General features: G+C 48.0%; 3 protein-coding genes across 5 annotated transcripts in view; 2 read left to right on the top strand and 1 right to left on the bottom strand.

Annotated features, from left to right (window-relative positions):
- Nucleotides 1–20,970, top strand: part of LOC8027352 (calumenin) — a 27,703-nt gene extending 6,733 nt beyond the window's left edge. For all 3 annotated transcript variants that reach the window (XM_029969447.4, XM_029969446.4, XM_042286420.1), the window contains exons 4-7: nt 2,693–2,855; nt 6,294–6,536; nt 6,916–7,118; nt 19,657–20,970. In XM_029969447.4, coding sequence (XP_029825307.3) covers nt 2,693–2,855; nt 6,294–6,536; nt 6,916–7,118; nt 19,657–19,761 — 714 coding nt within the window. In that variant the 3' untranslated portion in view covers nt 19,762–20,970. The remainder of the gene's footprint in view (nt 1–2,692; nt 2,856–6,293; nt 6,537–6,915; nt 7,119–19,656) is intronic.
- An 8,564-nt stretch (nt 20,971–29,534) lies between these two features.
- On the top strand, nt 29,535–43,032 carry LOC8027355 (DNA polymerase delta subunit 3). Its single transcript, XM_029969432.4, is given in 14 exon segments — nt 29,535–29,620; nt 32,154–32,209; nt 32,273–32,357; nt 35,623–35,730; nt 35,788–35,837; nt 35,959–36,070; nt 36,655–36,699; nt 37,494–37,535; nt 37,736–37,799; nt 38,681–38,918; nt 40,069–40,094; nt 40,097–40,136; nt 42,038–42,163; nt 42,864–43,032. Coding segments are annotated over 14 exon segments (1,080 nt in total). The 5' UTR covers nt 29,535–29,563; the 3' UTR covers nt 42,895–43,032.
- A 13,464-nt stretch (nt 43,033–56,496) lies between these two features.
- On the bottom strand, nt 56,497–70,039 carry LOC8027356. The gene is made up of 7 exons (XM_029969440.4): nt 69,896–70,039; nt 69,705–69,831; nt 65,229–66,067; nt 62,940–64,277; nt 61,008–61,481; nt 59,933–60,032; nt 56,497–56,836 (listed from the first exon to the last, which is right to left on the bottom strand). Exons 1-7 carry the CDS (start codon nt 70,013–70,015, stop codon nt 56,823–56,825), a joined length of 3,012 nt encoding a protein of 1,003 aa, XP_029825300.3. The 5' UTR covers nt 70,016–70,039; the 3' UTR covers nt 56,497–56,822.
- Nucleotides 70,040–70,912: the final 873 nt, after the last annotated feature.

Genomic DNA, 70,912 nt, shown 5'->3' with positions numbered 1-70,912 from the left:
GTGCCTTCTCGTGTGCCTCGTATACTTCCTAGTGAACGGCCAAACACTATATACGGCTCTGGCCCGCCACGATCGACACTTCCAAATGTATGAACGTCGCAGTTCATCTCGAAGCAAATATCAAAAAGCGAATTAGTGCGAACTACTATTCGAAAATGCGGATGTTTGCACAACCCTAACCTGCTACCTATTATAGATGAATGTGTTATTCTAATGGAGGAGTTGAGTTCTCGTTTGCAAAAACGCCTGGCTGCCAGTTGGTCGTGACTCCAAGCAGCTGCGTGGGTCTTCTGAGAGCGTCTTCGTTGGAAGGGCACTCCTTTCAGTTTCCATATGTTGAGAATGTGTGTGCCCGGTGGGGCTGCAACAAAGCAGATCTGGTAACAATGGAGGCCTCGGATATAGCTGCCCTTCACTTTGAAACAATAGCCCCCTTCTGCATTCCAAGAATATGTCTCTTTGTTGAACTAATGCCTCAGAAATCTGTACATGGGCCCAAAAGCAAATTTTTTATTTATTTGTTAAAGGACCTTAAAGGCACGACATAAGGGAAAGCTGGTCAAAAAAGACACGCAGGAAGCAGCGTTGGCTAGAAAGAGGAGTTTCTCGAAATATTACGGGGAAACATTGGTGAATAACAAAAAATACCTCACTCACGAATTGCAAAGTAAACCAAAAAAACAACTAGAGAATGGCCGCATCACTCTAAGTTATCAGGATCACCTAAGGAAGATGCCAAAGAGAAAACATTGGACGACGTTCTCGGGATGGCAATTCCGTGCCTCAATGGCTTCAGGTTTTGCTGAACGAACAGGAGGCTGGGAACCCAGGTCCTTGCACGAGAGGATGCCCCTTGGGGCGGACACAAAGATGGGGAAACCGCCTGACTGTAAAATATTTCTTTATTTTCGATTAACAAAATAATGAATCGATCAATTTCGTTTACCCCCAGCAGGGGCTGTGCTAGGTGTGGGGTTTCAAGTATAAACCGCATGTACGCGATTTGGCGAGCAACGAGACGAGCAATGGCGAGCCACTTTGCTGTCGTTCGGTCAGTCGCACGACGAGGCCAACCGCATGAAAGCGACGAGAGCAAGCAACATTTTCTAGAAATCCAAAAAATGAGCGACAGAAACCTCCGTTGCTGGTCTTGTCACTCGCTACATCGGTTACATGCGGTTCAGCCTTAAGTTCCTGAAGTGAGAAAGTCGACTAAGAAACTCTCTGGTCCCTTTCCGTACGGTCCATGAGATATTTGTGCATAGACTGCAAAGCAACGAAGCGCCCACCGTAATTGTCCTGATACGAGTAGACCAGTAAATGTTGGAATTGGGAAAGGTTGTGAAGGTTCCACGCTATAGCCTTAAAATGTTGCGGGTCTACCTAAAGAGGGAACAAATGTCGGTTGACCGATGGATGTAACCCCTTGCCCTCTAATAATGTGCGCGACTCGTGCCACCCTTGACGGCCCATAGGGCCTGGCCACGAACGTGGCTCGTGTTTCGATCTCGGCACTTGCTTAGCACCCTCCCCGGCATTGTTGCTCTCCTTGGGTTGTTGGCTCCTTGGTTTTGCTCTTGGAAAATGCTTCATTCGGCCAAGGAGAAGAAAAAAGTGAGCGCTCGTAAGCGTTTGCGCCAAAATGACGTGGCTTAGGCGCAGAGGTCCGCTTTAGCCAACAAAGAGCTACGAAAACTTCTTTTTGAAAGTGACAAATGCTCGGGCATCAGGGAGAAGAAGAAGAACCCGACACAGGCATGCAAAGTATGCACAGCCAACAAGGAGTGAAACAATGTGGGAATGTGCAAGGAAGCTCTCCGCCTTGCTGCATGTTTACAGTGCCGTCACACTGTGAAGAACTACTCAAGGGGACCAGAAATTCTGACTTTGAGCAGGAGACCACGTATGGAAGTAGAGGAAATTTTTTTTATCTTATCTCGATGCAAATTGCCCGTTTATAATGGAAGTTTTGCCATCCATTCCTCGAAGCAAACGGTGAGTAGGCAGGGGGTTGTGTCCCCTTCTCAACTTTGTTCGGCTTGCATCCAGGTGCAGTCGACGCTACGAGGTGATGGGGCCAATCAAGCAGACTCAAAAGTGAAAGTTGTTAGGAACTGTTTATTAATGTCGCATTCTTGCAACCAAGAAGACTGAGTACTCAGTTTGAGTCTCACGAGCTTGCCTCGACGTGCGAGGTCGCGTTGCTTCCCCTGTGTACGCTGTTCATTGGCCGACTGCCCCTGGCTGCTTGCGCGTGATACTCGTGCTCCCCTTCGGTGAAGTGGCGCCCTCCTGGGTTCGAGATGGGAACTTGTCTACAAAAGTCACTAGGCCTTTTCTGTTCATCACTCGTTCACTGTGGGTAGAACAGGAACTACACCACTATGGTGCACTTCTGGCGCTCTCTGATTGGTTCCATTAGCTCGTAGTGTCGGCTGGACTTGACGTGAATTTTTTGCTAAATGCTACTCAGAATCACTTCCTAACGTCAGTAACCGAATAAACTTGCCTCGATCTTCCTTTCTAGGCAATGCACTCGCCGAAACAATGCGAGAAATATTGCCCCTCGAGTCGAAGCCAGAAAAAAGGCCACGCGGCCTGGTGACTGTTCTGTGCCGCCAAAGTTAACCGTAACCACGCGCTGGGGTCGGCAGGCGACGAATGCACGGCTAATGGACGGCTCCCCGTGCAGGATGGCTACGTGACCCAGGAAGAGCTGGAGAATTGGATCCGCTTCACCCAGAAGCGCTACATCCGCGACGACGTCGACAAGCAGTGGAAGGTGTACAACCCGCAGGAGAGCAACCGCATCTCCTGGGCGGAGTACCGAAACTCCACCTACGGCTTCGAAGAAGGTTTCTTTGGCCTCGTCCTCTTCTGTGCATGCGTCGGCTTTCGGCTGTGCCGACAGACCACTGAATTTTTTGGCCACCGTTTAACCTCCTTGCGCCGTGTCGGGTTACAACGTTCGGATGGGGTAACAGAATCATTCAATGTATTTAATTGGTTCCACCGAAAACACTTCAATTTTTATAGTTTTTTTTTTTTTTTTTTTTTTTCTAAAATTGTGCAACATATGTCCCAACCCAACTTTTTTTTTTTTTTTTTTTTTAGCTCTTATTTGAGCTTGGGAGCCTAAATATGTGGCCTCGGGCGCTCCGAGTACTTGATCAAAAGGAAGGAATGAACAGTGGTGCCATTCTAGATGGACGGGGCTTGTGCCGTCCAGCCAGCATGTTTTGAGAGCCGCTAAAGTTAAAGAGTCCTTCCAAGTTAGTTACTTTAGCTAAAAGTTGCATTATAATTGTACGAGGGTTACAGTTGCTCGCAGAAACGAAGTTCGTCGCAATATCTTGTCAAATGTCTCGGGATGATCAGATGCATAGTTAACTTGTCATTGCTCAAAAATGGCTCATTTCCTAGCGCATAACAAATCTTGGCACGGTTCTTTTTTTTACTCCGCACTACGATCGGAGAAGCGTTTACGACGGTGATGACATTTAATGTTCACGTTGAAATCCAATCGCTGGGAATTTGAGTCCACAAAAGCTTAGCTGCGTTACACTCGAATTTGGGTGTAACTTGGAGTATTTAGTGGCTAGAATTGTAACTCTAGCGTTTAGTGAGAAGGGCAGAGAGGAGCTCCGCTTGATGCGGCCAAAGCAAGAGGCAACCTTGCTGGAGGTCGAGCCTTCGGAAGGCACGCCCCGCCGTTCTCCCTCCGTCGAAGACCCTTCACTCTCCGCCGCACAGGCGCCGCCATCTTTGGAATCGCTTGACACGGCCGCCATCAGCTGGCTTCAACTTGTCGCTCCGTTCTCCCCTCCGCGCCTTGGCAAATGCATCGTATTCGTGTCGCGTTTCCTTTCAGTTTTTTACCTTGCTCGGCGAAGCATCGCACGATGCTTGTCGTTATTAGCCAATTTGCACGTCGCCGTTATGTGCACAACTTCTGCGCTCGATTGTATAACACGTCTTGACTGTTTTTGTCGTTGGCGTACCGGATACGTGTGCGGAGGCTGGAGGAGGCGCAGAAATGGGCGTTAGCATCGATGCACCTTGAGGATGTAGGCGACTCTAACGGGGAATTTCCCGGGTGGATTTGGAGCAGTTTTAGAGCACTTTTTTGTCGGTATCTTCTCGGACGTACGAGCGTATCTACCCCACGAAAGGCACCAGCTGCTTTGGGATCCCTGCAGATCCCCCCAGGGAATTCCACACAGCACGAGGGTTGACGGGTCAACTATTTGCGACGATGCAGGTTTTTCCAGTTCACTGTCATTATCCTCGAAGACATCCGTCGGACGTATTACGTGAGGCTAAAAAATATAGCGATAAACTTAAGGCAAACAAGAACAAAAAGACACGGGATCCTACATATCCAAAAACCTTGCACTTGGGGCAGAACGAAACACGGTTACTATGAGCTGAGTCGGGGAATTCCAGTTGTTGGTGCATAGCGAAGGTGGGGAAAATGGGTGCCTGATTGGAATGGCTCAATTTGGAGACGACGCCCAAGGGAGAGGAGCGCGTAAGGAAGGTTAGGAAAGAAGCACGGCCGAGACAGTTTCCTATGGGCAGGCTCTGGATTAACATTTCAGTTGGGACACGCTCATGAGGGGAAGTAGAAATGAGGGTTCCAGATTATGTTTCCGTATTCCAACTCTGATTAAATGAGTGTTTCATAGGCTGTAAGTTTAGTAAGAGTTCAGGGATGGTGGCAAACACTCGCAGTAAGGGCAAGGTGTACCTATGGATCTCAATACCCGACAAATATAGAGAAAAGCATCGGGCTCTGCCTTTATAACGAGTCGAAAGCAGTTGCTTTTGAATATAGTCGCTGTTGCTATAGAAGCATTTGATTGATCGGTTTCTTCATAACTATACATTGTGTTTTGTCCCATGTCCAGAGTCACTCGAGAGCTGTAATTATCTTCTTTAAATGTCTAATGAAATTAATTTATTTAAACGCCGAAGGTGGGACACCTCAGGTGCAAAACGTGTCTCGCGCGGCTTGTGTGCCCATCAGGTACGGAATATGCTGCGCCGAAAAAAAGCCTTCTGCAAAGAAATCACCCGAGTGTAGCGTCATATACATTAGATTTACTTTATGCAGCTGGCTACGCCCCTGAAAGTAAAAAGGGCATCTGTCGAAATAAATAAATGTCTAAATTAACTTAAAACTAAAGAAACACACGTCGTTTGTGTGTTTCTTTCGTTTTAAATCAATTTGGATCACCAACACGCTCGAGTCTAAAAAATATCTGTTTACACAGATCCACGAGCCTGGCATTCGACTTGAACTAAACTTGCCGGAGGTCGCTTCTTTCGCACCCTTTCCTTTCGTATCGCAAATTTTACGAAAGACTCGCGTCAGACTTTACTCGATGGGTCTGTCACTTATCTCATATTCTGAATATGTCGTAAGAGAATGTCTGTATAACAAATAGATTATTTCCCAAGTCCAACCTTTTCAAATTCTGCGAGTACTTTAGCGGAGCCAACGGTCGAAATGCTTTCCTACTCGTCCCAGGATGTACCATCAAAACGTCTCTCGAGTCCTTCATTTATTAAAAAAATAAAGAACAAGCGGAGACAATATTGCTTCCTTTCTCTGATGTATGCGTAGTTAAGAAGGGTTTTCCAGTTGGCGATGTTGGAAAAAGTTGGTGTCTACGAAAAATGAAACGGTAATCACCAAACTTGCGAGTTGATCCTGCTCTCCGCGACGTGTTGTTCTTGAGGCGACTTTCTTTCTCACCGTGCGTCAGTATTAGTTTATTTTTATGGAAACTAGCGCGAGCAGGTCTGGCTGTAGACAATGGTAACCCCGCATCAGTTCGGTCGTTCCGCCGCCAAACCTGGCCAAATGACGAACACAGCCGTGTTGGCAAAAACGTTTGCAATGTAGACTCCAAATGGTAGTTGTTAAAGTGCACCAGTGCATCGATAGAGACAGGTTGGTATCGCAAAAGGAAGTGAAAACTATGTAACGCAGCCACGAGCGTGCCAAAACCCACCAAATCGAAGCCACCTTAGGACAGCGAGTGTGTCCGCGCCCTCTATCCGCCGGTCGGGTAACTACCGAGACGAAAAGCTCCAAACTACGAGTTGCGAGTTACATAATTACGCAACCCGGTAAATATTGGCCGCCTGGCGGCTCTGCATGTTCTTCCGATTTTGTGCGTAAAACAATCGAGCGACGAGAGCATCGGTGGAGGGGCAGGAAAGCGCAGTTGCCCGTGGCAAGCGTGGCCGTGTCCTTTTGAGGACGACCCCCGTGCCGAACGCAGGGAGCGACGGCGACGACTCGGACAAGGACGAAGACGGGGCGACGTTCCGGGACATGGCCCGCCGGGACAAGCGGCGCTGGGACAGGGCGGACAAGGACGGGGACGGCCACCTGGACAAAGAGGAGTTTGGGAACTTCCTGCACCCGGAGGAGAGCGAGGACATGAAGAGCGTCGTGGTCGAGGAGACCATGGAGGACATCGACAAGGACCGGGACGGCAAGATCTCTCTGGACGAGTACATCGGTGAGCGTCTAACTTCCCTTCGCGGCCACTCTTTCGCGCGGCTTTTGTTGACTCCCTTACAGCGAGGTTTACATTGGGTCCTAACACACGGCCAGTGTATCTCTCTAATACAGTTAGGTCTTCTCGAATCTTTTTTCTAGATTGGTTCGAACCGCGGGTTCTTTTAGTTCCAAAATGTGCCGTGCACAGCTCGAAGGAATGCTGCTGCCGAGATTTTTAGGTTTCACCGCATAGCTTATGGCCTGCGCCCAGGTGAGACACATTTGGAGTTCCAATTGGGACATTTCTCTCAGACCGAGTTTCTCCTGATCCCATGAGCAATGTTGAGCCCTCTGTGGAAGAGATCCAAAAGAGGAGGGTGCGTCTGCGGCCGGTGCAGGGGACATGTACGGCGGAGCGGGGGACGAGGAGGTGGTCCCGGAGTGGGTGCAGAACGAGAAGGAGCAGTTCCAGAACTTCCGGGACAAGGACAAAGACGGCTTCATGAGCGCCGACGAGGTGCGCGACTGGATCATGCCCGTCGACTACGACCACAGCAAGTCCGAGGCGCGCCACCTCGTCTACGAGGCCGACAAGAACAAGGTGCGTTCTACGCGCACCCTCCTGCAGCTCCGGGGCCGCCGAGGATTCCGTACATATCGGACGAGTTCGGCCCTGTCTATCGATAATGCCGACTAAAGCGTAAGGTATAATAGACCCTTTTAGGAATACCGCGCCATCTAGCGGCGCCCATTCCAAACTATGCGCACTCGCCGGGAGTGGCCACGTGCGCCGCTCGGGCGGGGTTGCTGCCGCCATTTATGCGATATACGGTCGCAGAGGCCGGCACTCTGTAATGCCCTCATCGCGCCTTTCCAGGTGCGTTTGTATTGCTGCGCGACACTGTGCAACCAGAAAGGAGTGAAGGGTAACCTCCCTGAAGAGAGGGCGAGATTTACTCTTCTGCTGCAAAAATACGGCTGTCAACAAAAATTGCCTTCCTCTAAGCCACAGTTTGTTAAGTGTGGGCTCCCTAAGCTTAAAACTAATTGAATGAGGATATGCTCCTGTGCACGAAGATTCCTTGTGACAGCTCGCGCAGTAAGAACTGTCGTAGCTACGAGGACACGCGCATAGCTCCCTCGAGGATACTTTATTTCGGGCGTGGCGTACGAGCGATTCTGAAATTTGGGTACTGTCTCTTTCCAGGTGTCCCATTGTATTCCTTCCCGAGTGATTGATTGTTCGAAGCAACCGAGAAATCGTTATAAAACTTGGGGGCAAAACGTAATAGTGGGAAATATACGGGGCTATAGGCTGAAGCAGTTCGGGCTGGCTACGTCTGGGACGTTGCTGGTAGCCGCCGCTTCTTGATGCAACAAGCTGTTCCAAGTACACTGGAAACGACTTAATTTTTCGCAAGAATTTATTTTTTGCGAATTTCAAGTTAAAGGACAGATGCAAAGAAAAAAATGTTTTTTTGTTTTAGCATCCTGGTTGGGAAAAGGAAGTCATAAAACAAATTTACGACGAAAAAGAAAAATTTTTAGAGCTAGATTTACGGCGGGATACGAATTTGTAGTTGGCGTTTGCGGGTGCCGCTGAAAAGTGGTCTCTATTTGTCACGTGACTGGTCCTTATTTGTCACGTGGTGCTTGCGCTCTTTCGGAAGCTTCGTATGGCCTCCAGAAGTAATTTATTCATCTTTGTTCGAAGTATAACAAAAAACTAATATTAATAGGTAACTTTTAGAGCCCAAAGGAAATTCCCGAAAAAGCGCGAGCAGATGCGATAGACCTGTGCGCCAGTCAGACGACGGCAGGGGCACCTCGAAGCAGACGAACTTGTGCGGCGGCGGTGAAGGCGGCGTGGAGAAACGGGTTGAAGCAGCGTCGCACAACGCTCAGCGTGCGGCGACGGCGTGACTTTGCGGCGGCGGCGCGCAGGCCCACCACATGGCCAGCGGCGGCTCCCACAGGCGCCAACTACAAATTCGTTTTGCGATGTAAATATAGCTCTATAGTCGGCGACAACTTTTCTTGGCAATGCAGTGGAAGGTAGAGGCCCGCGTCCCCTCTCCCATTTTGAGTGTACGCAGGCTCTCCTCCTCTCCCCGGAAATGGGGGAGGAGGAGAGCCTGCGTACACTCAAAATGGGAGAGGGGACGCGGGCCTCTACCTTCCACTGCATTGCCAAGAAAAGTTGTCGCCGAGTATGGTTTTTTTTTTTTCTTCATTTTAAATTTGTTTCGTAATATTCTTTTTCCATCTAGCCTGTTTAAAAAGAAATAGTTTTTTTCCTTTACACGTGTCCTTTGAGAAATATCGCAAAAATAAATTGCGCGAATAAATCACTCTACAGTAAGGAATACTAAGCACACCCACAATTGCAAAATATTGTGCGCGGCAAATATTTTCGAAAATCGCACTTTGAAAAATTTGCGAAATATCGAGGCCAGAAGATGGTGCTCTTTGCTTTCAACTTTGCCGAAAGTGCCTAAGAAGTGTCTAGGACTGCCCTTTATACACGTTGGCAAATCCGGCTTCAGATTGCTGCCATCTTGCTCGGCGGGGGTGCATTTGGACGCATTGTAATGCGATTGCAAAGCCTCGCTAAGACGTCTTCGTCGGATTATGGCCGCACCCAAATGCACACCAACTGAACAAGATGCGGCGACCTAAGATCGGACTTGCAAACGTGGATGCTGCTGCTCCCGAAAACGCGACGAGGGACGCAACCGTGCAATGTCGGCAGCAATGTCCGGACGAGCAATCGTCAGTGTGAGCCTCATTGCCAATGCGGGCACAAAGGAGACTCAATCGCCGACGTGGACGGCATCGCCAACAGAAATACGACACCTACTCAGTTGCCGATGTAGAAGCGAAGCCGCAAAAACAAGGTCGCCATTTTGTGCGAGGGTGCCTCCATGTAACTTTCAGTGACAAACTTGAACTGCGCCTTCGGTCGCTCGTCTTGTGGGCGACGTACTTGTCACCCACTTTATCCGTAGTGTGCCAATTTGGGATGTCAACCCAGCTCCTGGTCCACAATAGCGAATAGGGACCAGCGTCGGTGGTGCTCGCGATCGGATACCACATGATGGCAGCGCCTCCCGCGATCCTGGTGACCAGCCGCACTTTTGAGCGCCGTCGAGGCAGTGGCTTATTGTTGCCAAGAACAATCTGGGAAACGTTTTGTGGCTCGCAAAGAGCTAGGCCCGACCCAGAGGCCTCATACCCGTAGCATCGGCCCTCGAAACGCCGTACCTGCGCGGCCTTGCCCAAGTCCCACGTCCGGGGAGAGAGAATGCGCCATCTTTTATGACCGATCAGCGAGGAGGTTTCTCCCAGCCACCGCTGGAGGACGCCGAAGTGCCACCTGTCGGCCGGAAGGGCAAGCGCAGGTTGGGACGCAACTTTGCTCTCCCGAATCGCCCCGCGAGCACCAGGCCGGGGAGACGGGCGTCCTCGTCGAGCCGTATCGTAGTGTCTAACAAAATTACTCGCGGTCTGTTTTTAATGCTTCGGCACGAGTGCCCCGGTTCATGCACCGACCTTGAAGTGATTTTCTGGAGCGCACGTATATAAAGTTTGCAGCGTCGCCACGGGATGGCGCCGCAGCCTCACTGGTTGTAGAGTAACTGTATAGGCTCTGCTTGCAGAGCCAGAGTATCGCGTTCCTTTTCCTTTCGCCGCCATCTCCGCATTGGCGGAGGAGTGGTCACGTGGGCAGAACTGGATGCGACCTTCGTGCGGGAAAGCGGCCTTCCAGAGCGCCGCGTTTCGGGGGCAACATATTTTCCGCTTTGCGTTCGCAAAATATAGATCCTAGTCCAAAATCGAACGAACCGAAAGCTTCCTAAGTCATTGAACATTATGTGTATCAACTGGGTACAGTACAACCCCGTTCTTTATAACGTGAGCGATGTTTTGGGACATCCGTTTTCAAGGTATGTGAAGCAGACGACACGGTCGACGATCGCGTTGCTCGCGTCTGCGGCTCTCGCGGAGTGATACGCGATACCGATACGCGACCGGCACATCCGGCTATCTTGGCTAGTCGGCGAGCTCCCGTTTGAAAGCAGGGGGTGCGCTTTTTGCAATCGAGAGGGAAACAGGAAGCGGAGGGACAACGATCACGGCGCATACGCGGCTCGTCGCCGCACTATTTTCCTTCCGCAGCACGCCGCAGCCAACGAGCTTGCTCGTTGGCCGCAGCCTGCCACAGCACGCCGCCTCGCGTCTGCGCCTTCGTGCCCCTGCGAAAACCAACCGTGGCTTCCCGCAGTGCTTGGCTCCAGAATGGCACCATTGCGGTACTCTGCTCCGCAAGCGGAGCATATAAGTTACTCTAACTGGTTGTGGAAACTGGCTAGGAAACACCTTCTGGTGCGCATATTTTGACAGGCGATAGGACGCGTAGCGACGGAGGCCGCACTGGACTGGCTGGTTGTACGGAGTGATGCCGCGACGTGACACCTAGCGACCGAAGATTGCCGGCAACGTCCCCCTTGGCCAATTAGGGTGCTGCACGGTGGGGGAGGGTGGGTGCATCACTGGGGCGCGTGTTAACCTACCCTGTTTACACGAGAAGGTCCGCGGATGGCTTATTACAAAATATTAACCCACTCGAGGCACACGCTGCCTCGCGGCAGTCCGCCGGCGGCCCAAGTACGCCCCTCCCCACTGCACCTCGGTTGCGTTACGTCACGCCGTCGCTCTCTAGAACCAGCCAATCGTGCCCAACCGTCGTCCTTCATGCACGCACTAACTGATCTGCTCGCAGCAGGGAGAAGAGGGCTTTCGCAAATGGTTGCCCTGCACAAAAGGGCCCAGAGGCTGCGTTCACCGTGCTTCGTTAACTGCCCCACGAAATGCTTACGCATTTCTTCGAGAATCAGTGGGGCAACGGCGGTGATTTCGGCCCATTTTCTATTTGCAGAGAATATGCAAACCGGTCGTCTTCTAAGCTGGGTAGAACTGAAAGGCACCAAGAAACACGGATGTTTTCGACGGTTCAAAGATAGCTGAAGCGTGTAATGCCCTGCCACCACCAAATTTACGTCATTTCTGTAGAAGGACGTTATCCAATCGGCCAATCGGCACGTGTCACTCCCGGCGCAGCAGGGCCCACGTGCGACGCTCCTAGTCGGGATTCTGAGCCGATTGGCCGATCGCTCGGTGTCATTAGGGGCAAATGGCATTAAATTTTGCCGCGTGGCGGGGGTATAACTATCCAACATGTCGTATTGTTGCTGCAAATAGTATCGCTCGAATTTGTTTTTTTTAATTCAAAACCCTTTGTTGTAGTTTGATATGCAGGGACGTAAAATATCTGCGTGACTCGCCATATTAGTCCGGAGGCGGTACCGCATTGACTATTTGGAATTTCAGTCGTAACTGCCAACAACACAATTGGGGCTCTCGCTTTTCTTTTCTCGGATGGTCGAAAGAGTGGCATCTAACTGGCGGGGCATGCTTGTGTGTGGTCCCAATTTACGGAGCTAATTTGTTCGCTTTTGGGGCATTCAGTGTCTAGCTGGTGTAAGCAAATTGCAGCAAAGCTCCGACGTAACGTCCGGGGCTCTGGTGTGCATTGTTAGAATGTTTATATATTCTCTGCTCACATGAGTACCGAGGTCATTGCGCAGTTTTATGGCTCCACTGCAGAGAATGATGAAAAAGCACGGTGTCGATTCAGCGAATCGTCTAACCTCGTTTTTATTCTAGACTGTCGCGCATTTTCAACTTCAATTCAACAATATTGAAAACATGAACAACTACAGCGGGGATAGATAATATTAGTGCCAAGTTTTTGAAAAAACGAAAGTGTATTCCAGCATCTCAAATATCTCGAATATTCCCCCAATCCCTCAAACAGCACCAAGAGACTGGAAGTCGGGGAAGGTGATAACTCTGCACAAAGCAGGCGACAAACCTCGTAATCTTCGCCCCCTCTCTTTAACGAGCATTCCACGCAGAATTCTTGAGTGCATAATCTATTCTAATCTCGTTAACTTTCTTAATTCGGCCTAGCATGTCTTCTAAAAGTTCTATTCTTGCGAAACTCGGCTTGTAACATTTCCTCGTGACCTTGGCATCGTTCTCAACCAGGGTTCCAGGACAGACTGCGTATTCCTCGACTTCTGAAAGTCAAGGAATGCGCTTACTCCTGACGACTGCATGTCACTGTGCAGAGATGACCAACTCGAAAGTAGGCACGCCCCATTGGAGCAGCTGCACTTCTCTTCCCCAGGCATCTTTTCATGGGAATCACCTTCCCGCATCAATAGTCTCAATAACTGACGGCACTCATTTGAAAGCTGCAGTCGCAATTTCTTTTTAATAAGGTTTTTTAACAATGTTTATACTGTTTTTTTGGCTAATTTTTTTTTTTCTTGCTTGACACATTTTTTGCTTTGTTCCTTCATATTACTGTATGTTTGCCTGGCTATTGTTGTATTCTTGTATTTTTAAGTAACTAATCTACGATACTCCTGGGTGTTTCCACGTCAGACTATAACGACTGTCCGGGACGTAGTTTTCAACAATAAATTTTGGGAGGAAAATTCGGCAGTTTTTCCAAAGGTATAAAATTGAGAAGCTCGAGGCTTGGACATTGCCGAGGTTGCACTGGGGTAATTTGCACAGCCCCTAATGTTACACCAAAGCAGGCACATAGTTAAATTTTTTTTTTCATTTATTTTATAGACAACTGACAACATGCGTACCAAATAATTGAAATTACTATATTATATTTCTATGCAAAAAAAGTTACGAAGCAAGCAATAAAACGTAAAACTTTTTATCACCAACCAAACTTAATGCAAATTGTCGCAAAATATATCAAAATGTGCGTCTTGAAATGTAGCTTCCGAATATATAGGGTGACCCAAGTCACCAGGGTCGATCTAAAATGGACCGTAAAAATCGGCACCTGCACGTAACCATCTAAACTTTTTCTCAAAGGTGTATTTCGCAGGTCGGTTTTTTCTCGTAAAATTACAAAGCATAGCTCTCTGTCTATAAAAAATAGGGCCAAGAAACTTGCCAGGGTCTACGACGGCACTCACGACGGCCAGTCGTCTGCGTCTGCGGCAGCGACGCAGACGACTGGGCTCCGGTAGCGGGGTGTGTTTGGCGTTCGTATTGATAGATGGCGTCGGGAGCAGCGTCTGAAGGTGCAGCCGACCAGCAAAAGAAAGCAGACGACACGCAGACGAAATCCGTTGACAGAAAATGCGCCGCCTTTATGCAGACGTGTTTTTGTACTTTAAGTTTTGCTTTTGTTGTCCACATTTATTTTTTAACCAAAGGTACATTTCAAGAAGATTATATTCATTTTTATAAACCACGGTGGTCGCGAGCCGTCGCCATAAGGAGGTAGCGCCATCTATCAATATGAACGCCAAAGACACCCCGCTACTGGACCCCTGTCGTCCGCGTTGCTGCCTGTCGTAAACCCTGGCAAGTTTCTTGGCCTTATTTTTTACGGAAAGAGAGCTACGGTTTGTAATTTTACGAGAAAAAACCGACCTGTAAAATACACCTTTGAGAAAAAGTTTAGATTGCTACTTGCAGGCGTCGATTTTTACGGTCCATTTTAGATCGAGCCTGGTGACTTGAATCACCCTATATAAAAGAGACTTACTTAGCTTTCATTGTACAGGGTGATTCAAGGAGACGCCAGGCTCTTTAAATCGACCGCAAAATTCGGTTTCTTAACCTATCGCGCTACGACTTTGTGCAACGTTGCCCACAGATGGTGCATTTTTTTTTGTGAAATTCGCAGAGAGCAAACTTACCCGAGGAAAAAGTAAAGAAAGAAAAAGGCTTAGCTCCTATGGAAACGCAGCGACGCCACCGGTCTTCAAACAACACGGCACCGTTTCGCACGGGAGACAAGAGATGGCGCAAGCGGTCGCGACGCCAACTGCCGCCAACGAACGAGCTACGACGCCGAAAGCCGGCGTCTTTAGCAGACAAGGAACTGCAGTTGCTTGTTGTTACCACGCCTGTTTTTGTTTCTGCGACTGTCGCCGCCTGCGGAACGCGCGCCGCTTTTGAGTCGACAAAGATTGTCTGCTATAGACACCGGCTCTCGGCGCAGTCTGCTCGTTCGTTGCGCCGTCTCTTGTCTCCCGTGCGAAACGGTGCCGTGTTGTTTGAAGACCGGTGGCGTCGCTGCGTTTCCATAGGAGCTAAGCCTTTTTCTTTCTTTACTTTTTCCTCGGGTAAGTTCGCTCTTTGCAAATTTCACAAAAAAAATGCACCATCTGTGGGCAACGCTGCACAAAGTCGTAGCGCGATAGGTTAAGAAGGCGAATTTTGCGGTCGGTTTAAAGAGCCTGGCGTCTCCTTGAATCACCCAGTAGTTTTGTTAATAATGCAGAAATGTAAGTAATTTCTCTAAAAGTAGCAAAATTGCGCGCCAATAGGCACGCAACCGTCCCCGGAAAAGACCAGCTTCCTCTTGGTGGGTGGCTGCGACCTCGAACGAGCCCAGGTCTACCTCACAATGACCGGTCAGCCCATTTCTTACCCGGCAGAGCGATGGGGGAGGATCCTCGGCGTTCCACTAAGCGAGACCGGCAGACCGAAGGAATGGATTCGGCAACTTAAGCCAGCGTGGCATCAACAAATCCACCTCATTCGCCGTATAGGCAACCGCTTTGGCGGTGCCGGCGCTCGGACCATCAAGGCGTTGTGTCTGGCCATCCTCACCTCCAGAGCGAAATACGGAGCGGCGTGTTTCACGCTGAACGGGACTCATTTTAAACAGTTGGAAGTTCTCCACCTCAAATGTTTGCGAGCTACAACCGGTTTGCCAAGGCACACCAGGGTTCAGGAGCTGTACCGGTACTCTGGCCTCCCGCCCCTCCGAGCCCTCATCGAAGCGCGTAACGAGAGCCACGAGCTACGTCGGTTGAATACGGAAGCTGGAAGATGATTGCTCGCCCTCACCCCCTTCCCACCGCCTTCAGATGCACCTCAACTGCCATGACTTCTCAAACCGTGGCGTGACGGCCTCCTGAAACTGCCCAAGCCTCTTTCGAGGAAATACGCAACTGCAGACCACGAGGCAGAACGCAAAGCGACGGCCTCCCGTACCGACTGGACCAAAAACATAGTGTTTACTGACGCAGAATGGGATGCCACTACTCAAAGGGGCAAGCTGGCAGTGATCTCGCCACTAGCGAGAGCAGATGTTTACATCAATACTACGACCACCAATCCAGCTCAGGCCAACTTGAACTGTCTGCGATACTGTGTGTGGCCCACAAGGTGCACGAAGAGGCACGTCAAGGACTGCGCCAGGCGGGAGAACGTGTGGTTGTTTACACGGACAGCAGAGGGGCGATTAGGCGCCTTGGCAACAGCCCCAGGATGGGCACACTTGCCTGTGACATCAAGAGCACGAGCTCAATGATCCTCAGACGCTATGGCGTGGAGGTAAGGGTGGACTGGGTACCAGGACACGCGGGCAGCGTCGGCAACGAAGCTGCACACGCGTTGGCGAGCGAGGAGGAGGACAACCGCTCCATCCCGGCGCTCCGGGCCCTTCCTACACCCGACGACCCCTATCCGACCGCCCGCATTGGTGCAGCCAGGCAGAAATGTAGACGTACCCTTAGGGAGCAAGTTCCGGCAAACGATAACCCGCTGCCGCCAGGCTTGCCACATGGAGCTCAGCATCTAATCCACAAGGCCCGCACAGGGGCCGCGCTAACCGAGGACATACTGGCCAAATGGCGGACTCACCAAAAAGACCGACATCGAACCGTCGCTGCCTGTGCAGACTCGGACAAAGAGGTTGCGCCTGCTGTATCGTGTTGGTCGTGTACAATGGGAGCCAGGCCAACCGTCGTGATGCGGGACTGTCCTGGCTACCAGAGCCTCCGGCAGCAGCACCTCCCGCAACACGTCCGGACTTTCCTCGACTGGACCACTCCGGGCAACGACGGCCGGGCCCCCGACACACTGCTTTCTCTGTGGAGGTTTGCGTCTGCTGCGGGCATCGACCGTCGTATGGGATCTCCCCCTCCCTCCCCCCTTTAGGCCTAAGAGACAGCCCTTTCTAAATAGAGTATTTTCGTTCATTCCTTTAAAAAAAGTTCATCTTTACTTTCTTTTCAACTCTTCTTAACTCCTTGCAGTAATTGGAACAAAGTTGTGTTGGCAAAATGTTAAATGACCTCCAATTGAGAAAAGCGACCGTTGTACAGACCTAGAGAATCTCTCGGGTGTTGACGTCAAGTGACGAAGCCCCCATGATGAAGACAAGCTCAATTGGAGTGAAGGTTTGTTGTCGCTATTCTCCATTGGAAGTCATGTGCTACTCAACATTTGGCCATCGCAAGTTTGTTCAAGTTACTGCATGGAGTTAAGGAGAGTTTATAAGAAAGAAAAGGTCGAGCTTTCTAAATATTGACGTGCAATTTTGCTACTTTTAGAGAAAGGACTTACATTTCCGCATTAAAGGGGGGACACTACCCAGAAGAAAAAAAAATTGTGCAAAAAACAATGATTTTGAAAAATGACATATTTACATCCACCAACATCTAGAGAGTATTCGCAGAAATTTTCATTTGTTTACACTGCACGGTTAATTTTTTATATATTCTGTCCACCGAAGCTAATGAAGAGGTAGGGTTTGGAGCACTTTGAGCACATTTTTCTCCGTTCCACTTTTGGGTATAAATTCCATTTTAGTCAATCTATCGTTTGATAATGGCAATACAGAGAAGGCTCGTTCTTCACTTTTCCTTACTGAAATTTAATGAGGAGTGCGGCTAGGGGATTTTTTGTCACTTTACGGATGTCTTTTATAAAAAATGTTGACATTTTGTCAGACACAAAAGGCCAAAAAGTTGACCAATTTTGCGGAAGGAAAAATTGATAGAAATAAATTACTATTTACAAAAAACTTTCAGTAGCCGCACGTCCTAGGCATTCTGCTACATATCTAGCGAATAAAGATTTTGAATATTGCGATAGTTTTCCGAGGATAGATTAACTGAACAATGTATGCGTGTTGCTGATACGAGCTTCCCTACTTTCCTTGCCACTTAACCGACAGACCTGAAATTTTGTTATGCGCCCTCTTGCATGACCACCAGGGTACTCTTAAAATTTCATTAATTTTAAGCAAAGAGTTCGAAAGTTCACCCTCCCAGGAGGTAATAACAAAACTAGAATAACTGCTAAGCAATTTTTTTTTTTTTTTAATGCGAAAGCATTAACTATTTTTGAAACGGAGTTGGTGGCATCGGTAACCGCAAAAAAACGCGAAAGAAATGTCTATTCCCCCATTGGTTGAGAAAAACGGCTCCTAGATAGCCATTGGCGGTCGCTTCACTAAAGCGCGTGCTTGGCCGCTGGCTGGATCCTGGACAGTAGCAAAACGTGACCGTCCACTCCACCGCACACAAACTAAGGGAGAACAACCTTCGTGCTTTCGCATTTGCAGCTCAGAAAAAGGGCTTAGGTGTCCTCGGAAGTTGTTTTTTTATATATTCGTAAGCTGCGTTTCATGACGCGCATTTTGGTATATTTTACAACGTTTTGCATAAAGTTTGTTGGTAAATAATCTTTGAATCTGTCTCAAAAACGTTTTTTCACGTGTTTCGTGTTTTTGTTTTTAGAGCGCAGCTCTTAGGCGGCCGTTTCCAGCTTGAGCGGCGTCGCCGTCGGCGTTGGCGTAACCGCGCGGTGCATTATGGGTAGATTTCCCCGCTAAATCTAGTGGAAAAATTTCCCCCGCTAAATTTAGCGGAAAAATTTCCCCGCTAAATCTAGCGGAAAAATTTCCCCGCTAAATCTAGCAGAAAAATTTCCCCACTAAATTTGGCGGGAAAATTTTCCCGCTAAATCTAGCGGAAAATTTTTCCCGCTAATTTTAGCGGAAAAATTTCCCCGCTAAATTTAGCGGAAAAATTTCCCCGCTAAATAGCGGAAAAATTCCCCCGCTAAATAGCGGAAAAATTCCCCCGCTAAATCTAGCGGAAAAATTTCCCCGCTAAATTTAGCGGAAAAAATTTTTCCCGCTAATTTTAGCAAAAAAATTTCTCCGCTAAATTTAGCGGAAAAATTCTCCCGCTAAATTTAGCGGAAAAATTTCCCCGCTAAATTTAGCGGAAAAATTTCCCCGCTAAATCTAGCGGAAAAATTTCCCCACTAAATTTGGCGGGAAAATTTTCCCGCTAAATCTAGCGGAAAATTTTTCCCGCTAGCGGAAAAATTTCCCCGCTAAATAGCGGAAAAATTCCCCCGCTAAATCTAGCGGAAAAATTTCCCCGCTAAATTTAGCGGAAAAATTTTTCCCGCTAATTTTAGCAAAAAAATTTCCCCGCTAAATTTAGCGGAAAAATTCTCCCGCTAAATTTAGCGGAAAAATTTCCCCGCTAAATAGCGGAAAAATTCCCCCGCTAAATCTAGCGGAAAAAATTTCCCCGCTATGTCTAGCGGAAAAATTTCTCTTGGGGTCACGTGACCCCCCCGTGACCTTGGGGACGGGGTCATGTGAACCCACCAAGGTCACGTGACCTTGGGGAGGGGGTCATATGAACCCACCAAGGTCACGTGACCATCCCCCCCCCCTCCCCCCAGGTCACTTGACCCCCCCCCCCCCCCCCCCCCCCCCCGAGACCACGTGAACCTCGGTACCCTTCCCTCCTCCTCCTCAAGAGCTGCGCTCTAATTCGGTGTTACAGAGTTGTAAACGGCTTTCATTTTTTTTTTTTTTTGCATAGGAATAGGTTATTGTAATTTTTAATACTTGGTGCGCATGCTGTATATTGTCTATAAAATAACTGAAAAAAAAAAATTAACTACGTGCCTGCTTTGGTGCGACATTGGGGGCTGTGCAAATTACCATAGTGAAATATCGGCATTGTTCATACATTGGGCTTCTCAATTTTATATCTCCGGGAAACATGTAGATCCCATATTGCTGAATGTTCCTCCCAAGAATGTGGCTTTCATGCATAGTTCTTACAGAAATATACAAAATATGACTCGGACAGTGATTTTGCTTTCCAACTTGATACAAACTAAGTTGGTCGAATGTTGCAGACCCTTTCCTACTTTGAAGACGAGCATTCGTTGGATTTTTTATCTTTTCTTTTTTTTTAATATTGCAGGACAAGAAACTGAGCCGCGAGGAAATCCTGGACAAATACGACCTGTTTGTAGGAAGCCAGGCTACGGACTACGGAGAAGCTCTTACGAGGCACGACGAATTCTGAGGTGGCAGCACCTGGCGATGTGCGAGCCTCACCCTCTGCCTTCGAGGAATCATCTACTTCTCCAGGCACACCAAGAACCTTTTCTTCTCGTTTGGAAGGAAGCTCTTCTATCACTTCTGTTTTTGGAGCTTGAGAAGCTTGAGCTTTGCGATAGAGGCTAGAGAAATATATAGCTCATCTGGAGGTTCTTTTTTTTCTATTATTGTTGTTTGAACGACCATACCAATCAACACCGTTTGGGGTCCCGTTTTCGAGTTCTGGGGTGTGGCATAGTTGCACCTTGCAGGGGTCACATTGCTCGTTTTTGATCAACCGTTAAATGAATAAGCATTTTCTTGTTGTCGGGCAAGTAATGGAATGTAATTGATTGGACTTCTCGTCATGATCTTTGAGGACACATGCACAACTGTTAAAACCAGAAATTGCAGGGTTCCTTTGGTTTTACTGGGAACCTTGTTCCCTTTTCAAGTTGAAATAAGACACTTTTCGAGTAGGTGAAATTACCGGAAGGTGTAAACATTAGGACTTATTGCCCTTGCAACATCCAACAATTTTCTCGAAATAAGAGTCACAATGACCTTCAACGGGGGGGGGGGGGGCTGCCTTGTGGCTTTGAGCCCCAGACAGGAATTTTTCAACTTCTGGCTCGGCTGATCGCGCACATTGAAAGTTTGCATGTAAACAGAATCTTATTACGGCTAAAAAGAAAAACTAATCTGCGCCTTAAAATGGCCGCTCTGTACCAGTCTGCTCGTGTATGGACTTTCAAAGCATATGTGGTGGGCCCTTGCATCCTTTCTAGATTTTGGAGCTGCTAGTCACAAAGTGTTGTTTTTGCGCTTCCAAGCTCTTTGTCCTCTCAGCAGAACTGTCCCTTACGCACTGCCTGTTGTGTCTTTGTGTACCGCCTTTCTGTTCCCTGGCTCACAAATGTCCTTGTGGTGGATAGACTGCGAGAGTTCCAGCAGCTGGGAGCTTTTGCCTGTGTTGTGAGAAGCTGTGGGCCTCGGCTGAAGAGACGACTGCATCCTGACTTTTCCTCTTCACAACTCTCCAAAGACATCTCTTGTGCCAAAGTTGGAACTCGTTTGTTCCGCATTTTTCACAATCGGCATGAAATCGGGAAGTAGAGATCTGTTGCAGCTTTTTCTATGAAGCGACCTGTGCGAGGAACTGTTGAGTTCCAATAAAGATTTTTTAAAAAGGCAATGCGAGGATTTTTATATTGTATTTTCACGTACTGCAATTAATAACCCGAGATACCCTTTTTTATGTCAAGTACCGCTGCCTAAAATGAATGCAAAGCGTACTCTAGTTAAAGCTTTTATTTATTTATTTTGCTACATTTCATAATTTTTTGGGTTGTATTTGTTTTCCAACTGTAATCGGGCATGTTTTCAGCGTGGGGGCCAGACATTGAAAAATGAGAAAAAATTCCGAGGACACCTAAGCACTTAAAAGTTGTGAATGATCCTGAGACGGAGAGGTTGAGAGGAGAGGAAAAAAATGTGCATGACGGGTGGGAGAGGGAGAAAAAACACCCTTTGTGGGATTTATCGATGATTTTGAAGGTGAGAATGCGACTAAAGCAACTGCTCTTTATCCTCCTTTTGTTCTTCCGTTGGGTTCCCCAGAAGAGATTAGTGCACCCCCCAAGCACACCACCCCAACCCCACTTCGCTCAAGGTTTGCGAAGGGGGTGGACCGCCTTCCCTTAAGGTCAATTCCTCCTCTCCCCGCGTTTTCCTCCTTTCCATCGAGGGCAATGCTCCTTGCACGTCGAGCCCCCTGCCGCCATGTTTGTGCGAGGCCCACATGTTTGTGCGAAGCCTGCGTGCCGGGCCGTGTTTGCTATGGCATACAGCAAACTAGAGATTTTTACAGCGGAGCTGTTAAGGGCTAGGTTACCCAGGATCATGTCTGTGTATATCAACACAGACCTACCTGAACAGCTACTGCCATCTATAAGCACTGCGGCAAGCACACAACCAGTATGGTTTCCGCCGTCGCTCATAGATGGCGGCAACCTTTCCAGCTATAATAGAAGAAGGGATAGTTGGGCGCATTGGTGGGAATTCATTGTAGGAAACAGCGCAAAAAACGGACGAAGAAGCACACAGTGTATCGAATACAGCTCCGCTGGTCTTCCTTCCTTTTCTTTCTAGGTTCCCCAGGATCGTGTTTGGTACCAAACAAATGTCGACACAACACTCTGGTTGCCGCCGTCGCTCATAGATGGCGGTAGCTGTCCAGAGTGCTGTGTTTGCCGGTTGTCTGGTTGCGCCATCGCTCATAGATCACGGCAACCTTTCCAGCCTTTCCGCTCTGGCTTGCAGACTTGCGGCCGGTCATTACTTCATTCCCACCATAGTACAGCTCCGCTGGTCTTCCTCCTTCACCTAAATGAAAAAGGAAACTAGCGTTTGTGCACCTTTTTTGGAGTTGTAAAGCACGAGAAGATGTCTTGATCGGCAAATGCAGGAACGTGAGCAGAGTTGGAATCACTCGGGTGTAAGGACAAGCTTCCCCCAATTCTACTAAGTGCGGACAGTTAAAAAAAAAATGGGAATGTAGTTTTGAATATTTTGGGACATTGACATGCACCGCAAAAATATACTACATTTACCGTTTACAGTCGAACCCGGTTATATCACACCCGGGTATTTCGAATTATTGCTTATATCGAACAGTCCAAACATCCCCTTGAAAATCACATGTAATTGTATAGGAGCGTTGTCTTTTTGTATCGAACTCCCATGGCGGTGACACTCGATATAGCGAACGAAGCTCGGCGGCCCTTCGCTTCTCCCGCGGTCGGATTGCTCCCGCGGAGCAACATAGCTCGCGTTGCCGTGCTGGCAGACCGCCAACACGGGGATACTCAACAAAAAGGCAGTTAAAAAAAAGTGGAGGATGGCAAAAGCAAATGGAAGGGCAACAGCGCGCGTAGAGAGGGCAGAGTATGCTCCTTAGCCCCAAAATAAAATAAGCAAAAAAAGTCTTCGTCAAGTCGACAACGATTGAGCAATCGCACTTTGAACCCTTATCTTTGTTTACCTTTTTCTTTCGCCGTTCTTGCTTTGCGCTTTTATTCTATGGATCGAGCGTTTTTTGTTTGTTTTTATGCGGCTTGCTTTTTCCGTTCTTTCATTTTTTTTAATTTGTGTTTTGTGCCGGTGCTGTGCGGAGGTCGCGCGCGCGATTGCAAACACCGTCGCGTAAACGCGGCGGTGTTTGTTATCTTCACCAACTAAGCTCTACTGTATTTAGCGGCTCTATTTGATAAGCTTAAGTTAACACATTTTTGTATATCAAATTATCGATATATCGAACTATTTTACGATCCCCTTTGAATTCGATATATCCGGGTTCGACTAGTGCTTAGACGGGCGCATGATAAAAGCACCTCTTGCTGCGTGTAAATACCGTATTTACTCGCACAATGAACGCACTCGCGTAATAGACGCACCCCCCAAATCGGCTCTCAAATTTTCGACTTTTTTTTTTCACTCGCGTAATAAACGCACCCCCAACTCGGACGTCAAATTTTAACTACCTCCCCCCACGCGCGCGAAATGAACGCACTTTTCTATCCTGGTGCAGCGAGGTCGTGAATGCCTGGGCAACACCGGAGAAAAACGCCTTGCAAAAGGCGTTAAAAAATTCGCAAAGATCCAACGGAAGCAAGAAAAAAAAACAAAGAGTAGCTTTTCTTTTTTTGCACAACGCAGTCTGGATTTTGAGTTCGCACGCCGCCGCGCGCAAGGCGTTTGCTAGGCAACAATTTTTTATAGGAGGGGCCACGTTGCAATATTGGTGAAGCCTAGTCATAAAAAGCTTAAACGATTTTGTGCCCAGCGTGACCGCAGATCTCTCTGGCGATTGGTGCGCGTGACATGTCACGTGTGAGATGGATGGTTGATTGTAGGACTCCTTGCAGGCTTGCGCGCCAAGGAGGATAGAAGGGTAGAAGAGGGCATGGACGTAGGCCGCGTAGCCTACACAAGCCATGCTTCCCTGACGCCTCGCCTCTTTCTCATTTTCCTCCTTACTCTCCTCACTTACCATGCCAACGTGACTACATCACGTGACCGTAGCTAGCCTTCGTGTTGCTATGGGGTACTAGAATACATCAGTCTAACCTTCGATCTGATAAAACCTACCGGACGGAGCGCGTGCAAGCCTGCAAGGAGCGCTCCTACAATCAACCATCCATCTCACACTACATGTCACGCGCACCAATCGCCAGAGAGATCTGTGGTCACGCTGGGCACAAAATCGTTTAAACTTTTTATGACTAGGCTTCACCAATATTGCAACGTGCCCCCTCCTAGTGCTTCTAACCTCCTTGTTGCGCGCGCTCCGTCCGGTAGGTTTTATCAGATCGAAGGCTAGACTGTGGTGTCTTCTAGTACCCAATCATAGCTAGACGAAGGCTAGCTACGGTCACGTGATGTGGTCACGTTGCGTGGTAAGTGAGGAGAGTAAGGAGGAAAATGAGAAAGAGGCGAGGCGTCAAGGGAGCACGGCTTGTGGAGGCTACGCGGCCGACATCATGCCCTCTCCTACCCTTCTATCCCCCTTGGCAACAATGCATGCAACACCTCCTACATGACTCGGAAAAGAGGCGGAAGTGCTTCCTCCGACGGTCGTCGGAGGAGTGGTACCTGTGTGCAAATCACTCCTCCGACGCCGGAAGTGACGTCACCCTGTTAATTATTAATAGCTGATATAAATCACTATTGCATACATAATATTGTGAGGGTACGGATGACAGAGGCAGAGTTAAACGTTACTTAAAGGGTTTAATAACGATGGCAAATTCATACGGCGGTTATGGCGGGAACATCGCATGGCGGGAGCGTTGTCTAGAGTCTCCTCGTTGGGCCAGGCTTGGCTTTGTGAACAACAAGATGTCGGCAGGTGGCGCTAGTAATGAGCCTGCTCACATCCGACTCCCTCTTAATAGGACCAAGGCCCTTTGGTCCCGAAGCTTTCATTCAGAAAGGTCGTAATCTGTCAAATAGTTGGGCAGGCGCCGCACTCGTTGGGTCCTCGAGCTTGGACCGGGGGTTGCAAGTTCTGTGTTGACACTAGGCGTTGGTCCGGTTGTTACGGGTTCTGCTTCGGCACTGGCTGTTGGTCCGGTTGTCACAGGGTCTGGTTCAGCACAGGCTGTCGGTGTGGGTCGCAGATGGGCAAGGAGGGTAGGGTCAACGTATGGAGGACGGAATACTTTGAGCTGGCTGGAGTGCGCAACTCTCTCGTCTCTTGATGAATTGTCGGCTGAATTAGTTATACGGCGAATCTCATAGGTGACTGGAGTCTTCTGTGCGATGATTTGATAAGGTCCCTTGTAGGTTGGAGCAAGTTTTGTAGTGCCATCTGTGATTGGTTCTTGACGTCGAAGCCATACATGCTGGCCTGGTGTAAAGGTGACATGGCGATGGCTCTCGTCATAGCGACGTTTCCGTCGTTGCTGAGCTTGCTCAGAATTCTGTTGCGCTTCACTGCGGCGTTCTGAAAGGTCTAGAAGTCTTGCTTCTAGGGTGGTGGTTCCAAGGCGTCGGAACTTCTCCATGGGCAGTTTGGGCACATATCCGTGCAGCAACTCAAAAGGGGAAAACTGTAAAGTTGCATTGACGGCTGTGTTCACAGCGAAGGCTGCGGCGCTTAGTTTCTCTTCCCAACGTGATGGCTCTGCGTTGCACATCTTTCTCAGCACCGAGGCGAGCGTTCCGTTACTTCTCTCGACAAGCCCATTGCTTGCCACACGGGATCGAAGCTGCTCGAAGAGTGCTTGCATGGCTTTTTGAAATTTAGCGGGGGCACTTTTGAGTCTAAGAGGCATTCTTGTCCACTGGAACATGCCGCGATGCGTAATGAAAGACGTCTTGAGCTGGTCTTCCGGGCGCACTCTTATTTGCCAGTAGGCAAACCTCAGGTCAAGGCGGGCGAACAGCGAGCAACCTGCTATGTCGTCCATAATGTCCTCGGCACGGGGAAGCGGCTGAGCGACACTGACTGTCTGCTTGTTAAGTGGGATGTAGTTTACACACAGTCGTTTCTTGCTTCCACAAGAAACAATGACAATGGGGAAGGCCCAAGGGCTAGAAGACGGCACTATGATGCCCTTCCTCAGGAGCTCATCAGTTTGCTGCTCAATAAACTGTCGGTCATCAGCTGCATACCGATACTGTTGCCGACTGTAAGGTACAGCGTCTGGAACGAGGTCAATGGCGTGCTGTGCTCCTTCATAGAGTCCCAAGTCGTTGTCGTCTGTAGCAAAGAGAGCAATGTGTCGCTGCAGGACATTTTGAATCGCAGTAGACTCTTCTGGCTGTAGCTCTGTGCCAATTTGGGCTTCGCTTAGAATGGAACTTGTCTTGTTTCTCTCGAAACTGTTCGGGCTACATGTTTTTGGAGAATCACGCTCTGGCTGGGGCGACTTTTCATGGCATGCCAGAGCCAGCCACAAGGGCTGGTTGTCATCTGGGAGAGGCTCGAGTTGGAGACCACCTGTCGAAGGGATTGTCGGTGCAAACGGGGAAGAAGTCAGGGTGTGGAGAAGGACAGCGTTCGACATCCTCGGCAACACCTTCTCCTGGCACAACAAGACGGCACCTGAGCTGGGGTGGCGAATTTCAGTTGGATTAGGCGGCCTCACAACAAGTTCTGCATGTGCTGCTTCGAACCAGTCCTCTCCGAGGATCAGAGGCAGGGGGTTGCGCGCAAGTACCATCACCTCCACGACGGCAGAGATGGGACCAACGGAGATGCGAGTGCACAGAGTACCAGTTGGTACAACTGTGCTGCCACCAACGACAGCAATGGGTGGCTTTGTCCATGGTAGCAAGCTCAAGGTTCCGATAAGCTCTTGCGACAGTATGGTCAACTTAGACCCACTGTCAGGGAAAGCGTCAACCTTGCCGATTGTTGGGACATCGGCTTGGACTACAGCACACTGGACCATTGAGCCCTCAAGTGGCTCAGAGTTTTGGAGGCAGGACATGGCAGGGGCATTGGTCTTGAAGCTGGCTGGCTGCTGATTACGAGGGGTCCTTGCAGCGGTGCACTTGGCGGAGAGGTGACCCAGCTGCCGGCAATTGTAGCACACAGCCTTGCTCAAATCTTGGCCGGGGCGATGGGCGGGAGCTCCGTGTTTTGATGTGATGGCAAGGTATCGTGCCTCCTGCTGTTCTTGTGAAAGAGACGAAATGCGCTGTGGTATGGCAGACACACGTTCAGCTCGATTTGAAGATTGCGTAGAGGAAGGCGTTGCGTGTGGTTTGGCAACTGGTGGCCTTGCACTTTCAGCCTCCGTGCGGTTTGACCTTAGACGAGAATGGCTTAAAGTCTGGTCGAGTCGTGTTACAATGTCCATGTATGCAGGGACCGTCGCAGGACACTGCGCTGTGATGGATGTCGCTAGATGTTCGTCATTGATGCCTTGAACAGCATACTCTATGCGCTGAGCATCAGTCAGCACAACGGGGCATTTCGAGATGAGTTTTAGTTTTGCCAGGGAATAGTTGACGAGGCTCTCTGCAGGCGACTGCACCAGAGCGGTGACCTTGTGCTGCCACTGCAGAAGCGTAAGGCGATCACCGAACTGCGCCTGGAAGGCGGCCTTAAAGCTGTCCCAAGTTAGGCACTGGCGTCCAGAAACAGCTTTCCAGTTAGCGGCTGGGCCTCGAAGCTTGCCGAGAGCGACTGCGAGAAGTGTCGAGGGCTCCCAGGAAGCCAGTCCTTGTGTTCGCTCCAGCTCCTCGATCCAATGGCGGGCCGAAATACCTCCATCGCCGCTAAAAGTTGGAAGCGACGCGGACAAGTCCGGCAGGGTAGTCACCTGCACAGGGGCTGGTGCACGTTGAGACACGGTCAGGAACTGCTGCAGCAAGCTTGTCAGTAGCTGCGTGGACTGCGCCGGGTCGAGAGTCGGGAGAGGCGATGACTCTTGCGGGCCTTCTGCGGAGGCCGCCGAGTCGGGAAGAGGCAGGGTCGATGGCGGTGGCGGGGGGCTTCGGGCGATGTCGTCCAGGAGGCGGTGGATGATTTCCTCCTTGGATCCGGCGACGTCAAGTTTGCGACGAGACAACTCGTCGCGAAGGTATTCCGCCGTAAAACCGGCGAGGTCGCTTGGCGTGGCTTCGGCCCAATTGACAAGAGGCATGGCGGGCGGGCGGGCGAGCGGGCGAAACAAAAGATGCGACTCGTTCTTCAGGCGAGTTAGGCAGGCGGTGCGGGCGGGCGAGTGGCATCCAGGCTCCTTGACATGTCGACTGCGCCAAATGTGAGGGTACGGATGACAGAGGCAGAGTTAAACGTTACTTAAAGGGTTTAATAACGATGGCAAATTCATACGGCGGTTATGGCGGGAACATCGCATGGCGGGAGCGTTGTCTAGAGTCTCCTCGTTGGGCCAGGCTTGGCTTTGTGAACAACAAGATGTCGGCAGGTGGCGCTAGTAATGAGCCTGCTCACAATATAATGTGCCTTTTAAAATAAATAAAAATAAAAATAAACTCTGATCAGTGGGCATACCACATAACAAACACCTCCTGGCATCTGTCGCCGGAGGCGATCCGCCCGAACCAACGCTGGCCCGAACCTAGAGCACTATATAGCTCCTTCGGAGCAGAGGATGGATGGATGGATGGATGAATACGGCTGAGCCCTTTGGATCGGGCGGTAGCTTACGCCACCTAGCCATTTTGTTTTACCATTTAAGCTTAGAATATTTAAATGTGAAATCTATATTCACTCCGCAGTGCAAAGAGTAGCGCAATCTAGAGTAGCGCAATCTAGAACGCCGCCTCTCGGCGACTAGCGGCGAACGCCCGGAGGTTCCAACTGTGGTCAGAAATGCATGGAGAACGTGAGAAAAACGTTGTTTCTTCAGTATTGTGGGTTTGTACGGAATGGCAATTGTTTTTGACATAATAATGGAACATTTTAGAATAATTTGCGCTAAGTTTTGTGCCCCGCAAGGACGTGACTTTTTTTTAAAAATTGCCTGAGCGGCATCATGCAGCAGACGACACGGCGACGTCACACCATTCACGTGACCCGCTCCGGCCAACCCGAAAGGCCCATCTCCGCTGCGAGCAAAAATCGTCTGCTTCAAACGCCATTGCCTTGGAAATTGCCTTGTCAAAATTTGCACATGCATCCGATATTATTAAAACTTTGACAAAGTGTTTAGTGCTTTACTAACTTCACGACAGACTAGTTTTGAAAAGTGTGAACTCGCCGTTCATTTTTTAATCAGCCGTGTTGTGTCGATCTCCATGTATTCTCCCATAGGGCAGGCCGCCTTCTGGAACCCTGAGTACCACGTGACTCGCGCCGAGCCGCTCTGTCGGCCATGTTGTCGGCAAAACACGGGGTTCAAAGGATTGCGCTACTCTGCTCCGTAGGAGCTATATAGTGCTCTAGCCCGAACCTAGCCATAAACAACTTCCTAAAAAAGAAAAAAAAAAAAAAAAAAACAGCAGTTTGTTGAGCGCATGACGTTTGTTGGTTTGTTTCGGAAAATACGTCAAGAATACCTGTCAAACCGCGATGCTGCCTGCAAGTAAGATAAATTATATTTTTTTTTCTTTACCGCCACTTTCGATCGCTCAAAATATTTTCAAGAAGTGGGGTCACCGTTGTCAAAATTATAATAAAATTATTTTGAAAGTGGACGTTGAAATCGTTTAAATCACTATGTATGACATACCGAAACTTAAAGCACCGATCGAGATGCCTCCAGTGTCCATCAGTGTCCAACTCTTTGCGCGTAAATTTGCTCGTGAAAATGGACGGCGATATTCGCGATGTCTTGGAAAAGTCGGTAATTTACGACAGGGGAGTGGTAAGTAGAGACCATTCGATATCCGTACGATGTCGGCGCTTAACAACGCAGCAACAAAATGCTCTTGAACGCATTTCAAGAGATGCGCGGGGACAAGCTCCCGCTCGAATGGCGGGTTACGGACAACGGGTTTTTCTTGTCCCCGTGATAGAGAATTTGCAGTGCCTACCTAGCGTTACGCCCGACGGAACCCAAAAAGATACGTCCTACGTAACTTTACCCTAAGGTTTCGAGTTACGTCCTACGCCTGTGTAACGTTACGCTTTGTGGCCGAAACACGACGTAAACAACAAAAATCAATTACTTCTGCATTCCGTCCGATGCAGCGTTGGTAAATTCGTCAAAATCGCGGCTCTAATCGTACCTCCGTGTTCCTAGTGTCTAAGCTAATATATGTACTTCAGGTGGTGCATTGTGCGCGTAAAAACAATAAAAGATTACATCGAATTTTTGCGACATTTATTTGGCGTTCGTCGTGGGAGCTTCTCAAAAGAGACAACCTCTTCCTTCCCCTTGAGGCAGTTGGACTGAATCTGTGTCGTCTATTTGTCCGGCAATTAGTAGCCCGTTTTCTTTTCTTTCTTTCTTTAATAATGCCGATTACCCCTTTCTCGACCCCGTTCTTCAGTTATGGCTGGCCACAAGTTTAAATTATTTAATTGTATCCAGCGATGATTCCTTTCAAGGAAGACCTTGGGGCCTCCTAAAACAGGTTGTGGACACGTTTGAATTCCTGAAGACACGTTTCTCATTAGCATATTTATTTAGTGTAACACGCAAGGAACTATCAGCAGCGATAATTGAAAGCGTCTCTCCTATCCCGCTTTATGCAAGTTACTTTTCCGTTGATCCCCATCTTCTTTACAGAGTAAAGAAGATGCGTTCTATCATCAACCGAGTCTTTTTTTTCTTTTTCAAAATGCACACTTTGACCTTGCCCGTTAAAATTTGGCTTCATAGTAAGGGGATATTTGTGCCATGGTCCGTTAACTGTAGGCTATGCAACAAGCTTGAAACCATAGAACACCGTTTCATTTACTGTAATGACGCCTTCTTTTTTTTTCTGGGATGTGCTTCAACAAACACTAAAGAAAGACCTCGACATCACTGATCAAAATATTCGGTTCCTTCCATTCTCAAAAGAGGAAAGTAGAATTCCTTACGACATGTTCGTAATTTAAGCCTCCACGGTTTATGAAGATGTAGAAGGATCGATAGAAATGCGGAACCGCCACGCACGACAAAATCCATTTTTGTGGAGAATATGGCTCAGCTGCGCAGTGCTTATGCGGCACAGCCATCCCAGCCTGTCTGGTATATCCACTGTTAGACGCCTGCATAGGTCTACCAGATTTTTGAACATTTTGCTCGTTTGCCCCGTGTCAACTCCTCCGTTATTTATGTATATAGCACTGTGATACTAAAAACTTTAGATGCATTCTGAGAATCGTTAGATTTGAAAGATTTGATTATCATCTGTATAGCTTTTGTATATTAATCTAATCAAAACACCAGCGTGAAAAACGCCAACTGTTGACTGCAGATTGGATGTTCTCTGTAATTAGCATTTCATCTTTGTATGTATATTACCATACTAGTTTGCCTGTCTGAATGCTTTTTGGCTGATGTGCACTCTCTTGTTCCATAACTTCCATCTGAAAAAAACAACAAAAATACTGGGTTTTTTGGGAGGTTGGAGTGGTGTTCCTCGTATGTAGAGACTGCGTAAACAAGGCGGGTTCAATACCCGTTGCATGCGCTTTTTTTCCCCCTCTCTTTTAGTGGCTTTTTTCTCCTTTAAGAGGATTTATTTTCCGATCTGTTTTTCGATATGAAACCACTTTTTCCTAGACGTGACGCACAAAAGAAAAGAAGAAACAAAACCTTAACAAAATGGAAACCGCAGCACGCGTGCTGCGAGCATCAGACTGCTCAGACCCTCAGATACCAGTGTTGGGGTGTTGGTTCGTGCGACAGATTGAGGGCCATCGTCTCGTCTAAAGCATCTAAAGCCGTGATCTAGAAAAGTGGTGTTGCTCGTATGTTAAGGCAGTCTTGATGCTAGTACGCCTAAACAGGTGACTTGTCTCTTAGCTGTAGATGGGAAAGTTAGCCGTACAACCGCTAACCTGGGGTCTTTAACGTGCACAGTGCAGTAGTAATTACACGAATGCGTGCCGGTGCCACACCTTGCGCCGGTATGAAACTCATCCAGGTCGCAACGGGCAGAGGGTGGGAGTAGCTTTATTTTTTATTTCGAGTTTCGTCGGACGTAACTTTAATTTTCACATTGGGTTCCGTCGGACGTAACTCGAAACCTTGGGGTAAAGTTAAGTCGGACGCAACTTTAATTTTTATTTAGAGTTCCGTCGGACGTAAGTTTATTTTTCAGATTGGGTTGCGTCAGACGTAACTCGAATCCTTACGTAAAGTTACGTCGGACGTAACTTCAATTTTTATTTCGGGTTCCGTCGGACGTAACGCTAGACACTGCGTAAATAATTTCCCCGCCTAACTCGGAATTTCGCTTCAGGTTACCTTCAAATGGCTGACATGGAAACTCGGCGTCCATCCCAACGTAGCCAAGGAGTGAGTGCTGAGGTTTTGTTCTTATGTCCTTTCAAATCCTCATGACGAGTTTTGTTTCTCAAGACATCTCCAGCGGTTCATCAATGAACAAGAGGTGGACGGATCGAATGTTGCTGGGCATTCAATCGTTACCGGTGTCAAGAATAAGGTACGTTGTTCGGGTCCTTCTCTCGTAGGCTCAAGCTCTCTACACCCCTTCCGAAAGTTACGTGCCATTGCACGATGGCGTAACAAGCATCACCGCGGAACGTGCAGAAAGCGCGAGCTTCGACTTGTGCTGTCACTGCACGCGGTCTCGTGTAGCTGAGGCGCAGTCCAGCGCAAGGAGCTCGTGCTTGTGTTCCAGGACACCCAACAGAGGGCAGATTTTCCAAAGGTGTATTTTGTGTGAGTCCTTTGTTTTCATGAGTTGCAAGCAAAAGCTAGTTTCTCCCGGTGCTGTAGTTTCTATTACATGCCTCTCAGTGGTTTCCACCACGTGCTAATACCACAAACGACGTCTTAATGACTGAAAAAAAAATGATAAACTGGGTTCTGTCGGCGAGCTACGTGCTGACCTAAGAGCATCGCCCAAATATGCGCAATGCTGTGGCGCACTAATAGTGCTAGGAAGAATAATGATGAGTTGCTTAACTTTCCAGGGACTTGCTCCGCATTCAGCAATAACTAAATCATCCGTTATGCATAGTATTGCTAGTATTCCTAGAGTGGGACATTCCTCCACACGTACAATCGATTGATTTTTTTGAGTCGGCATTAAGCAGATTATAGGACGCAATGTGACGTTGGAGAGCATGCTTTTAAGCGCCTTACCGGGAAAAAGCATTTAGTTTTGTGCAGTCTCGTGTTCTCTACGTCCTTCCATCAAAAAGCAAGAACCAGTGATGCGCAGCTTTTATATAAAATTACGTAGGATATATCGGTGACTTCTCCAACCTTCTGAGACCCGGTTTTACGTTGATAGCTGTTATGGGCTCTTCCCACCCCTAGAAACAGCGTTCGTCGTGGGTGCAGTGGGGAGTACGACGTCCTGCGTCAGTATTTCCAACTGCTCGATAAAGATGGCTGCTCTCGGGATTCAATCCCGGGTGCGCCGCATGCGAAGAGGGTGCACTCCCGCGGAGCTACGGCAGAGCTTTGATCATCCGCTTTATAATACGCTATTTGTAGAACAAACAGGCGCGCATGAGTTACGTAGTGCCCCCTAAACGACCGCAGTTGCTGCGACATCGCGATAGAAAATTTTTCGTCATTTTTAATTAATTTCAAATTTAATCGGAGTTATTATTAAAAGCGGCTAGGGGGGCACCAGCCATTGCCCGATAAAAAGGCTTCAGCCGCATCCGTCCTCTAACAGCACCTAGAGGACAATTGCGTCGTCATTCATCGACCCCCCGGGCAACAAAAGCGTTGAAGCTTGACGAGGGCAGGGCTCAAAGCGGCAGGCGCAGGTGGCTCGAGATCACGCTCGTTGTGAGACGCTGAAAGAAGCACTGGCGGCGATGCGCAAGTGCCTTAAGTACTGGGGGAGCGCCCACTCCACCTTCGCTGGAATCTGGGCTAATCCAGATGGGGGCTGTAGTGTTTGAGGGGCTATACTGCATTAGGATATATGCGGAGGAAGGCTTACGGTACGACGACGATGGCGTGGAGGGCAGCGGCGGCCCGCGGCCAAGCGGACACGCCGAAGGAAAAAGGACACGTCCAGCCCCGACGAACGCTGCTACACTTCTTCTTTTTATTCACGCGCACAAGGACGATTAAAGGAAAAGGGGCACCCTGGTGGCGATTCATAAACTCAATTACAACAGGGGCGCTCATCCGGTCAAACTTGAACGTAGAGCTTGCACAATTCCTATGTTTGGGAAATGTCCATAGTGGGCGTCTGCATGAAGCGGGTACTTCCGCGGTATTTTACGCGGTATATTAAATCTAACGCCACATTTATTAAAGAAAAGATGAAGCGTCATAAACTGTAAAAATGTTATTTTGATATCGTAAATAATGAGCAAAGAAGTTTCCCCCGGCACATCTCCCCAGTGATAGCAGATGCATCGAGAAGACCGTGGAGATTCACGGTGCTTGATTGGCCCAAGTGGATTGTAGAGACGGGGGCGGTCGGGCTTAGCCTGGACCAGGCTATAGTCTCGTAGCGAGCGTCCGGGTGTGGTCGCAAAGTGGAGATCTCTGATGCGCATCTTCCGTGCATCTGAACAGTGCTGAGCATATGTGGTTAGGAATTTCTGGTGCGTGTTTAATTATTGCGTCGCAATGGGCTGCGTGGGAGCGTGCATTTCACACTGTGGTCCATCCGTGCGTATCAGTACCGTTACGGTGCTGTATGGCTGCTCCTTTTGTCGTCGTTCACCTTATTCCCAGTATTCTGGTGCATACTTGCTCGGTACTGCTTCATGTTTTCCCGTCTCACTTTCTTCCTTCGTAACTTTCAGTGTCTTCCGACATCGCTTTAGAAAAAGGTTGCTCTAAAGCTAGAATGATCTAAGTTTTGTTTCGAAACAAAAAAAAAGTTAAATTATAAGCGTATGCCATAATTGTAATTTATAAAAATACCTAAAAGTTTTGTTTCTGACTTTCGGTCAGTGTGTTACCAGAGATGGTATTTCGTATTGTCGTCTTTGTTATGTCGAAAGACGTTGCGACTAGATTTTATTGATATTGATTGGCCCTTTTCTTTATTACTCGAGATAACCTGTTCCGATAAGTGTTCGCGTCGCAAACTTTCGTCGCAAACAGAAAGTTTGCGGACGATTCTTCAAAATATTGGAGCATTTCCCTACTGGCAGATACTTCTTCGGTCGAATACATATTGAATCGTTTTTGACATTCCTCGCGGTATCGATACCGTAATTGATATTTTTTGTTGTTTCATTTTGCTTTACTCGATTCTTTGTTTAAAAAAATTATGCATTCTTCATTACCTGTCTAATCTGTCACATTGAATGCAGAGTCCCAGAAACTCTGTCGGGCACCACGCATGCATCTTTGCTCCCTCGTGCAAAAAAGCAAAAAGTAAATACTGAAGAAAAAAAAAATGGCCTCCTTGTGCCTGTACCCCCCAGACCCCTAGAAATGGGGACACTCCCCCCTCTAAGTTGAATTCCTGGGGAAACCCCTGGCAGACAGAACTGTGAGCTGCATGCTTGTGAAAACGATGCCAATTGAGACTTTGCCGTCGAGACCCCACGGAGCATGAATGCTGCACCGATACCCAAAAACTTTGCTGTGGTTGTACTGAGGATTAATGTAGGACTGTTTAATTTTTTTAACTCGGCGAGTGTGAGGGAAATATATGGAGCCTTTTTTGTCACGATTGACTCGAAAATCTGTTTGAATTTGTAGCGAGCCTTTCTCTACGTACATGTTGCGCTCACCTTAAGTCGATCTCCCGTCAGGTCTACCGGGTCGTCTTGACACCGAGGAAGCAGGTTGAAGAGGCGAAGAAGAGCCTTACGTCCGTGACTGGTGTCCACGTGTATAGCGCCCAACCAGCAAACTTGGAGGTAAGGGACGCACCTTCTTCGGACATGTGGCAACACCCCCGACAATCTCACCCGCAGGATGTGGAGGCCAAGCTGCTCGATGCAGCCACCAAATGTCAGCACTCCGAGTAAGAAAGTACCGCTCAACTGCGGCGTAACTGTCTTTCTCGAAAGTTTTGCTGGCCTTGTGCCCATCATAGCGTGATAGGATAGTTGGCTAATACTCAAAACTCTCTCGTTGCGTGCCAGGGCATCTCCGATTCGTTGCGACGCGGCGCTCGAAACCCGAAGCTCCGCAAAACGTCCACCGGCGGCGGTGAAAGTCGGCCCATCGTCAACGGCGGGGAAAACGTCGGTGCAGGTGGCTGCCATCTTCATTACGGTTTTTCAGTATTGCGGAAGGAACTTGGCTCACATATAGTTCTCGTTTGAATTTACCGGTATAATTGGAAGTGTAGAGTCCTCGTGCAGAAACCAGCGTAAAATCGTTGTTGCGCACCAGTCCGTGGGTCTTCTTCGATGGTGTCCAGAAACTGTCGAGTAAAATTGCTTAAAACCGAGTGAGTAGTACTACTCATTAACGTAAACAATATCCCTTTCACCTGAAAAACTACTAGGTGTCGTCTCTGTTCCCCTGACCTTCCATCATGTAGTTTGGGTGTCAGTGAATTCGTACGAATCTTAACTTCAATTGCGAGGGAAATAATGCCCCTTGAAATGACAGCAAGCAACTGCACAAAGCTTATTGTACATATTGAAATTGTCTTTCTAGACAACAGGCACGCTGAAGAATTTTTTTTAATTTGACCGAGCAGTTGGTTTCGGCAGGGAATGTGATTGCACAAAGAGCGTGTGACCGCCCTTTATGGGCAAACAAAGTTCTGATCGTATTGCGTGTGGATGAAATGGCCTTCACCAAAACTGAACCGTTTCCTTGTGCTTCAGGGCTCGACCCAGTTGGTCACAGCGAAGAAGGAGGAGTCTCCCCCGGTACGTTTTTGCCAAGCTTTTGGATGCTGTTGGTGGGAGCGTGAGTGTGGAGCGCAGGGGTCTCAAGCTCGCTCGAGCGGGGAGGCCAGATAACTCCCCTCAAAAGGCGAGGGTCAAGTGGTCTTCTAGAGAAGGGACTTTGTGGTTAGGTGCAGTTCTGACGGTAACATCTCTAGGTTTGATTTGCTTAGAGCACTACTATTGGCCCTTACCTAACGCGATCGTTCCCGCTGCTCAATTCATTCTGGAAGCATTTGAGCTCGACGTGTCTCGCAAAAATATAAAGTCGTCTTACCACAGTTTGTGCTTTCGTGGGAATTTTCGCAGTGGCAGTCTGAGAGAATACCCGTATTTTATTGACAATATTTCCCGAAGGCGAGATTCCCGTACCCGTGGCTTTATATTTGGCAGTCATTTCTGCTGAGGGAGAGATAGTGCAGCCGAAGTGCGTCCTGTAGCAAAGAACTCTGGCTCGCAGCGCTAGCAGCGGAATTGTTGTACAGATGATCGACGTAACGAAAAGCTGGGAAGTGAGATGAATACAAAACACGAGGCAAATGAAAATGGAGTAGTATTAAATATCTGAATACGTTATAAGAGCAGAGCTACGTTTCGAGCGCAAATGAATGGGCGACACAATATTCTAGCGCGTGCCATTTGTACCGCTCTAAGCATGGGAACCAGAGCTCGCAGCCGGTTGCCTGCGGGCCGTGTGGCAGCGAGTCGCGGGCTGCGTGTTTGAGACCCCCGGTCTATTGGTAAGATAATCTCGAAGAAAAATTTCCTTCCACTAGACTTCCAAGCCCATCAAGACCACCAAACCTGGTGCTGCATCTGTGAGTCAAGTTTTGATGCTATGAAAGTCTATTTGTTTTCTGGATCTTTGTTTTTGTTTGTTGATTATTGACGTACGCCTCGCACCGCTTCCGCTAAAACAAAGGCACCGTTGCAACCATTCCCCTTCTGTTAGGTGCCCTAGTCGTAGATAACCTGCGAGATTTGAATCTTTTCATTCTCTCGTATCATTTTCTTTCAGAAAAGCTCCAAGGGAAAAGGGAAGCAGAATGAGCTGGCGGCCATGTTCTCAAAAGCGAGGGCAGGTAAGCTTTCATTTCCTCGCCAGTGTTTTGGTCGTACCTGAGAAGCGGCCGTTCTTGGAATGATGTCCAGGAACCTTCCTGGCAGCCAGGACTAAAGGAACGTTGCCCGAAAGAACCCGGGAGGGGAAAGTGAGGTCGCCTGTGACATCGACGGTGTCCTGTTCCTGCTTCCGCAAGACGCGCTGAGAGTCGAAAATATTGATCTTTTCAGAACCTAAATGGGGGAAGGCTGTCCACCCTCGTTGCCCTCCTTGCAGACCTTGCCCGGGATTGTGGTGGGGGGGTGCACTTTTCATTTCTTGGCAACCCTACAAAAGGACATATTTTGAGGTCGGGGCTCGATAAAAGCTGTAAAATAACTGTCCCCTGGGTCCGCTCTTGCCGTAAGGCACTGCAGACTGAGAGGAGCCCCGTAGCTAGAGTTCGCCAGAGCCTCCGTTGCAGCTATACATCTGGCAGGGCGCGCCACGAGCATGTTCAGGTTGACTTCCCACGCGGCGACAACTGTGGGGGCTCGCGCCCCCCTACAAAAGGACAGAGAAATGCATAAGGAGCAGTTGCTTTTGTATTGTGCCCTTCGAAGCCACGAAAAAATCCCGCAAAAGGGGCCTTCTCTCCCGCCCGTGAAGACTAATGTCCGTTTTTCCCTTTCTCTCTCGACCCGCTCTTCGCCAGTGCACCGGCCGTCTCTCTAGGTCGTCCAGACGCATCCGCACACACTGGCCTGTTCTGGTTTGCGGAAGTTAGAAAAGAACCATAGTGGGTTCCGTCTCCCGGATTTTTTCAAACGACGTTTTGTGGACTGGCTCGGACCGCCCCGAACTTCTAAAGACCATTGCAGATTCTTTGAGATGAAGGCACCCGAATACTTTTTTTCCCAGCTCCGGCAAGTGCAAAAGCTGCGAGCACATCATCCGGAAAGCCAGCATCCAGCGAGAAGGGAAAGGAACCCGGCAAAGACCCGAAGAGCTCTCCAGCCGGCAAGGCTAAGGTTGCCAGGGAACTTGAGGACGTGGCTCCCAACTCAATCACCCCAAAGAAGGAGGGGAAGCCAGAGGTGCAGGAATCGCCCGAGTCCCCCGTTCGCTCCAAGAGGGTATCCAAGCGCAAAGTGATCAGGTGAGACGGAACATTCTGCCTCCTTGAAATTTCTGCGCATACTTGACGCTCTTTGCAAAGAGCCGCTTGTTTCCCTTCATTTTTCTCCAGCCAGAGAATATTTGAAGCTGGATACTGGCACAATATTAAAAGCTTTTGGGTTCACGAGTGATGCCGGCAAATTTCCGAAAAAGATATTTGAACCTCGATGAGAAAAGTGATGCCCCGTTTTTGTGCCCTAACTTCCGTGAATGGAGTGGAAATTACTTATACTACCGTAAACTAGTTTATTTTTGCGAGCTCAATATTTTGCCGAGTGTAGGTTTTGGGAACGTTTTGTAGGCACAAAATTTTGCCATCGGGAATGGTTTGCTACGTCTAGCCATGTCTAGCCTTGCACGCCGCTGAGTGGGCAAACTTTCTGGCGCAAATAAAAATGAATATTATTATTTTTTATGTATTGTTACGATAGGGTAATATATTAACGAGTATTTTTCAAAAGTACGTCGCGAGTTGGGAAATTTGCAAAAATAAAATTGATGGTCTCGGTTAAGAGCTCGTCATTGCTTCGTCAAGAAACTGAGCGAAACGAAATAGCGATGCATGGTATCCTTTATCTGAGGCTCAAAGACTTTTTAGTCGATTTGAGCAACAAGCAGGCGTCTTTTACGGCCATAGCTGTTGTGGCCTCTTCCCACCACTACGTCCGTTGTTGATGTTGGCCTTGTGGGGCAGCCATCCTTCACGTTGCCAAATCTTCGAAAAAGACGGCTCGGAAGAATTGAACCCGGGTCCGCCGCGTGCGAAGCGAAAGCGTTGTACTCAGCTAAGCCACAGCGTTAACAGCCCGCTCTATGCTTTTTGTAGTACTATACTACGCGTGCTCCCTGGAAAAAAAGAATAGCCAATAACAAAATGTTGCTGTAGCACTGCCTATGCCAAAAGCTCATGTCGGAAACCGCGCTTCCAAGCGTGCCGAAAAAGAAAGACCCGTCGCAGTTATCGCCGTGACTGTACCGTGGATCGACGCAGAGCTGCTTAATTTTTCCCACATTATTGACGCCCATTTTTTTTTCTCCTAAACTACGCAGTCCCGCTGTAGTGCAGTACCTCTACAGAAATGCACTTTATTGACTCCCGCCTTTATTTCTTTTATTGCCACGCAAATCAGCGATTGTGAGGAGGAAGAAGACACGCCCAACCAAACGGCATCCAGCTGGGATCCCATTCAAAGCAGCGGTAAGCGTCACCCTTCCTCCAAGTGCGAGTCGGGTGAGCTGCTTTTCTGAAGGCCCCGGGACGCTGGGGCAATCTGACAGCAACGCAACATGTTGTCGAACATGGAACGCTTCTTCGAGGTAATCCTGTGCCGATTAAGAATTGGCCACACGCATCTCTCACGTGGGTGTTTGCTTCGTCCAGAGGATCCACCCATGTGTGAGCACTGCACAGAACCCCTAAGTGTAGTGCACATTCTCCTTGAATGCCCTGCATGTGACAGTGATCGCCCATTTCACTTCTCCCAGTTTTATAGAGCCCGGCTCCCTTTACACATTGCTTTGTTGCTTAAAGACAAACCTTTCATTAACCATACTCACATTTTTAATTTCCTAAAAGACCTCGGCCTTTTACACCGACTGTAGTTTGAAGCCGTAATTTTTATATTAATTATACGCATTGTGTCGTGCTCATTGTTTTATTCGTTCATCGGCTACTAAAGCTCCTTTCCTCCTTCTAAACCTTTTCCTGCAATAGTACGATGTTTGGCGCTCTATGGCCTAAGGTGCCTTTGTGCCAATAAACCCCAGTCAATCGATCCATGTTGTCGGGCAACTTGTTGCTCGTTCCCCGTGTTGTGCAACAGCCCTGTCACGTCGCGGCAAGAGCGGCACAACGCGGATGACGACGAAGGTGTTGCCTCGGTGTGACGGTTTTTGGCAGCAAAAACAGCAGCAACTTGTGTTAGACAATGTGTGTTGCCCCGATCGCTGGCTCAGCGAATTTCAGGCCGGCAACGCGACAATGCAGGTAGCTTCGATGGCAGAGTTAGTTCCCTACCAACGTCTTTATTAAGGGCTTAGTCGAATAAAGCCTCAGAAAACGTTATTTAACAATAAGTAAGGCTGGCGCGCAGCTAAAATAATTTGATGAATGCTTTTACTACATGATTACGGAAGGCGATTGTCGAAACGCTCAAAATTGGGCATGTCCGGACTGCCGTTGAAATTAGAACTGCCGAGAGACCAGCTCACGTTACTGCTGGTGAAATGAAATGGCACGCCTACTCACCCATTGATAAAGCGTAACAAGTATAATAAGCAAATATTAGAAAATCAAAGTGTTAAGACAACCACTCTGATCACGACAGTTGGTGCTTGGAACTCGGAGACAGCCGCTAGCAGATGCCTAAACTGTTTTCGATATGGCCAGTACGTTTTGGGGATCACGTAGCGGGCAATAGGCAAATGGACAGCGTGGAAAAATTATTGCACCGATTTTTATGGAGGCCCATCGTGTGAGCGTCACACATTTTTGAGCACAGTCAGTTCAGCTCAACACCACGCAACAGAAGACGCTTCGAGGTGCTGCGGGTGCTAACTCTATCTTACGGTAGAAATAGGAATTGCACAAATGAAAGAACCAGACAGAAACGCTTCCCACGGTGGCGTAAATCCCAAACATATATCGGTGATCTCACTTTCCTCGGTCAGGGCTATGTGCATTGTCGGCGAATGAAGAACATTTGGGTAAAATAAAGGGGGGGAAATACTCCCTGTGTCATGTTTTCTAATGACAGTCACTGGTTGATGTTGTCCCATAGTAATTTCCGGCCCTTCGAACGCACTAGCATTTTGTGGAGTCGCATTTCCAGCGACGCCACACCGCACACGATCGAAGATGAACGGTCAAGATGACGAAGTGTTTGCCTTGTCCGTGCTGTGTGGCAGGGTGGTGGGACAACAAATCGGCCGACACGGTTGCCGGGCGACAGCAACACGTTGCCCGACTGTTGTTGCTGCGATGTGACGGGGTCGGCGGAAACAGGTTTTCCTCATGTTGCCGGATAGAGTTGTTCAACTGTTGCCTCAGTGTGACTGGGCCTTAAGAGGGTCGTGTTTGTGTTTCTTCACCTAAATCAGACCGAACGGACGGGAGCACGGGAGACTCAAAGAAGTCGTCGGGAGACCCGAAAGAGAGGAGCAAGAAGCGCAGGCGAGTCATGAAGTCGGTCCAGCAGACGTTCAAGGACGAGGACGGCTACCTCGGTGAGCAGCCTCCCCAATTTCGGATCTGATTTCCAATTGGTCGAGGGTCACACAAGTGCAATGGGCCTTTCTCTCGGGCTGTCGTCGGCCGCTCGGTCAAACGAATCTCGTCGGTTTTGTTCTACGGAGTCCATACGATAAATAGTATAGAGGAAAATGGCCGAAATCTTTACGCGCATTTCAATTAGGAAAACACAGTGTGGGTGCAGGCAAGCTGGTGTGGGTTTACCATCTTGATAAAACATCCGAGACTGGGTGAGAAAATCTCGAAACAACCAAAATAGAAGAGACGGGGAAAGACGTCGTCTGACTGACATCTTTCCCCGTCTTTTCTACTTTGGTTGTTTCAAGACTTTCTCACCTAGTCTCGGGTGATTAGAACAAAATAGTAAATTTCAGTTGCGTTGGAACGGCGGTGGACAGAGGCAGACATTTGTGGCCCGGATGATTTGATTAGCTTTCACAAGCATAAAGCTGTAGTCATTTTTATTGTGCCAAAACTCCCGACAGCAGTCGTCGCACTAACGTGACTCTGAAGTTGAAAACTTCTCGAATGCCTTTATCGCGGCGATACAACCTTGCATTCGCTTTCTTCCTCCCCTCTTCTCTCGCATTCTCTGGAGACTCCTTCAGGTTTACTATCTTTTGTGCGACTGTGGTTTGCGTGGTCCCCAACGTCTCTGGTTTCTTGCACTGCCAGTGACCAAGACGGTGAAGCAGATGGTGAGTGAATCGGACGAAGAGGAGGAAGACCCCATCCCGAAAACAGTGAGGGAGCAGGCCAAGCGGGCCAACCCAAGCAAGAAGCAGCAGTCCCTGCTCTCCTTCTTTGGCAAGAGGCCACCCCAATGAAGAGCTCTTTCCCTCTTTGCCCTCTGTTGGGATTCCTGGCCACTGCCTTGGCTCGAGAATGCGCCGCCTTATTTGTTTGCACAATCTATTCTAGACCCATTTGAAAACCAGCATTGGGAAGTACTTTAAGTACATTGTACTTAAGAGGGGACTCTACCTAGGCATGTCTACTTTTGAACTGCTCACCCAATCAGCGTGAAATTTGCAGGTAGTGTTTGTAGCCATATAGGAGGAGGAGACGCAAAGTTTCAGCCCTGAGAACCAACTTTGTGAGCTGCTCTACCAGGGGTGGCCAGGCTGACCCGGCCTGAGAGCCGCAAGCAAAACCACAAAACTTCCAAGAGCCGCGGGGGGTGTAAACGAAACTTGCTACTTTCGATCTATCCGAGTCAAAAGCGGTCCAACTGTACGTAAAGTAGCAGTAGCACAAGTCTACCAAACCGCAACCTGTCTTTTGATTTGAAACGCCCTCCATTTCTCTTTTTAGGGAAGTGCTCGTGTGACCAGAAGGGAAGCGGAGGGGGGGGGGGGGGGGAGGGAGCCGCGAGCCACACTTTAACACATGAAGAGCCGCAGCTTGGCCACCCCTTAGAACGTAGCTTTGTATGGAATCTGCTCAATGAATCTTTCGTTGAGGAATGGTGTTGATCACCACATATTTTTCTGGTGGAATGCATACTGGAATACTCTTCGCCGGTTACTATAAAAAGAAATTTCAGAAAATGTGCATCTTTAAAATAAAAAAAATGTATGAAAGGTTTTTTTTCACATTTGCCAAGTTTTGCAAATTACAAATTTTTATAATAAAGGAAAATGCAAAATCAAAGTTCATAGTAACCGGCTCGACAAAATTTTGCCCTATCATCCGCAAATATTAAGTATCTCGGTTGTTTCATAATGAAACTATAGTTTTATTAAGGTGGGATTTGCTGCCAAAAGTGAAGCTGAGATAACTGCACTTGAAGTTTCAAGATGACGTTTTTGAAAATTTCTTTTTGCGCCTTAAATTTCAGAAATTCTTTCCAGCAGTGTAGGTGATGTCTTCCTCAAACTTCTTCCGATATACTGACATTGCTTTCAGCTATTTTCTATTTCTGGATGACAAGTGCTACGCAGTGCAGCACACCTCACCAACGTATAAAGAATAATTATTTTTGACATTGTTTGTTAGTGCACATTGACAAGACTTTGTGAGAGTGTCCCTTGTTATCCATACATGCCAAAACTTTGCAGTTCTGAATATGTATTTCTTGTAAAAAAAGGTGCAATTCAAGGTAGTGTCCCCCCTTAAAGTCCTATTTTAGTAACTTGTACTTTACTCGAAGTATGTTCCACATACTTGGTGATGGAAGTGCTGTGCCATTGGCACCACCAACGAATGTCCGCTACATCTTGCGCCAAAACGTCAGTTTTGTTAAGAATTGTCCTGCACCTGAACGTGCTTAGACTAAGCAAGAAATAACATTATTTTATTTTTGGTCGATCCTAACATTTAGGGAAGCAGAGGGAAACGAATATGCTAGAAATATGGATTTACGACGTGTCTAACCACCGTGACGAAGCAAGAAATAACATTATTTTATTTTTGGTCGATCCAAACATTTAGGGAAACAGAGGGAAACGAATATGCTAGAAATATGGATTTACGACTTGTCTAACCACCGTGACGAAGCAAGAAATAACATTATTTTATTTTTGGTCGATCCAAACATTTAGGGAAGCAGAGGGAAACGAATATGCTACAAATATGGATTTACGGCGTGTCTAACCACTGACGAAGCAAGAAATAACATTATTTTATTTTTGGTTGATCCTAACATCTAGGGAAGCAGAGGGAGATGCTAGAAATATGGATTTACGGCGTGTCTAACCACCGTGACGAAGCAAGAAATAACATTATTTTATTTTTGGTCGATCCAAACATTTAGGGAAGCAGGGGGAAACTAATATACTACAAATATAGATTTACGGCGTGTCTAACCACCGTGACGAAGCAAGAAATAACATTATTTTATTTTTGGTCGATCCAAACATTTAGGGAAGCAGAGGGAGACAAATATGCTACAAATATGGATTTACGGCGTGTTTAACCACCGTGACGAAGCAAGAAATAACATTATTTTATTTTTGGTCGATCCAAACATTTAGGGAAGCAGAGGGAAACGAATATACACTCCGTGCGACGCGACCGCCGCGCCGCCGCGCGGCCGTTACTGAGGGTAGGCAGTGAGAGCCCCGGCGAAACAAAACCACGCCGCGTACATTCGTACGCATTGAAGTCGGAGCGGTGCGGTTGCGCTGGGTTAACAGCATGAACTGCTGCGTCGTTAAGTGCTCCAATACTTATGCGTAGTATCTCGTGGGGACGAAGTTTCACAGCTTTTCACCTCGCCGATGTTTTGTGGGACAGCGACAACGATGGACCCATGCTGTACGACGCGATAAATTTGGTCTCCCGATCATGTCTGCCACTGTGTCGGCATGGCTGACATATTCTACACTGCCGCTTTGCGCTCTGCATTTGTTTTCGTACCAGTAACATCTTAGCTCGAGCTGAAATGCCATCCCACACTCGCGGGTATGCAGTGCGAATTTCGTTGAAGGAATGCCTTCGAAAGACGTTTCGTCCGTATTGTACGTGTCGATGATTTTTCCGGACCAGTAGGGCATGCGGTCTGTACTTCATAAAGAAAGATTCGGACGGTACAAAAATTGACAAATATGAATCCAAGGAAAACTACAATGAAACTTGGAATCACTGGACAATTAATGTTTGAGTATGAAAGTTTATGTGGTGTGCTTTCTTTTTTGATCAGCCTCCTTTTGGATGTGGAAACGCTAACACCCCAAGTCTTGTAGAAAACAATTTTTTTTCTCGGCTTTAGAGCCATTTATCGCAAAGTTATTCGAACTGGAAGTACCGTCCACTGGTCCCCTCCTACCCGGGGCTTACAGTTTGGGGGGTCCCAAGACGTCTCAACCCCCCCACTGATTTTAACGGATGGTCTGAGACCCTCCTCTGCAGCCCCAGCATTAGTGAAATCAAAATCATATCTTGCTATAAGATAGCTTGTTTTCAGGGATGTGACATTTGGGGTTGAGGGTTCGAGGTACAGCGTGGACAGAGTCAGCAGTGGGGTTTATTTTATGTGTATCTATTACATCTCATCAACCCCCCCCCCCCCTTTCCCCTACCTTCTTGTACGGACCTCCCTCAATGTACGAGGATTTTAAGCACTGTTCCTACCTGTAAAGTGTGCACCTCCCGGCCATGATGAGTGGTATACTCTTGACAGCCTTTGACGGTCAAAACCGGTTCCCATTTAGTTACGCCGCCCAAAAATGTTTCCACCTGGTTAAACTATGCCACCTCTTTTAGGTATAATAAATGTTTTGTCAAGTTATGCCCGTGTCCCACTAGAGCGACAGACAGAGACAAAAGACAGCGACAAGCCTCAAACCCATGCAGCATGCTCGCGATGGTACCTTTGGCAGGCTTTTAGTCGTTCGGTGCTCGTGAAGTAAGCACGAGCGATTGCAAGTTTGCCAAAGATACTTTCGCGTGCATGATGCTCGTGTTGGAGCATAGCCTCCTTCATTCTACAAAGCCTCTCAAATCGCGAAAGACTGGTTTGAGGCTTGTCGCTGTCGTTTGTTTCTGTCTGTCGCTCTAGTGGGACACGGGCATTATGGTTGCCAAAGAACCTGTGTGCCGAAAATCAGCACCTCGCACAACCAGATTACTTCACAACAGCTGACCGCAAAAGCCTTTGACAGTCAAATCGTGTGTTGACCGGCAACTTGGTTTTCTCGGCTTTGAAGCCACCTTTCGTAAAGTTGTTTCCATTGGAAGTACAGTGCACTTAGTCCCTTCCTACCTGTAAAGTCCTCATCTCCCACGACGCATGGTATTCTCTTGAGAGCCCTTTCACGGTCAAAACCGTTTCCCCTTCAGTTACGCCGCCCAAACCAAATGTCCACCTGGTTTCCCTAGGCCACCTATTTTTGGTATTATAACTGTTTTGTCAAGTTACGGTCATGTCCAAGAACCTGTGTGTCCAAATCTGCACTTCGCACAGCCCGGTTATAACACAGTATTTTGGGTCCAATATTGGATATTCCTGACAGCTTTATTCCTTTATTCGTTCGAACCATAACTTTCACACTTACTATCTTAAAAAAACTTGGCCCACTTAGCGCACAAACATAGCGAACACCTCACTCGCCTCCAAATATCATCGTCCCAGCAGTCCTACATTTACAGCGACGAGCGAAACAAATTTCCCACTGAGAGCGGTTATGGTGGCGGCCGTCTTGCTTTTCGGAAAATTGCTCAAACCCCTTTTTCGACCGCAACTAAAGAAATTACCCCTAAAAACGACTCAAACTCAATATATAAGAAGCGGAGAACAGCTAAATGCCCTTCTTCAATCTGCCCCAGCACTCATGTAACGTTACCCTCAACTTATCGGCTCAAAAAGCAAAAGTTCCGTCCGTGCGCGCTTCCGCCGCCACAGCTTCGCACGCGAAAAGGCGCCGCAGGCTGCTGAGCGCGCCTCACTGTCGAACGCCGGCTCCTCCGCCAGCGGCGCTGCGCGCGTTTTTCAAAGCGCCCCCTATAGTTCCCGCACGGAGTGTATACTACAAATATGGATTTACGGCGTGTCTAACCACCGTGACGAAGCAAGAAATAACATTATTTTATTTTTGGTCGATCCAAACATTTAGGGAAGCAGAGGGAAACGAATATACTACAAATATGGATTTACGGCGTGTCTAACCACTGTGACGAAGCAAGAAATAACATTATTTTATTTTTGGTTGATCCTAACATCTAGGGAAGCAGAGGGAGATGCTAGAAATATGGATTTACGGCGTGTCTAACCACCGTGACGAAGCAAGAAATAACATTATTTTATTTTTGGTCGATCCAAACATTTAGGGAAGCAGAGGGAAACGAATATACTACAAATATGGATTTACGGCGTGTCTAACCACTGTGACGAAGCAAGAAATAGCATTATTTTTGGTTGATCCAAACATTTAGGGAAGCAGAGGGAAACGAATATACTACAAATATGGATTTACGGCGTGTCTAACCACTGTGACGAAGCAAGAAATAACATTATTTTATTTTTGGTCGATCCAAAGATTTAGGGAAGCAGAGGGAAACGAATATACTACAAATATGGATTTACGGCGTGTCTAACCACCGTGACGAAGCAAGAAATAACATTATTTTATTTTTGGTCGATCCAAACATTTAGGGAAGCAGAGAGAAACGAATATACTACAAATATGGATTTACGGCGTGTCTAACCATGTGACGAAGCAAGAAATAACATTTTATTTTTGGTTGATCCTAACATCTAGGGAAGCAGAGGGAGATGCTAGAAATATGGATTTACGGCGTGTCTAACCACCGTGACGAAGCAAGAAATAACATTATTTTATTTTTGGTCGATCCAAACATTTAGGGAAGCAGAGGGAAACGAATATACTACAAATATGGATTTACGGCGTGTCTAACCACCGTGACGAAGCAAGAAATAACATTATTTTATTTTTGGTCGATCGAAACATTTAGGGAAGCAGAGGGAAACGAATATGCTACAAATATGGATTTACGGTGTGTCTAACCACTGTGACGAAGCAAGAAATAACATTATTTTATTTTTGGTTGATCCTAACATCTAGGAAAGCAAAGGGAGATGCTAGAAATATGGATTTACGGCGAGTCTAACCACCGTGACGAAGCAAGAAATAACATTATTTTATTTTTGGTCGATCCAAACATTTAGGGAAGCAGAGGGAAACGAATATGCTACAAATATGGATTTACGGCGTGTCTAACCACCGTGACGAAGCAAGAAATAACATTATTTTATTTTTGGTCGATCCAAACATTTAGGGAAGCAGAGGGAAACCAATATGCTACAAATATGGATTTACGGCGTGTCTAACCACCGTAACGAAGCAAGAAATAACATCATTTTATTTTTGGTCGATCCAAACATTTAGGGAAGCAGAGGGAAACGAGTATGCTACAAATATGAATTTACGGCGTGTCGAACCACCGTGACGAAGCAAGAAATAACATTATTTTATTTTTGGTCGATCCAAACATTTAGGGAAGCAGAGGGAAACGAATATGCTACAAATATGGATTTACGGCGTGTCTAACCACTGTGACGAGGCAAGAAATAACATTATTTTATTTTTGGTTGATCCTAACATCTAGGGAAGCAGAGGGAGATGCTAGAAATATGGATTTACGGCGTGTCTAACCACCGTGACGAAGCAAGAAATAATGTTATTTTATTTTTGGTCGATCCAAACATTTAGGGAAGCGGAGGGAAACGAATATGCTACAAATATGGATTTACGGCGTGTCTAACCACTGTGACGAGGCAAGAAATAATATTTTATTTTTGGTCGATCCAAACATTTAGGGAAGCAGAGGGAAACAAATATGCTACAAATATGGATTTACGGCGTGTCTAACCACCGTGACGAAGCAAGAAATAACATTATTTTATTTTTGGTCGATCCAAACATTTATGGAAGCAGAGGGGAACGAATATGCTACAAATACGGATTTACGGCGTGTCTAACCACCGTGACGAAGCAAGAAATAACATTATTTTTGGTCAATCCAAACATTTAGGGAAGCAGAGGGGAACGAATATGCTACAAATATGGATTTATGGCGTGTCTAACCACTGTGACGAAGCAAGAAATAACATTATTTTATTTTTGGTTGATCCTAACATCTAGGGAAGCAGAGGGAGATGCTAGATATATGGATTTACGGCGTGTCTAACCACCGTGACGAAGCAAGAAATAACATTATTTTATTTTTGGTCGATCCAAACATTTAGGGAAGCAGAGGGAAACGAATATGCTACAAATATGGATTTACGGCGTGTCTAACCACCGTGTTGAAGCAAGAAATAACATTATTTTATTTTTGGTCGATCCAAACATTTAGGGAAGCAGAGGGAAACGAATATGCTACAAATATGGATTTACGGCGTGTCTAACCACCGTGTTGAAGCAAGAAATAACATTATTTTATTTTTGGTCGATCCAAACATTTATGGAAGCAGAGGGGAACGAATATGCTACAAATACGGATTTACGGCGTGTCTAACCACCGTGACGAAGCAAGAAATAACATTATTTTATTTTTGGTCGATCCAAACATTTAGGGAAGCAGAGGGAAACGAATATGCTACAAATACGGATTTACGGCGTGTCTAACCACCGTGTTGAAGCAAGAAATAACATTATTTTATTTTTGGTCGATCCAAACATTTAGGGAAGCAGAGGGGAACGAATATGCTACAAATACGGATTTACGGCGTGTCTAACCACTGTGACGAAGCAAGAAATAACATTATTTTATTTTTGGTCGATCCAAACATTTAGGGAAGCAGAGGGAAACGAATATGCTACAAATATGGATTTACGGCGTGTCTAACCACCGTGTTGAAGCAAAAAATAACATTATTTTATTTTTGGTCGATCCAAACATTTAGGGAAGCAGAGGGAAACGAATATGCTACAAATATGGATTTACGGCGTGTCTAACCACCGTGTTTCAGCTTAGATCGGAGTCGAAGGCACACATATAGCCACAAACAGACCTACTAAAGGGGAATTTAGGGCGCCTGATTTAGCCAAGGAAAGAGCACGTACAGATGGACGAAGGATGCCACCATGTTGCGTTTTTGACGCTGCTTGATTGGTCCCATTCACTTGTAGTGTCGCCTGTGCTTTGACTTAAGACCGTGTAGAGATTGCACTTGAACCGCTTTGTCGTTGTCTGAATTTCCAGACAATGTCAAAAGTTGCCAGAGAACTTTGCAAAATAATGGCCACCTGGAGTGTTTGCTCCCGATGATATCGCTCGATGATTGTGTCTGCCAAGGTGCCTCCATGGCGTGACTAGAGTGTACCGTGTCACTTGCGTCAACCTTCGGGGCCTGGCACCAGCAAGCGCGCGTCGTGCTTCCCCGTTTTGCATGGGAGTGCTAGGAGCAGCGGCCGACCTAGGGAGCGCTACTCTCTGAAAAGTTACGCTCGCTACTATTCTAGGTCGACCTTCTTTGGTCTCGACTCTAGGTTGACCTCTGCATTTAAAAGGTTGCGTCGAGAAAGGAGAAAATCGGAATAAATACGGTAGTCGAGGTACTTCCCGTGAAGCAGTCGATTGAAAGGGCAGCGAACTTCGACTTTGCTCTGGTTCAACGCCACTAAGGCACTGTGTCACTTTTAGAGCATAAATGTAGGCTTTCCTCATTTTTGTGGGTAGTTTTCGCAGTTTATGATTGAGTTCTATGGTTATAAAACTTGTGGGGGACGTATTTTGATCGATAAACGTTTCAGTGGATATGCTGATTTTTTGTCGGAATCTTACGGAAATAATGATTCGAGGCTAAATTAACTACCGAGTGCAGAAGGAGGACGGAGAGAGGCTTTATCTCAACTGAAGCACTGCGCTTCATTTTTGGACTATTCTTAACACCCATAATAAATAAAACCTCTTGGCCATATTTCTAACAAGGCTGCGTGCTATTTTGTGTCCAATTTATTCTACCACAAGAGGTTATAGGTGATATGCTTCAGTATCAAAAAGAAACCTCAACCATCGCTGGCATCTGCTTCAAACGAATATTATGCCCGAAGGTCAAATGCTGCTTTCATCACCAATGTACTTTGCACAAAGTATTTTTCCCGCTATTTTCCGGAGCAAATTACAACTCCCGACTTGAAAGATTTGGTCTCGTGAAATTTTTCTCTCAAAATGAGGCTTTGTCACCTGTGAAGAAATACTGGGAGGGATGTTCTACCCTCAGCAGAAACGCGAGATGATCTGTTTGTACTGGGGGAAACTTTCACGCTGTCCTTCAAAGTGGCGCCACTTGTCGCTCGGTCAGTGCGAGCGAGGAGGTTAAAAATATTACGAGAGGATTGCTCGCGGAGGCTACGGGGCCGTCATGCGAGCGAGGAGGTTAAAAATATTACGAGAGGATTGCTCGCGGAGGCTACGGGGCCGTCATGGTGCTCTCTCCCAGTACGTTCAACCCCCTGGGGGGCGAGCCAGTGCAAGTGGCGCCAAATTCACGAGTTCCTCCGACTTCTGAATTTGGCGCCATTTCCGGAAATAACTGCTTTGTGGCCACTTGACCTTATCCAATATTCGCCACCATTTACGAAAATAACCGGCGCACCCTCGAGTAGCCTTAAAGGGTGTTTCTTGCGACGTGCGGGTTGCTATGGCAAGAGCTGCGTCTGCTCCAACGAAACCGGTTTCACCCCAGTTTGTTGGAGTCAACGCAGCTGTTGCCATAGCAACCCTCACGTCGCACAGCGTGTCAGTCGGTTGGACTCGACGCAAGTCTGTGAACCAACCTTAAAGCAAAGCTTACCAGTACCAATTTAAAAAGACAACAAATCAAAGGGCGTCTAGAAAGATTGTTTTAAAAAGTATGTGTACTGTACTTTGAATTTATACCACTTTACTCGAAGTACATTGGACCCGATGTACTTACTACTTTACTCGAGGTACGCAACCTCTCATTTACTTCGTACTTGAAGTAATTTTTTGGAGCCCGTCGAAGAGCCCATGAAGGAAGATTGTGAGTTGCCACTTTGGAGTCCCAAAGCGTGGATCCGAGTGGAGACCAACCGCCGACGCAGCCTGCCCAACACGCTCCGAGTGTGCGATGAAACAACAATGGGCACCACTAGATGGCGCATCTTTTGAGAAAGGCCGTATATTGGGAGAGTCTGGCCCGTAGGTGTGGCAACAAAGGTGCTAGAAAGGAGGAAAGGGAGGAGAGAGCAAACAAGAAACAACTGCCATTTTGATACGACACACTTTCGGCGCAGAGCACTGTTGAGGCTGCGGGTCGCCTGCTGCGGGCCAACTTTTTTTTGCCCGAATAAAAGTTTGCGGTTTAATGTTGAGAAAAATTTACTATTCGTTATCTTTTGAACGCACCGAAAAATAACGCTATATCATTTACTTGCCAGAGCCTGCAAAATGTAAGGAAAGAACCGAAATTGGGATGTCGACCCCACTCATTCCATTGGGTGAATTAATGAGCTCCCCGCTTGGCTGAGAGTAGCCAGGAGTTGACGAGCATGCGCTCACGCCCCTCACTCTGCGCTGCGGGCTGATTGGCTCTCTCAGGAGGGAGGCGTTGAGATGGTGAGGTCGTAAACTGGCCAAACTCTCTCAATATACAGCTCTGAAAAGGGTCTGTAAATGTGCTTGGCCTTGTTTCAGTTGTGTCTAGAATTTTTACCTAATAATTACCCGCAAAAGCCCAACAATCACGAAAAAATATTTTCTCAAAATTCGTCAAGGACAGCTCGCTTTTTCAGAACGAAATGTTCAATTCAGCCGATTCGTGAAGGAATCATGGGCGTCAGCAGGGGGTGCAAAAGGAGCAGTTGCCCCCCCCAAGCCAGAAAGCCTGCGTAGCCCCCCCCCCCCCCCACTCCCCGATCTCTCTCGGGTACGGGGGTTCAGATGACATCGAGCCATAACTTTCCTAGCAAGCGGAGAAACCAAAAGCAATCCTAAAAATAAAATCCACGCACTTTCGTTTCCTTGCATCCTTCAGCAATAAATACAAAAAAGAATAAGTTCTCCCCTCGATTCTGGCTTGCAACCAGCCGCGCCCAGCTAAAAGAAATGAAAAGCATAGGGAGGTGCATCCACGGACCACTTCCGAGAACATCGCAGTCCTGAGTTGTCAAGAATCACAGACATTCGGGTGAAAGTCGATAATAGGCCCCAAGAACAGAGCGTCTTCTACACAGAGCGGGATTCTTCCAAAAAGCCCAACAGAACAAATCGGCGTAGCTATGAGCTGGAGATAGTCCGCGCTCCCCCTTCGCTTCGTGCCCCTCGTAAAACCGTGAGCACTGGAGTGAGCCGGGGGGGGGGTCTCGACCCCTAAACAGAGCACTGCTCATGCCAGTGCTCTGTTTTGTATATGTGCCTTTGGGTTTTTCTTCTCCTTTTTCCTTAGTATGTTGTGGCCATGGGAAAAGAGAAGAGGGGGGTCAAAATCGGGGCCAGGCGTCCTCTTTCGTTCTGCGAAAGTTCTGCGAAACTCTGTCCGCACCATGTCAACAACGATGCTCCCCAGGGCCATAACTCGCGCGGGAGAGGCATGTCGGACCGTCCTCGTTGACACCATCGTGTTCACACACGTGACACTGTCAGATATCTGTGACAGAGTGACACATTTTACTTTTGCTGGCTCTCTCTTCCTGTCCCAGTTGCTAGAAAGAGCCACAATCCACACCCAATCCCACTTTATTACATAAGCGCGGGCTGATATGGGGTCAGAAGTGAAAATGGACATCAGTAACTTTTTTAAACGGAAAGCTGACAGTGTTATTGACAATCCATCTTGTGCAACGATGAAACACGTGACCTCAGAGCCGTGTCATGACCCGGAATCTATCGACGCACCTGCTGTTTCCGTCACTCCTGATCATGCTCCGGCTTTAAAGAACCAGCTGGACATTGGCTTTGCCCTCAACTCGACTCTCACAGGTATGTCAAACTCGTCTTTAACTGAGTATTTATGCAAAGCTCAGCTCGATCAGATATATAAAAAACCAAGGTAAAGATAAGCAGCGGGCTAAAATTTCACTCCACTTCTGAAATGAGACAGAGCGAGCATGGAAAGTCTATACACCTTTTCCGTCTAACCTCGATCCAGCGCGTAACGTGCGTAGCCTCGACTCGGCGACTCGGCGCACAGCGGGAATAGTTCTTCCGGTTCTAACACTTCCGGTATGCGGGAGCATGTCTAGCCGGCTGACAGGATGCTGAAGTGGTGCGCGTTAAACGGTTTTGAAGCCCTTGACAGCGAAGTGAGCTGTAATAAGGTGGGTTAATAGTACGTCGATGTATCATGTCCGCGCATATTTGGTCATCGGGCTGCCACTGCGCAGTCGTTGGCTGCAGCAGCGATTTCCGAAAACGGAAGATAGCGCGCGACAAATTGTGCACCGAACACAAGAAGTCGCAAAGCGAATGTGGCTGTAACGTATACACTTTGCATCGCTTCCCCGCTGATATCAGCGGGGAAGCGATGCAATATCAGCACATAAAAAAAGCTAATAGGCAGAATAGAAACGGACATCTACAAAAGCAGTAATAGGCCTCGACAAATCAAATGCAGAACGAATTTTGCAGCTTGTGGTGTAAATGTAAGAAAGACCCTGGGTGTAATGATTGTTATTGGCTACTCAAGTTTTGTTTTTCCTTCCGTTCATTCCTACAAGGATGTGCACTATAATTTTGTGTGTTGCTCGGTAGCGATTCCCGTAAAATACGTTAATGGAAACAATACGAAAAGAGGGCGCAAAATCGTCGTCGCCCTCCCCCCCCCCCTTTCACCCCCATCTCCTGAATAGTTCCGACGCATCTCAGCGTCATACGAAGTAGAGATGTCCCGGTAACTAGCGATCGTACCTCGAGGGTGCACCATAAGAATAAACCGTTCGGCCCGCATCGCCAACTCCCATTGTGAGTATTTCTACGATTAAACGATGATACTTCTATGCCCAGGGTCGCCCTCGCTCGCGCATAGAAACGGATCCGTTAGTCATTCGCAGAAGGCTGTCATTCTTCACAAACAAAACACGCGAAGAGCAAACACTGGTAAACGTCCTCAGAAAAAGTGAACATGCCTCCGATTTCGATTACCGGCGACGCTGGCGACGAACCTCTCGGCGCTGTTGGCGCAACAACGGGCGCCATGAAGGCGAATAAACACGCCAGAACACAAGAATAATTCACACTTTCAATAACAAACAAATTAAGAACTCACTAAGGGGAAAACAATGAAGATACGATGCACGGGGTCAATGGGGACAACGCGGGAGCTAGGAACAACGCTGCTCTCCGCATACCAAAATGGGCGCACTACAACCGTACGCCAGACGGCGCGGCTGTCGCTGCAACACGCAAGATGGCGACGACTACGCGGAAAAGGTGTATAGCGAGCCCAATCAATGGCCAAATTAGGGGATGGGGGGGGGGGGGGGGCTGTCCTCATTAAATGTTTAGTACATACAAGGTGTACTCGCAAATGCGGGCCAACTCGCTTCTGCGAATACTATGCATCGCAAAGAAAAAAAGTTGATGCTGTACGATAATTTGGACTGTTGCCGGCGTCATGGACTATATTCCTTACTTTTTTTCACTGTGTGTACACATCTATAGAAGTGTTTTTTTCTTACGTTGAAATTACTGATGCATTGTACTTTTTAAAGTAATTGTTTAATAAAAAATATTATGGGCATCTTGCAAGCATTATTTAGCTTTTTCGTATTTTACTGTTATACGACCCCCTCCCCCCCCCCCCCCCCCCCCCCCTTGGGCGCACATGCCAAAGGGCAGTCAGTTTGCCCCCCCCCAGGACAAATTCCTGCCGACGCCCATGGAAGGAATATACATTTTTATTGCGAGCTAAGGTACAATTTTTCGGGTTGCGTTTACATATGTCGCCTCTTTTCTCGGCTGTACAGGGCAGACCATGTTCCCTGAGAGGACATTATTCGTACCCGGGCAGGAACCGTCGTTAGTTGACCTTGACAATATAACGTATAATTACACGCAGAGAGAGTCACTATTTACATGCGTGTGTCTGCGGATGAAACATTTATGGGAGTGTGCACTGTCATAAAAGCGACCCTTTTTCTTAGAAAATGCCTCTAGGTAGTTCTGACTTTTATCACGGGTAGTTTTGGCTGCAGCTGCTTGCGCCACTCAGGGAATGGAACCTGAAAACAAAATGGGCAGACAGTTAAAAGGGAGGACACCACCTGGGAATGTCGACTTTCAAACCATTCGCTCAGTCGGCGTAATATTTGCGGTAGTGTTTATATCCATATAGAAGGGGGGCATGGAAAGTTCCAGCCCTGTGAACCAATTTTGTGAGGTACCCCCAAAACGAAGTAAATAAAGCATAGCTTGAAATGGAATCTGCTCAATGAGTCTATCGTTGAAAAATGGTGTTGATAACCACATATTTTTCTGGGGGAATGCATACTGGAATACCTGTTGCCAATTACTATGAAAAAAAAATTTCACAAAATGTTTATTTTTCAGCTAAGAAAAATTAATAATGTCGAGCCCGGATATATCAAATTCAAAGGGGATCGTAAAATAATTCGATATATCGCTAATTGGATATACAAAAATATGTTAACTCCAGTTGAAATTTCTCCGCATCTCTGCTAATACCAAAGGCCGCAACAAACGGGACCTTGCCAAATAGAGCCTCGAAGAGCCGCTAAATACAGTAGAGCTGAGTTAGTTTGTGAAGATCGCAAACACCGCAGCGTTTACGCGACGGTGTTTGCGGTCGTTTGCGCCTGGCCACGACCTCGCGGAGCACAGGCAGCAAAAAGAGAAAAAAAAAAAAAGCTGTAGCTTGTGTTCGCGGCGCTGGCTTTCCAGGCGAGCGATCTGCTCTTCTTTCCCAAGGGAATCTGAAGTGCTCGACGCACAACTGCGGTTGCGGACCCATTCACGCTGCTGCGTACGTCGCCGCTCTTTCCGCACCCGGTCTTCTTTCCCCAAAGAAAGGGCACGCGGCTGATCCATCGTGAGTCCAAGCCGAAACGGCGCGCAAAACAGTCGAGGACAAAAAAGAAACACGTGACGTGCGCTACGCTCGTCACGTGCGTTTCTTCTTCGTCCTCTTTTTTTCGTGCTGTTTCCTACGATGAATTCCTACCAACTTGCCCAACTATCCATTCTGCTTTGATAGCTGGAAAGGGTGACACCATCTATGAGCGACGGCGGCAACCAGACTGGTTGCCGCTGTCGCTTGTAGATGGCGCGTAGATATGTGTCGACATACTGGACACGATCCTGGGAAACCTAGCCCTTAACAGCTCCGCTGTAAAAACTGTCAAAGCAAAAACGGCGAAAGAAAAGGAATACGAAGATAAGGCGTTCAAATCGCGATTGCTCAACGGTTGTTGTCGACACACTCGACTTAAGAAAGACTTTTTGTTGTTTTTTGCTTATTTTATTTTGGGGCTAAGGAGTCGCGCAGCGACAGCGGTGTTCAGAGAGAGAGCGCACGCTGCCGTTCCAACAGCGGGCACTCCCTGTCCTCTCTACGCGCGAGTGTGCGCTTCCCTTTATTTTTGCCATCCTCCACTTTCTTATTTTTTTTTTTTTGTGCAACTGCTTTTTTGCTGCGTATCCTCCGTGCGCGTATGCTGGCTTGGCGGTCTTAGAGTCACTAAATAAAGCTACGCTTTCAGAGTACTGAAACTCAAAAACTATGCGTCTGAAACGTGTCAGGCGCCGCCATCTTGGGTCCACGCACAGATGGAGGATTGACTCTAGCCGAGCCAAGCCGAGCTGTAGCTGTCGCGAAAAAAAAACGCATGGTGAGCGACGAACTTCAGCTTGCGCATGCAGTAAACAGCAGCAGGCAGAACCGCTGGACCCAAGATTGTGGCGTTGAGAAAACGCGATGATGATGATAGCGACTCATGTGACTGCCGCTGTCCAATGATGCCACAGCGAACCGCAGTATTGTTGGATAGAGCAACTATTGTCGGCTAAATGCCAAAGAAAAGGAATACGGTACTCTGAAAGCGTAGCTTATTTAGCGACTAGGCGGTCTGGCAGCCCCGTAACGCGAGCTGTGTGCTCGCCGCAGGCGCACGCAATCCGACCGCGGGGGGAGAAGGAACGGGCGGCCGTGCTTAGTTCACTATATCGAGTGTCCTCGCCATGGGAGTTTGATACAGAAAAACAACGCTCCTCTACTATTACATGGGATTTTCATGGGGATGTTTGGATTGTTTGATATAGACAATAATTCAAAATACCCGGGTGTGATATGACCGGGCTACGTCTCTAGATGTTGGTGGATATGTCATTTTTCAACATGACTTTTTTTTTTTCCAGAAATCCTTAACTGACTAAGTGCTGGGCACTACATTACAATTGCTTTGTGAGATACTTTTGCAAAAACGGCAGAAAAGTATTCCGGAATACAGATACCTATAAAAATACATTTGTTCCCGAACGGTGCTTCAGTGGTAGGGTGGAGTTTGTGGCAAATGCAAAAAGAAATGCCTGCTTTTGCTCCTATTTTTGTGTCATTTTATGTACTTCCCCTTGCCTCAAACTCTTTATCTATCATTGATGCTGCAAGAAAAAAATGTCATTTCTGGTGAACCGCATAGTTACTGAACGGTAAAGACTGCATGCCTCGCTTGACAAAAGGCGTCTGCATGAAATGAACCCTGTTTTGCCATGAGGGTGCATCTCAAACTGTCATCTTTTATGCCCGCCCATGATGTGGGGAGATTCGACAACAGAGCCGGACCTTTTCTACACTCAACTCCTCTACAGCGTTTGCTCTGCTAAATTGGAAAAAGTGGAGTGCTTGCGAGATGAGCTTATTGTGTAATTCTTGCGAGAAACCTTTTTTAAACCAGCTTTTTTTAATGCTGGTGACTGCAATGGATCGTGTTATAGGGTGGTTTCATATTATAAATTCTGGAGCACCCTGCACCGAATATGTTTTTATCGTCTAAATTTATCGTAAAAAACGGCTACAAACGTAAAGGGATACCTAAGTCTGGCAAAGTATCGCGATAAAAGCGATACATTGTAAATGCACATCACTACTGAGATACAAGTACATTTTTCACGTGTATCTGGATACACAGATACTCTCCAAGATACTATCGCGATACAAATGTTTGTATCGCGATAGTATCTTGTTTACCTGTTTACAACAACTGTAATACATCTTTTACTGCTGCGATAGAAAAAAAATGTGGACAAGGTGGAGAAGCATGACGGCGTAAATAAGTGGGGCAGCTGTCGATGAGGGAACCTGCCTTGTTTGCTTGCGGTCACCACCAGGAAGTTGGCTCGTTGCTGCTCTGGACAGTGGAGTCTGAATGCAGTTGGCTGGCTGCTCAGGGCCTGCTGGGGATGCTGCACCAAAATTGTTCATAAAACGTGCGATTATTCAGTGGCACATTGCTCTCGATCAAATGATAGACCCCTTTTTGCATCTGATGGAAGAGTGCAGGAGCGCTCTTGTTCACTGGAAGGGACTTGGGCCATGTGCACCATCCACAGCTCACAAATTATTTCAAAGTTTTGTCATCTCTCTTTGAGGCCTTTTTTCAGTTTAGGCGGCGCCGATGGCCGGCCCAATCTCCCGGGTGCCGTCTGCCGAGACTTGTCTCTCCTAGTGCCCGGATTATCGCCCCCCAGAGCCAATCTCTTGCCCCCCTTGAAGCAGTGTCTGGGACTGGCTACATGTCGAAGAATGCTTCCAAAACTTACGTGTGCCACCAGGCTACGCAGGATCGTGACTGCACACTACACACAGGTGCTGGTATCTACCCTTTTAAATTTCACGTTCCAGGGTGAATGTCGCACTAAAACGCCGGGCCTTGGATCCCCAGGTTCGAATCGCAGTCGAGGTGCCACAATCTGACGGAGCATATTGCGGAGGAGGCACCGTGTAACCGAGCTTTCGGTTGCACGTCGAAGATCCCCGGGTGGTCCAAATTAGTTCTCAGTTTTCCACTGGGGCGTGCCAGATGCCCGTCGTTGGTTTGGCGTGTACAAACCCCCACATTTTACTTTTTTGCTGACCAACGTACGAGGCATTGGAAAATATGGATGCGTTAAAAGATCCGCAATAAAATAAAATCTCGCTCGAAAGCAGAGACGTACATAATTAGCCACGGTCTAAGTTAAGTCAAAGCTTCATTCACTCGCTGTTGATTTCAGGCGCAAGAAAGCAGTCGAGAATCAATAGCTCTCCCTTGTCTCTAAGCCCTTCCGCCTTCTCTCTTTAACACAATGCCGAAATATGGCACCACTTTTGGTGAAATTTTGAAAAAAAAAAGGAGAGTGGCTGTACGTGTTGCAGGCTATCCTGCGCGTTCCACTCACATATTCGTGGCCGTAGCTCGGTGCCCCGACCCAGACTTGGTTCGGTGCCACGCTTGGACTCGCGCCGACGGGATGTAAGCTCGTCGGTCCGTTTTGGAAGCCCTGAAACACGGCCTGCTGCCACGGCCGCCGCAGCCAGGGCGCGTCCAGGAGGAGGTTTGGCGCCGCCTGCGGAACGTAGTAGCCCCGCGATGCCGCTCCGCCCTGCTGACACACCAGCGACGGGTAGCTCCACTGGACGTGCGACATGGCGTCGTTCCACGGCGCGGGGCTCAAACTGTAGAACATGGGGGCACCGTTTGAGAATGCGGTGCTTGCGGGGAATGCCACGGCACTTGTGAGGGAAGGGACGGAGTTTGCGGACGGGACGAAGAAGGAGCGGGCGTCGTGCGGGGGGATCGGGCGAGGGACGGCCGCCTGGACCGTCGGCTGGACGGAGCGGCAGTTGGGGTGTGGCCGTGGCTCTGGGGCAGGCTGGAACGAGAAAACGGGGAGGGTCGGAGGAGTTCTCGAGCTGCCAGGACGTTGAGAAACTGCAAATATGTTGTCACCTACGGTCAAATCTCGTTAATTCAAACTCTCTTGATTCAAACTTGCGGATAATTCAAACTGACATGCAGGTCCCATCCTATGTGTCTTTATGGGAGGAAACTCCCGAAAATTCAAACTTTATTCGAATAAATTTTCGGTCCCCCTCGAGTATGAATTAACGAGATTCGACTTATGTATTGGCGTAACCCTTGGTAGCACACTTGGTTCTGCAAATGTCCTTAGGATGTCTTAACGGTCTGGGGATGTCCGGTAAACATATCGTGGGACATCCCCCAGAACGTTGCGACACCCGAAGGACATTCGTGGAGCCAAGTGTGCTACTAGGGACGCGCATTTATTCTCTTAATATCGCGCAACATCATTGTTGCGCTGTAGCGTGTCATGTCCTCGAGACCTCTGTGTGGGAAGATTTCTGCAGATTTTAACTCTAACTGCATCGGAACAGATCCATGTCTTACCTGGAGTTGCGGCAGTTCTGCCTCAAAACTAGAAGTACTTAATTTTTTTCGGCGGTGGAACTATGTGTTGCTTGTAGGAAACCAATATTTCTGACCGCATAGCCACGAAACCTTGCAGGGGCGGTGCAACAATTTTAGTACTTTGAGTAAATACCGCTTATAATTATTCCTTGACATTCATAACCTATGAAACACGCTTTAGCTTTTTCTCCAGGAAATATTTGAGAAGGAGCAGCGTTCGCCCCCTCAGCTCGCAGCCAGAACGAGTGGCCGCACGGTCTAGAACCGATTGTATGTCGCCGGTATTTATCGTAGCCCCGTGCTGGGGGTGGCAAAGCACGGGGCACGCTCTGACTTCCACACATTGGTAAGGTTCGGCTCTTTTTGTCGTTGCAGCGGTTGGGTACAAGCCAAATTGCTGCAACGAAGGCCCGAACGTACATCGAGGCATTGATTGTCACAAGCCCAAATCGAATGCTCGCACAGCGTTCTCATACACCGTCTGACCGCGGGGACCGCAAAACTCGACGATGAAATCCTAGAGATTGCGTCGTTAACAATGCCAATAGTGCCATCCGCGTCTCATCAAGTTTTGCGAAAGACAGAAAAAAATATGTACGCTTTTTTCCTCCAAATTTTGCTGCGACAAAGAAACCCTTTGGTCGTTGGCATTGCGTGCGAGTATACTTGGGTCCACCTAAGTGCCGGTAAGCTTGTGCCAAGTGGTAAGCTTTCCTATTCGCTATCCTCGCACGGCCCCTTCAAGTGCTCGTCGCAGAAATCTGGATCGAAGCTAAGGCAAAAAGTTATTGCAGTCCGAAGAATTGATTGCACTGTCGGTGCAGCGTTACCTTACCATAGGTCGAAACCTAGACGGCTTAGCTAGCACCGGGCATGTTCAGATGGCATTGGGAGTTCTCACCTTAAGCACCGGCCTGTCGCGACGCCCACAAGTCGCAGCTACGGACGGGAGACGGCCGGGGATGGTCGGTGGCGCGGGGATCTCGGCGACGAGCTCGCACATCCTCTGCAGCGACGTGGCTCCGGTGGGCGGCAATGGGGAGAGCCTCGACGGCGAAAGCTGCGGTAGCGGGCTGTTGCCGTGGTAACGCGTGGGCGACAGTGCCGCGTCCTCGCTCAGGTACCCCGACGAGAAGCTGAAGCTGGATTTAGGGCTGTCGACGCAGTAGAGGCCCTCCTTCTCCAGACTCTGCAGGTCGGCCGGAAGCTTGGGGGACTTCGGCAGTCGTTCCTCCTTTCCTTCGCTTTGAGCCCCAGCATCATCCAATAGGACGATGCCGTTCCGCTCGCTCGGCTCTGGACTCTCGACGGACTCCGGGTCTTTCGGCTCGGGCTCCGTTGCTCTCGTGTCTGGAGAATCAAGGAAGACATCTGGGATTTGCTCCACCTGATGGACTAAGATCGGATTGTGGTGTCTTTCCGCGGACAAGGTCTCCTTGTCTGCGACTTCTGACGCTGCGGATTCATCGTTTCGGTACTCGGGGCAGGCTTCGCGGTTTTCTCGTTCCCGTAAGCCGGAGTCGAACGGAGCGGAGTCGAGGAGCTGCCCCAAGGTTTGTCCGGCGTACTTAAGCGGAGGCACGGACTTGCACCTGACCTGGATCGCGTCGAGAGCCCCGAACCCGCCTTCGATATAATCGCCGTCCGTCTTCGGGGCAAGCTCCGCAAACTGATCGAGACGGGACGACATCTGCACCGAGTATCCCTCCTCTCCACCGTCGCATTCTACCGCGTTGTCCCCTCCTTTTGCGTCGGGAACGGCGGCGATCTCGGGCGAGTCTGGAGCAATCTCGGTTTCAGGCCGACGACCCGTTTCGTCGCTCTCAGAATGTCGCTCTGTCGTCGAGTCGGTGCTGTCGTTTTTCTCGTCTGTACCGCAAACCGTCGAAACCGTAGGCTCGCCAATTTGGTTAGTTCTGTGTTCCTCATCTTCTGCCTCGGTTGTTTGCGCAGCATTCTCCACATCGGGCTGGACGTTGGCGCCGTGTTCGAGTATGTCGATCTTGTCTACGAGTTGGTCGTACGCCTCAGCATGGCTCGAGTTGTTGGCAGTTTGGGTGCCTTCGGCGATTGTGTAGCCCTCCGACCTTCCTCGGGCGTCGTGCAGCTTTGAGATGAGCTCACTGGGGTGACTTTGCGTGCCGCCGATCTTGAGGTCCGGGAAGTAGCCGACGACGTCGCTGCTGGTTTCCAGGCTGCCATCCAGTCGGCAGATGTCGTACGTCAGGTCCGCAGAGTCCTGCGAAGGAAAACTTTTAGTAAAGCATCCCTTTCAAGTTGTCCTACACTGCGCTGTTTGTCTTACGCCTAATTTGCAACGAAAAAGAACTTACACCCTTAGGGTGGGACGAAAATGATCCCTGGAGAAGGAGAACAAAGGACAAACAGAACTGTTCGGGTAGATTTTTTTTTTTTTTTAATGGAGCCACTACAATTTTGATTTTCATGTCAGTTTAAAAGTGATGTCCCTACTCTATGTGCCCTAATATCCCGTAAAATGGCCGATACCCCATGGAGGCCAAAAAGGGTGGCAAAAGGGGGTTGGCCGACTTTCGGTGTGCATCTCAGGAATATGCTCTGCTCAGTCCTTTATTCATACACGCCTACATCACCCGCTCGGTGCTGTGACATGCATATTAACTAAAGACAAAGATGGAGCTTTCTTGATTCTTTCCATATCGCCAGAGGAACACTTGCTATCTTTGTCAAAACTTGTGTTGTCCACTTCATTGCTCGAGTCGTCTGAACCCAAGTAATGTGATGTGGACCATTAAGTAGGCCATCTTTTGGTGCTCTTTCAACGAGAGAAGGCTGGACAGAAAATAGGCGAATCATTTCTGGAGATCTTGCGGTATCCTTCTCTGCATGATTTGTATGTTGTTTAGATTATGTTCCCAAATGTTATTTTCCCTTATTATAATCGGTACCTTGCTTTTGTGCGGCTCTATGCTGGTGAGCTTATCTTTTTCTACCAGATTATCGGGTTGCACGATTTCTAAGCACAGCATTGATTGTTATTGTTAATTACATTTTTCGTCAAATTAGTATGGTGAAACCACCATATGAGACAAAACTTTGCTTGATGTTCATGCACAATTTTGTCATGACATAGGTGCTTGTACATTTCTGTTTGTAGGTGTAAAAGTTGCTATATTTTTTTTTATGCTTCACAGTCTAAAAACTGGCTTACCTCGAGCGCTTTTCTCGTGGCAGACGACAGGGCCTCCATAGCTGGGTCCTTGGGTGGTCGAGTCTTCAGAATGCTTCTTGAGACTGACTTGGGAGGTCTTCCCCTCTTCCGCTTCACAACAGTTTCATTTTGCTCTTTAGGCACATGTGCCTCTTCCCGTTTCGACCGTCTGTGGCTCGGCTTAAACTGTGTTCGAGCTATTGGGACATCCAATCGGTCTGGGTTGCTCGCGTAACCGTTCTGACGTGTTCCTTTCGGCTCTCTTTGGATCGGCTTTGACTGTGTTCGAGTTATTAGGATGCTAGCGGGTACATAAAGTCGATGTAAGTTGCCCGTGTCACTCTCCTGGTGTGTGGCTTTTGACTGTCTTTGGATTGACTCTGACTGTGTCTGAGCTACTGGGACATTAGCCGAGACTGGATCCAGGTCGCTTGTGTCACTATCCTGGCACGCTTTTCCTCGGCTGCTCCTCAGGTGCCTCTTGAGGGGCTCGGACGTAGACAAGCGGACGAACCTCGGGACGTAGAGTTGATCCGAGTCGCTCGTATCGTCTTGACCCTGCATTCTCATGGTTCTCTTTCTTCTTCGCTCTCTTTGGATTGACACAGATCTTCTCTTCTGCACTCTGATGCTCTTTGGAGCATACTGCTCGTTCAGGTCGCTTTGGTTGTTGCTCTCCTGCTCGGTCGTTTGTTTGCTTGTTGGCATTTTGGTCTTTGATGTGCCGATGCTCCCAGGGACGTAAAGTCTGGCCGAGCCGCTTGCGTCGTCGCTTCCCTGTACTGTGTGCAGAGTGTCCAGCATTGCCATCCAGAGACGATACCCCTTGCCAGCAACTTCTGCAAGATCGGAGGTGTTGGCTCAAGTTTGGGGCAGGTTTCACGGGTCCTAGCCAATACTGTTCAAGAATCATAGTAAAAAAATTGTAGGGCCCTTCCACTTCACGTGATGATGGAGGACCAGCGAAGCTGTTATTTTTACGGCGTCTAGGATGATGCCCAGAAGATGACATCTAGGACGACATGAAGGACGACGTCTAGGACAACCTCGAGGACGACTTCTAGGACGACCTCAAGGATGACGCCTAGAGGACGACGTCTAGGATGACCGCAAGGACGACCTCAAGGATGACCCCTAGGACAACACCTTGGGGACGACCTCAAGGACGACTTCTAGGACAACCTCGAGGACGACTTCTAGGGTGACCTCGAGGACGATGCCCAGTGATGTGATTGCTGCGCCAATGCGCCAAACATCGTCAAGGGGCTAACCCTGTGACATTCTGCTACATCCTGCTACATTTTGCCAAAATGTGGGTAATCTGCTCCAAGCCTGCACCAAAGGACCAGTTTTGGTCGTCTTTCAAAACCGAAACTAAACTGAGTACCGTCATTGAGCATGTGTGAGCTAGGTGGCGCAAGCGGCCGCCTGCCACAAAGTACCCTGCATCAATCGTGGCATTGTAACCCCCGGGAGCCGAGGAAAAGAAGGGACGTAGGACAGGCACAAAACTCCAATGTCAGTATTGAACCAGCTCGCCTGCATCCTTGCTTTAGTTGCATCAATCGTCCATCCGGTCTCGCATGGTTTTTCCCGCCGTCTCTTTCATGCTCTTGTCGTCTCTTAAATCTCGTCTCGCATTGTTTTTTTTAACGATAGATGCGGGCGTGTGCGGACGCTCTGACGCTAACGTGCTGGGTACCAGCCATGCCGTCACGCTGTGAAACAAAATTACGTTTTTGCACGGCATGAGTTACTTTTTGAGCTGAAGTACTCGCTTCTGAAAGCAACGGCCGTGGGAAAACTACATTTGGTCCCTGCTTGCCAGTTCGCACGTCGCTACAGATATGGAGCTTCCTAAACTGAAACATAAGGACCGCCGCATGCTCAATCAGCATTCCTGTCCTTGTTTAAATCATACGTTACTACAAAAATCCATCTTTAGTTCAAACACTGCTCTGTCAAAGTATTGATTATCTAGATTCCTCTCGGTGGGCGTTCTTTCAAGAGGGACCTCGGTTCGTGAAAAATCTGCCGTGAAAGAAAGTTGGTGAAGAGAAGTGAGCTAAAGCAAAGAAGGCAATGTCTGAATGCGGGACCCGCACAGCACGCTTGTTTGTCTCGAGTTCAGTCGTTGCACAAAGCGCTCCAAGAACGTTTTGACCCTGACTCGCTATGTCCTGCATCGATGCGCTCAGGTTATTTTTTTTCTGTATGTTTAGCTTGTACCTCGCCTGCCGGCCTTGCTAGCTCGCGCCGCTGGACTGTTTATTATCGCATGCTGGGCAGTTACATTTTGCATACATTTTTGGAAACCATTTGGCGACAGAGCGGAGAGGCATGGTTTCGGTTTCGATCGAACAGCCGTCTCCGCTTGTGCGATGAAGCACGTGCAGCTGCAAGCCTGCCGGAGTTGCCCTGACGTCCACGCGAACATGATTGCACGATAGAGGCACCAGCCGGGACGCTTGCAATCCACTGTTTTACGTTTATTTTTGACGAAAATCTGGCACGTCAGGAATCAGTAAAACGGTGGCAAGCGATTTTTCAGAATTGCTCAGCAACGCCTACAGCACTGTACACTTGTGGGATGTCTCAATGTTCCTTTGGAGACGTGGAAAGTGGACATTCATTACTGGCCTAAGCCGAAGCGAAGCTTGCAGCAGCTTTGCAGAAAGTTTCGAAAAGCAAAAAGCACCGGCTAATTGTTATGCACCTTTTTCTTGCGTGCAATTTCGCATTGCACTGCAGTAGCTATGTGTTTCATCAGTCGGAGACTGCTTCCATTTATTATATAACTAGTCAACCTAACGCTGTGATATTACTACTAAGCTGGTCATTTTCAAATAAATTTTAATATGTGAAGTTTGGTTTTCAAATAAATCTTAATATGTGAAGTTTGGTTCTTATCTATCTACTGAAGCATTGCAAAATGTGTCATGTCATTGACATTTCACTTATATCTTGAAAGACTCCTAGGTGGTCGAACTTCACCATAGTTCGTTTGTTTCGGCGAGCAAAGTGCCCTTCGTTTGTCCAGCACCTAAAACAAATATTTTTATTTTTCTAAGAATATCTGCTCCTAAAGCCACTTTTGTTGCTCCAAAACACTGTTTTGGCTGCTCCGAAAGGTGCTCCAAAACAGCTTAGGCCAATCACATCACTGGATGCCTAGAGATGATAACAAGGGATCAGGACCTCAGTTTCTAGTAATGCCAAGGAGGGCTGATTCATACTTGCCACGACCAATGGGGAGTTATCTGTCAATATTCGCGGGAACATTTTTTCCCAGATCCTAACGCATAACAGCTTCGCTGTAAAAAAAAGTTGAGCTCCTCGTGGAGCATTGCTGATGTCTCCCTTTATCTGACAAATCAAGATGCTTATCCAAGATTAGTTATTTTGCTATTTTATCGAGACATAAATGTTTCCAATTTAAAGGGCAACTCCGCTCAATTCCGAAGATTTCGGGATAATGAGTGATTTCGAATTAAAAAGCCCTAGTAAAAGACACTACGTCTTTCGCTTTGCGAAAAATGGGATATATATTTTTAAATCTAATTTTAAACACGAGCGGAAATCGAAACCAAAACTTCGGCTCCATCCGGCAACATTGGCCTCGGGCCGCCAAGTACATGGCCATCACGTGGTACGAGAGGTCACGTGATCCTCAACCCAACGACGGGCGGGATGGGCGTGGGCGGGCGTGCGGCAGGCGCGAGTGTCGTCTGCACCGCACTCTTCGCCACGTTTTGGTGTCTACGGCATTCGACGACGTCTGCACAACTGCGGCATAAGTCTGGGACTCTGTGCACGTGGTGTCCATAATGTGGACGAAACTCCGAGAGGCAATAATCACAAACGGTGAGACGACGACGGTGGTTGTGACGCGGAAGACGGCGGTAATGGCGGGACCACGGCGAGCGGTTGGTCTGCTCCCAAGAAGCGCGCTGCGCAGGCGCGTACGTCAATCACGTGGACAACGCTAAGCGCCGAGAGGCAACGTTGCTGACGTCACGCGCTACGCTCGATCGGAGAAGTAAAAACAAGCAAAAGGGGGCCATGTAGATGGTGTTTAGCTCAATGTTGGCTCCGCCCATGCCGTAGCCTTGACTGCGCTGTTGGTTGCGCCTGAATTCGCCCGCTCGAGTCAGCCGATTTCGGCAACTTGGTGAGTTGCAAAGTTTGCCAAACCGTTTAAGAAACATTTAGACAGAACTGCGTCGTAATATTTGACATGTGGTCTTCCTAGGCGATACTGAAGAGGACTGCATTGTTTTTTCAAAACCAAAAATGAAGCGGAGTTGCCCTTTAAGAAGCAGCATTTTTCTTTCTAACGAGCAAATACTCTAAGAACTACTTCATACAGCACATCAACTTGTCTTGCTCTGTGACAGTGAGTGTGGGGATCCAGCATTCTATATGCTTAGGCAGTGTGGTCTATGGGAATCGAAAATTCAAATTTTTTATTCATACCACTTTGGAGTCCATTGTAGAAGGCACAGTTTTCCACCATCCTCTTGAAGTCCTTCACGAACGCCTCCTTGGACGTGTAAAGGCCATCTTCCACTCGTTTTGCAATCAGAGAAAGGTCCATTGGCTCCTTGGAAAGAAACATTTGCTTAGTTTCTAAGCTGCCTGGTGTGACCCCCCTGGGGTGACATTACCTTGACAATGCTGAAATAACCGGGGCAGACAACTTCATTGACGGGGTTTGCAAACAGCCAGGCGTCCTTGTGGCCCCTCGTGATTTCCAGGACTGTTGACGGTTTCATGAGCACAGGCATGAAGAAGTTAGTATGCGGTGAAAATCCTGAATTACAGAATCCGATTGCGGCAGGCAGTTTTTTCCGTCTTAACATATTTCCTCGAAAATTGTTGCTAAGCTGATGACCGAAAGCACTTCCTGGCTGTTTTTGTCGCTTCGTGGATGTAAAAATGAACTGACGTGTGAAAGTGATGTTTCGGGCACACTGTATTTCTTTAGTTAGCCTTACGATTTATTTTGGGGGAGCACTCTTTGCCCATCGACGGAATATGGCTTCTTTCATTCTATTAAGACGTCTGCCATAGCAGTCCGAGTCAATGCTCCGAAAATGCCTCGACTTGTGCCTCTGTTGATGTTTGCCTCGATAAAGCTCACCTGTTTTGAGGCCAGAGAGCAAGTCCAGTTGTCCAGATGGCCCGCACGACCTGCGAAGGAGGACTCGTGAAACAGACTTCAATCGTGGACATTTTATATTGACACAGTTTCCTTCAACATTTTGTTATCACGAGCTTGGCACGTGCTGAAAGCGAGTATTCCCAAGATTCACAAATGGGTAGGCATAAAAGCTTACAAGTATCATCACACCTGACATTTTCTCACTTTTGGATTGATATCATGTGGCAACAGCCTATGCAGCGAGCGAGTTCACCCCACATGGCATGGGAGTAGGATTGATCTCGTGTGCGACCAAGCTAGGGTCATAGCAGAGAGGGTAAAAAGAGAAAAAAATGCCCTCCCCCTCTCGCCCGCACGTCGTCTGCTCCGCCGAGTGGGCAGTACCTAGCACCCGGCTGGCGTACAAACTATGTTTAAAATCGCGTCATTTTGGGAATTTCAAGCGCAGATGCGCAGATTTTGATGTGCCACTTATCGTGTATTACTATGCTAGATAAAAAAGACTAACAGAGTCCAATTG

This window comes from Ixodes scapularis, unplaced genomic scaffold (assembly GCF_016920785.2).
Source record: "Ixodes scapularis isolate PalLabHiFi unplaced genomic scaffold, ASM1692078v2 PGA_scaffold7__128_contigs__length_106722199, whole genome shotgun sequence".
In the NCBI taxonomy this organism is placed as follows: domain Eukaryota; kingdom Metazoa; phylum Arthropoda; class Arachnida; order Ixodida; family Ixodidae; genus Ixodes; species Ixodes scapularis.
The sequence above is the reverse complement of the archived record's forward strand: the minus strand, read 5'-3'. Positions and strand labels throughout refer to the sequence as shown.

What these genes read in the sequence shown, in the direction of transcription:
- LOC8027356 (XM_029969440.4), bottom strand. Translation starts at nt 70,015, where the DNA reads ATGCCTGTGCTCATGAAACCGTCAACAGTCCTGGAAATCACGAGGGGC. An exon ending in GTTATTTCAGCATTGTCAAG is followed by an intron (nt 69,832 to 69,895) that starts GTAATGTCACCC and finishes TTTCTTTCCAAG; the next exon opens with GAGCCAATGGACCTTTCTCT. An exon ending in CTACAATGGACTCCAAAGTG is followed by an intron (nt 66,068 to 69,704) that starts GTATGAATAAAA and finishes CCGATCTTGCAG; the next exon opens with AAGTTGCTGGCAAGGGGTAT.